Raw genomic sequence first — 72,089 nt, 5'->3', positions numbered from 1 at the left:
CAAAAAAGTTGCACAAAATAGTTTCCCACCACAGGAAATTAATTTTTACGGTGGCCCCTAGAGACAAAGCACGTACAAACTCCAAAACACTTGCAAACTCCAAAACACTTGCAAACCCCAAAACACATGCAAACCACAAAACACATGCAAATTCCAAAACACAACGGAAGTGCTCCAGGACGCTAGGGGCAGTGTTGAGCATTTGTTACCTAGAACTACACAAGCTAGGAAGTACCAATGACCGGATTTGAGGTGTATCCCAATTCAGGGTCTGCAGCCTTAAAGGCCGCATTTTAAGGCCGATTACGTCACAGCGACACGACAAAGGCTGTCCCAATTCAAAGGCTGCTCGAAATGCAGCCCTCAAATGCGTCCTTAATTTCCCTGAATTTTAAGGATGGGCCCAACATATCCCAGATTTCATAGTGCGGCGGTGGTGTGGATAATTTTGCCGAAAAAAAAGGCGGAAGCGGAGCCGCCGAAGAGTAAACTTTCAGAAGTAAGTACTGAATATTGTTATGGGCAGAAATCTGTGCCATCAGAAACTGAATTTGAATAAGTTAAATTTGAATTTGAATTGCTCAGATTGAATCTGAATTGTAACTTGAATAAATGCTTTTGAAAACTGAATCTGAATTAGTCTAATTTGAAATTGAATTTATGGTTTGAAAATGATCATCACTAAATTGAAATTGCATTTTATATTTTGAAAATGAATTGATTTGCTTTGAAACTGCATTTTATCCTTTAAAAATTCAGCTCTCGAATAATTTCAGTTTCACTTCTCACCATTCAGTCAAGCCCTGTGTACAGGAGCTGCATACAAAAAGATATTTTGTGAAAAGGGTTGGCGTAATAAGCAAATGCTTCAGCCAATACCTTTTGATTAGCCTTGTCTCATGTTTTCTTTCTTTATGGTAGATTTTTGTTCTGTTTTCACTGTTTGTTTGTTTTGTTTTGTTTTGTTTTTTCACTGTTTTCACTGAGATTTGAATTTGAATGTTAATCAATAAAATCAATAAATCAATCAAATCAATCAGTTTCAGTTCTACAATTCAATTTCAGTTCCAAAATCCAGTTTTTTGGAACTTACATCCGGTTCCGGTTCAAGCACAGATTAATAGAACTACGTTTTACTAGCGGACCGAAAGTGTTACTGACGGGAATCTACAGCGTCTTGAGCTGAATTAAAACTTCAGAAGTCATTCGTCATGTCGAATGACCAGCGGATAAACTCTCAGGTTGGTAATAAATGTATTACATGTATAAGAACAAGCGTCATGTTAACAAATGATAGCCGTAAGGTAACTTTTATGCGTATTGTAGCTGTTAGCTAAAAACGCTAATTTAGCGTAGTTTGCCCTGAATTCAGCTTTGACAAACAAATTTGATCGGCTGTTTCTAGTAGAATTCCAAAGTTGTCATCTTGGACCCTCTCAGAGTACCCCCTCTGTATGCTTGCAGAGACCCCTACAGTAGGGAAACATGCAAAACGGTGTCCAAACCTTTGTATTTTGGCTTTATTTATGTCTTACACAGCATCCAAACTCTTTAGCTAACTTAACAACTTTAGCTAAAGTGAATAGTTAGTCTAATTCATTAGTGCAGCATTACTGGGTCACCTCTGTTTGAAGTGATATAATATGATATACAACTATCACTGAAACAGGAAACTTTGTAAATAAGCAAACAACACTTCTCATTCTCTAAACGTTTTCAAAAGCATTTATTCAAGTTACAATTCAGAATCAATCTGAGCAATTCAAATTCAAATTTAACTTATTCAAATTCAGTTTCTGATGGCACAGATTTCTGCCCATATATTGTGTCACTTTATACGCAAATGTTTTTATAATGAAGAACATTAAAACATTACTGTTGGCCACATGTCGGGAAAGTTATGTGAAACTTGGTTTTAAAGCCTTTACTTCAAAATATACGCAGTTCAATAGCTGACTTTAATCTTACAGAGAATGTGATGATTTTATGGATAATTAAAGTCAGTCATATATCCACAAACACAACAAGCTGAAAGTCAGTGATGCTACTCGGTTTGCAGTCCTGAATATCACAGCACAAGCAGGATTCACTGCACTGTTAATGTTAGCTATGTTATATTGCTGCCTCTGTTCGGTGGTGTCGAGCCAAACGGACTTTAACGTGTGTTTGAGCCAGCTGACGGTTCACTCGTTAAGCTGAAAGAAAGATACTTTAATCACAGGAGTCACACATGTGTCCACTGTACCATCTGGGAACTCTTCTTGTTTCGTAATAACACAAACACTAAATCCTCCTTCTTTTGTGCTGTTTTGTAGCAGTGTATACACCTGAGACTGTCACCTGTCTGTCCGTCCTGCACTCTCTCTCTGTTTCTTTCTCTCTGATTGTGGAATAAAAGTATGAACATTCATTTATAAGTTACACTTGTGTTTGAATCCTGCAGCTTATCACACATTTGATTTCCATGTGTGACAACTGCAAGTGTCCAGAGTGAGGACAGACTGAGGGACCCACTGCTGCACATCATCTGTGAGGCTTTGCACCCCTAATGATCCACCAGGACAAACTCAGCAGTGTGTGAGGAAGAGGAGGAGGAAGAGCCAGCAGCAGCTGACAGATGGAGAGAATAGAAAGACTGTTCCCTGTTTGTGAAGGACTGCTAGGAAAGTTTAGAATCACTAATTGTCTGTCCTGAATCAGTCTTATTAGGTAATGTTCAAATAATTTTATCCTCCACCCTATGAAAGGTAGCAACAAGTTTAATATTCAGAAACCTAAAATATGTATCAGCAGCAGAATGGACCTAAAAATAAATGTTTGTTTCAGTTCTATAAAGCTTTGAGTATTTTGGATTAGTAGTACTGCTGTGTTTGTTGCATCATATTACTGTAATTGTTTATATGCTTTATATATTTTGATGTAAGTTGATCTATAGTGTCACATGCTATTCTATACGGATGTTATGTGTTTGTATACTTTCTGCCCAGTTTGACCCATTTAGCAGAAGTCAGCCCGTTTAAGGCGCTGATATCTATTCTGTATAACTTAAAGCAGTTATGACATGGTCTGATTTTCTCACCCAATAAAGGAATGTTCAATATATCAGTCTACTCTTCATTTTATCAGAAACAGTTATCACAGCTTGAACATTTTCTTTTTATAAATATATGTAAGCAATGAGCCAAATTTAGTAATGCCAAGCACAAGAAAGCCCCAAAACAAAACAGGAGTCCAAAAAAAAGAACATGCCAGGGGGCCAGCCAGGCAGAAGGCAACGGTGGCAACGAGGAAACAGTTCAAGGGGCCAACTGCGCGGAAGGCAGCGGCGGCGGCGAAGGAGACTATGGAGCTGTTCAGGGGGCCGGCCGAGCGGAAGGCGGCGGCTCCCAAGTGTCAGGCGTACCGGCCGAGGCTTGGAGGGCACAGGACCAGGCAAGGCAGGACCAGACGGGGATGAAGACTCGGATGAGGCTGGACCAGACGGGGATGAAGACTCGGATGAGGCAGAAGGCAGCGGCGGCGACGAAGGCGACGGAGCAGTTCAGGAGGCCGGCCACGCAGAAGGCAGCGGCGGCGGCGAAGGAGACGATGGAGCAGTTCAGGGGGCCGGCCGCGCGGAAGGCAGCGGCGACGGAGCAGTGTCAGGCGCACTGGCCGAGGCCCGGTGGACACAGGACCAGACGAGGCTGAAGACTCCGATGAGGCCGGAGGCAGACCGTGCGGAAAGGTGTGTGGTGGACCCAGGTGCGAACACAAACGAGGATGCAGGAGTGGATTCCAACAAAACGAGCCTTTTATTATGGCTGATGAAAAGAACAAAAACAGAATGAGGGCAGCATACGTGTAGTACTCAACAGAAAACCTAAACTGGACAAAACTAAGGAAAGACTATGGCTGGAGGTACAGAACACAGGAGGTGGTAACACAGACGACGCGAGACAGACTGTATGAAACACAGAGACTAAATACACATGAGGGATGATCAGGGGAAGTGGCCACACATCGGAACACAGCTGACACACATGAACTTAACGACAGGACAGAAGGAGTGAAACTGAATACACTGACCGTGAATACAGACTTTCAAAGTAAAACAGGAAACATGGAGATTAGACAAGACACATGAACCGGGGAGACGTAGTACAGGGGAGATGACATAACCGACAGCATGGACTTGACAATATAAGACACGCAGACATAAACACACGAAGGGCAAGGGAGACTTAATACACGGGTAATATGTACAAATGGCTGGACTGCCTTAGTGACCCTAAACAAAGAATAAACATCAAAATAGGCTAAAACACAAAACACTGGGTCGCACGACCCAGGACCATGACAGGACCAGGCGACGCTGAAGCTGATGATGCTGGAGCTGAATCAGGCGACGGCGTGGGTGGAGACTCTGAGGCCGCAGCTGGCGAGGATGAAGACTCTGAGGCTGCAGCTGGCGAGGATGAAGACTCTGAGGCCGCAGCTGGCGAGGATGAAGACTCTGAGGCCCCTCGGACCCTCCAGCGGAGACGGGAGGCTGAACGGGCCCCTCGGACCCTCCAGCGGAGACGGGAGGCTGAGGCCGGAGCGGTCCCTCGGACCCTCCAGCGGAGGCAAAAACAAAGCCAACAGGCATGAAGTCCTTTGGCAGACATGAGGACAACTGGCGCTGCACCGAGCACTGACTCTGCCCAGGAAATGCTAACATGGTGCAGTTCTTAGGGGGCTGCTTAAACTTCAGGGGTCCAGAATCAGCTGAGGACTGAGACCTAGCCTCTGGGGAAGCCCTGGAGTGGCAAACTGTGCCAACGGCGGCTAAACCATGAAGAGCACCCTGAGTAGAAATTAAGTTATCTCCCTGCATGGAGTGAATGAGCAAAACTGGCGACACAGGAGACTGAGCAGAGAGTGGCCGCTGGGCAGCTAGCTGAGCTACTGGAGACACAGGTGAGAGTGGGAGCTGAGCTACTGGAGACACAGGTGAGAGTGGGAGCTGAGCTACTGGTGGTGGTGAAGTAGATGACTGCAAGGGAGACTGAACTGAGAGCGTCTGCACTGGCGCAGGGAACTGAACTGATGTCTGTAGTAACGGTGGTGTGAGAGTGGAGTTGGTGGTGGAGTTGATGACTTCACAGGAGAATGAACCAGAGGTGACTGCACAGGAGACTGAGCTAGAGGTAGTAGTGATGGTTGGGGAGAAAGTGGAGCTGGTGGTTCAGTGGATGACTGTGCTAAGGGAGGCTGCACTGGGGACACCGGAGACTGCACTGGGGACACCGGAGACTGCACTGGGGATTGTGGTGGAGGTGTAACGGGTGGAAGAGCGGCTGAATTGGCTGCGGGTCGGGTGGCTAATGGCTCGGCTACAGAGTGCCTTAATGGCAGGGCTATGGGTTGAATGACTGACTGAGTAGCAGCCTGAATGGCTGGGTGTAGTGACGGTTGTGGTGGAAGAGAAACAGGTGGTAGTGTGGATGATGGAGCTAAGGGCGACTGAGTGGCAGACCGAACTGATGACTGAAGCGATGGTAGAGGTGAAAATGGAGCTTGTGGTGGAGTTAATGACTGTGCTAGCGGGGACACAGGAGACGCAGCTTGTAGCTGGGCAGCTAAGAGAGCTTCAGGAGGCTGGGCAGCTAAGAGAGCTTCAGGAGGCTGGGCAGCTAAGAGAGCTTCAGGAGGCTGGGCAGCTAAGAGAGCTTCAGGAGGCTGGGTAGCTAAGAGAGCTTCAGGAGGCTGGGCAGCTAATAAACTGTTCACATTACCATCCGTAGCACAAAACACAACCCCTGAACGAATAGTCCCACGGTTCGACACAGAAAAAGAGTCCTTATTCACCACAGCCGGCGATGTAAAAGTCCGAACGTCCGGCTGTGGGGTGGCGCGCCCGCGGCGTGATCGTCGTTTCTTCCCCGCAGATGGCTCCAAAGGGCCGGGCAAAACCACATCCGGCCGGTGAAACTGACGCGGCTGCTCCAGGGTGGCTGTTGTCTGTTGCTGCTGGGCCAAGTCTGATATTTCCCGAGTTCGCGCCGCCTCCCGGGCTTCATTCAAATTGGCCAATAAGTCCAAACATCCTCTGACCTGGCGGAGATGAGAATTTCCTTTGAGGATTGCTTCGATAGCATTTATCCCCACAATCTTTGCCCTTGTATTGGAAGTGTGGGTTATCCACTCGACTAGGCGTTGGACACATATCAGATCGCTCTCCCCGGGTAAGTCTGCTGGGTCCATGTTGTGGTCGCGTCGTTCTGTCATAGTTCGGCTGTGTGCCAGCAGGAATTGGACCCAAACGCAAACTCACTGGAGACAGGACTGAACTCAAAATGACAGCTTTTATTGCTGAACACAAAAACTCTACAAAATCTAAACTGGAAAGACTCTAACAAAACACACAGGGAGCTACAGGTAGAAACACACAGCATAAGGGATGACACAACACTGACTCAGAGAAACACAGGGTTTAAATACACTGGGGAGTAACGAGGGGAATGAGACACAGAAGGAGGGCACAGTTGGGAGAAATCAGGACTGACAAGACAAGCAAAGCAGGACACATTCACATAAGACACGGACCTTCAAAGTAAAACAGGAAGGATCACACAGAGACGCGAACTTGACACAGTGGAGACAGCAACTAAGAAACACAGAGACATAAACCATAAGGCAGAGGACTCTAAGAACCGAAAGACACAGAGGGGAAATCAAACATGCAGACACAGACTTACACAGAACAGAGGGGACACAGAGAAACATGAAGGGCAAGGGATCGAAACTAGAAACCATAGAATAACTCACACAAGTACAATAATACAAACATCACAAAGAACTAAAAACGCTGGGTCAGGAGACCCAGGACCGTGACACCAACATACTTAAGGAACAACATTTGTCTCTTATATATGATACACCTATATATACACTGTCAAAGATACTTGTCTTTGAGTGAAGATTTAAGGTGATAAGACATATAAATAACTGCAACTTGAATCTGTACTGAGGCTCAGTATTTGACACAGAGTTCATGTTCACTGCTGTAATAACTAATAATGATTAATATAATAACTATAATATTGGCCATATTATATTTACATTACCAAAGTGATATGACTTTAGTCTCATGAACAACATTAGCTAATTGTTATTTACTAACTAATCTTAAATGACTGTTCAGTACAGAAATGAAGCCCAAAAATCATGTTTTACTGTCCTGTGGTCTCAGCCTCAGATACTTATCAAATCACACAAAGCTCTTGTAGAAACAAACAAACAAATGAACAAAATATGTTCTCCTTCATTTCTGTCAAACAAAGTTGTATGACACGTTTCCAGCGGTTAGTATCATGGTTGCTAGGCAACCTGGGAAGTGCAACGGAGACTAGACCGCCCCATATAGACAAACTTGCCGTTTATTTTGCAAATCAAGCTCAACACTGCCCCTAGCGTCCTGGAGCACTTCCACTGTGTTTTGGAGTTTGCAAGTGTTTTGGAGTTTGCAAGTGTCTTGGAGTTTGCAAGTGTTTTGGATTTTGCAAGTGTTTTGGAGCTTGCATGTGTTTTGGATTTTGCAAGTGTTTTGGAGTTTGCATGTGTTTTGGAGTTTGCAAGTGTTTTGGAGTTTGCATGTGTTTTGGATTTTGCAAGTGTTTTGGAGTTTGCAAGTGTTTTGGAGTTTGCAAGTGTTTTGGAGTTTGCATGTGTTTTGGAGTTTGCAAGTGCTTTGTCTCTAGGGGCCACCATAAATTTTGAGTGTCTTCATAGTTTTATTTTTGAAATACACCAATTTTTATATACTGCAGGAAAAACTAAAATAAATATTATAATGCAAATTTGCAAAAAAGCAGCATGTGCATCAAAATAAACTATTTCCGGCAGTGCAATTTGAGTTCTAAGCATCCCAGAAACGACACAGAAAGTCATAAAGTTAAACATATTTTTTTAAAAACACCAGTATAGGCTCATGAGGCCCTGATGGTAAAAAACTGCATTTCCGTGAAAATGACGTCACTTCCGGTTTCGAGCAGGTAATGGCGGACATGCGGTAGTTCCAGCTGACATCTATTCCAATGTAGGAAGTGTTATGACCAGTTGATCGGATCGGCAAAGGTGTTTCTGGAATATTGTGTTTTTGTTGCTGCTAGCTTTTTTTATGCAGTTTTTGCAAAGCTATATGTGGAAGGAAACCTTGACCCAGGACAAGCTGATGGCATAAGATGTAAGTACAACTCCTCCGGTTTCATATGCAAAAAAAAAATATTGCGCTAGCTTACGTGGTTGCAGTGCTACCGGTATTTAAAAGTAGTTGCACAAAATGGAGCGTGCCGCTCTGACCGGCTTGGACCAACATCTACCACCCTCAGACTGACAGGCTGGTGGAGCTGCTGAATAAGACTTTAAAGTTCATTATTAGTAAGTTAATTCTCAAGGATGAACGCTATTAGGATCACTGGTTAGACCGTCTGTTGTTTGCAATGCGGGAGGTGCACCATGCCTCCACGAGATTTTCTGGTCCGGGGGACAGAGCAGTGCCACATGGCGTTCATGTAGGTAAAGAAGGCCTCTGTGGGGAACCTCTGGTCTACAGTCCCAGCTTTTCCCTCCCTGTTCTGCAGACTGACGCCTCAAACATAGAGCTGGGGGCAGTTTTGTCCCATTAGGTAAGGGGGGGTTGACCACTCAGCCGTGTATATCAGCAGGAAACTGTCAGAAGGTACGAAACAGCAGAGGATTTCCTCTACCATCCGGTGAGTGGTCGACTTTCCTCTTGAAGATGGCGCCAGCAGTATGCACGGCGACACGTCCACTAACCCTGCTAACTTTGCTTTGGCTTTGGCTAGCCTTATCCTTCTCCTTTCTATCCCAAAATGCTCTCGCTCTGCGTGTGTATAATCGCCAGTTACTCCTTGAAATCAAAGCTTCATATGACCTCGCTCTTAAACAATCGGTGGTAGGAAATGCTTATGGGCCTCCTCCACCACTCCTAGAGCCCTGTATCCCGGCCTACTTGTGTCAACACACCTTCACAACGTCCTGGAAAAAGCGTCCGAGGAAACGAGGAAAGCGGGCTGGTACACTCATCAAACTCCGAGCTGTTCTCCGCGCTTCCCGCGGAACTACTGGACCAGCAGAGTGCATCTCGAGATGGATCCTGCCTGTTGTCCCTGGAACTTCCACGTCACTTGATCCCCCGTCCTCAGCTTTTTATTTTCCTAAGCGGCCTCGGACCCGTGGATGCGGTGTGGACCACAGAAATCTTCGCACACTTAACCGAGCTGGAGCGTCCGATGCTAGGATCTACACATTCCAAATGGCCTTGCTAAATGTAAGATCATTAGCAAACAAGACGTTTGTATTAAACGACTTCATAAAGTCACAACAGTTGGACTTCCTATTTCTGACGGAAACTTGGCTCCAACCCGGTGAGTCTGTAGCGTTTTCGGAACTGGTCCCTCCCAATTTCTCATTCTTCAGCCTCCCTCGGTCCTCTGGCAGGGGGGGAGGCCTAGCCACTGTGTTCAATTCTCGATTTCATTGCCATCAAATATTACAGCATGACTCATTTTCTAGTTTTGAACTCCAGCTGTTTGAGTTACACCTTAATCCTGCTGCGCCTCTGCTGTGTGCCCTTATATATCGCCCTCCCAAGTTTAATAAGGATTTTATCAAAGAGTTTTCTGATTTTATGGCTGGAATCGCTCTTAAATACGACAGCTTTTTGATCCTTGGCGATTTTAATATTCATGTCTGTTGTGATTCGAAATTTTTGGTCAAGGACTTTTTAAATATTATTGATTCCTTTAACTTGACCCAGTGGGTTTCTGGTCCCACGCACGAAAAAAAGCGAGCGCTTAATGTACTGACAGCACCTGCCTTTTCTGCTGCTTTTATGGACTCTGGAATATTGAACTCCAATTGTAAAAATGTTGAGGACCTTTCGGCTATTCTTCATTCTACTTGCACTTATATCTTGGACTCTATTGCACCATTCAGAACTGTGCGCGCTAAGAATTCATCAGAACCGTGGTTGAACGATTACACCCGCTCCCTCAGACGCGACTACAGACGCGCTGAAAGGAGATGGAAAAAGGACAGATTGTATGTTTCCTTACAGATTTTAAGGTCTTGTCTCTCTGCTTATCAAGAAGCTGTAAAAACTGCAAAAACACAATTTGTCTCAAACTTAGTATCAGCAAACGGTCATAGGCCTCAGGTACTTTTTAACATTCTTAATCGCTTTTTTAGTTTATGTGATAATCCTGGAGTTACTTCTTCACCAAGTATGTGCGATGATTTTTTAGCATTTTTCAATAACAAGATCTTATCGATTAGGGCCCTTGTTTCGTTGTCTGTTGTCTCAGTTCAAAGCCCTCCACCTGTGTGTTCAGCTGTCTTAGAGCAGTTTGATCCCGTCTCCCTTAAGGACCTGACCGCGATAGTTAGTGGCCTAAGATCATCACACTGCCCCTCTGATTCTCTTCCCCCGAGTCTGCTCAAAAACACTTTTAATATTGTTGGCCCTTTTATTCTGAAATTGATTAATACGTCCCTTACTACAGGCTGCGTCCCACTATGCTTCAAACAAGCTGTAGTTCAGCCTCTTCTTAAAAAACAAAACCTGGACCCAACTGTTCTGTCTAATTACAGGCCCATCTCAAAGCTTCCTTTTCTATCTAAAGTTTTGGAGAAAGTGGTCTATCTACAGTTGCAGGCACACCTCGATTCTAATATGATCTCAGAAAAATTTCAATCTGGTTTTAAATCATTACATAGCACTGAGACAGCACTTTTAAGGATTTTTAACGATATTTTCTTAACTATGGATTCTGGCAGCCCTGCTGCCCTTTTACTGTTGGACTTGTCAGCAGCTTTTGACACGGTTGACCACGACATCCTGTTATCACGGCTAGAATCGCATGCTGGCCTAAAAGGATCTGCCCTTCAGTGGTTTCGCTCCTACTTGACAGAAAGGTTCTTTTATGTCAATATGGGCCCCCACAACTCCAAATTAGCTCCTCTGAAATACGGCGTTCCTCAAGGCTCTATTTTGGGTCCCGCCCTCTTCGCACTCTATTTGCTGCCATTGGGCTCCATCTTCTCGCGGTACAGCATTTCATTTCATTGCTTTGCGGATGATCTACAGATTTATCTACCTTTAAAATCAGGATCAGATCAACCGCAGCTCTTATTACGCTGCCTTGACGACGTTAAACAGTGGTTATCATTAAATTTTTACAGCTAAACGAAAACAAAACTGAGGTTGTCATTTTTGGCAATTTCAATCATATCGACAGCACGTTGGGTACCCTCTCCTCGTATTGTAAAACACATGTAAAAAACCTCAGAGTTTACATTGATGGTTCTTTTAAATTGAATAAGCAGGTGAGTGCAGTAGTTCAGTCCTGTTTTTTTCAGCTAAGACAGCTAGCCAGGATAAAGCCATACCTTCCGGCTGACGTCTTCGAGCGTATCATCCACCTTTTTCTTACTTGCAGATTGGACTACTGCAATTCATTGTATTATGGCCTAGATCATGCCACCATCCATCGCCTTCAGATGGTTCAAAATGCTGCTGCTCGCCTGCTAACTGGTACCAAACGGAGAGAGCATATAACCCCAATTTTAGCCTCTTTACACTGGCTCCCTGTCCCCTACAGGATCCAATTTAAACTCTTACTTTTTGTTTTTAAGTCACTCAACGCCCGAGCCCCCCCCCCTACTTGTCAGAGCTCCTCTCTGCCTATGCTCCAGGAAAACCCACGAGATCTAGTTCAAAACTATTGTTGTCCATTCCACGGACTAACCTCAAATCTCGTGGTGATAGATCCTTCTCTGTGGCAGGTCCCAGACTTTGGAATAGTCTCCCCTTTAATATTAGATCTGCTCAAACTCTTGAGCAATTTAAATCTTTACTAAAGACACACTTTTACGCTCTGGCTTTTAACACATCATGACCCAAGCATTTTGGATTTATCTGAATTAGTTAGTATTGTTTCAATTCTTCTATTTTATTGTTTCTATTGTTATTATTGTATTACACTGTAGTTTTTAATTTTATTGTTATTGTTAAGCACTTTGTGCAGCATCGGCTGTTGGAAATGTGCTATATAAATAAATCTGACCTTGACCTTGACCTTGACCTTTATTACCTCCTGGGGCGGCTTTTCACCCTCCTTTCAGATCTGAATGGCCTATAGGGCCAAAACAACATATACAGCTTCTTATGATGACAACTGACCACCAAACACTGAGTACCCAAAAAGCCCAAAGAAAATAACCACAATTAAGTATGTTTTTTAGTTTTTTTTTTTAGAGAGATTTTTTTATGAAGTCATAATAAATTCTACAACAAAATTTCTACTTCAAGCTCTTATGTGCTGTGCTGAACTTAACTGGGAACAAAAGAAAAAATCCTGTCATCTGATATCTGATTAAATGGCTATTTTCATCCCAGAAGAAAAGGAATCTAACACTTTTGCTTATGAAGGTATGACACATGTACGACAGAAGAAAGTACTATCAAAACAACTATACTGTGTATGTCTGTCATCTTTAATTTATACACATTACAGTATCTTTGAGATATGTCTACCTCTATCTCTTTGTCAACCAAACAATGAAAGATTTTTACCAAATTTACATGTGCTAGTTCAGTTTAAATAGCATACTTACCCAGAAATACTGCAGTACCAGGGTAAATGTTTAAGCACCACTCTCTATGACATCTATGATGTTTTTTTTCTCTCTCTCACTTTTGAGTGAGATGAGATACTGAAACAGTCTATCTCAGCATTTTAGCCCAGAACTCTGTCTGGCAGAGGCACAAGCTTAGAGTGGGAACATGATCTATAATTTATATCTACTCATGAGGAGACTGTCTGTCAGGATGTGTTGTGTGTTTTTGTGGTGAAATCAAGTGCATGTCCATGTTAAGGATTTTACCATAAACAGTCTAAAAGTGAAATTTTAAATCACTATCATTACGCTCTGTCCTCAAAAAATCTTGAACAAGGTTCTTTTTTTTTTTTTGTTTTTTTGTGTTTTTTTCTTAACTTTACTTTTCCAATATGTAATCTGTTGCCAGTAGTTTTAAGGTGGTCATGGCAACATTGTTACCATGGCTTTTGTAGACGAAGGAAGACAGAACTGAAACTGAAGATATGAGCCATATTCCTCTGGAACAGTGCTTTCCAGTGAAATATTGTTTAGTGTTCAGAGGATTGTCCCTAGGATTGACTTTCTTATTATAAGATCTAGGTGTGTTTGCTCTTGCAAAAGCATAGGAATTAAAGACAGACAAAGTTTTGCTCATAAAGTTCCCAAGACATAAAAACCCAGGTGAAAGTTTCAACCACCAATATTACTGTTCTTCAGAAAATATAAAAAGAGTACTGTTACTTTAAATTGTTCTTACAAAAAAGAAATAATGAGAAAGAAATACTCTGTCTACTGTGTCTTTACATATACATTTGGTTTTATGATTAATGAACAAATGAGTAATTAAACTTGAACGAGAAGACATCCTTGAAAGACTAATAAACCTAATTTGAATCAAGTAAGGATTTGGGGTTTCATGAGCACAGTCCGAGACAACTTTTTTTTTTTTAATTTCTTTCTTTCTTTTTGTGCTGGAAGTATCCTTGGCCTGTTTCTTTTTAAATTTACATAAAAACCTTGCTAGGTTTGAAAAATGGTCTTTTTCTTTCACAAGTTTATTGTGAAGCCCACCCCTTCTTGGAACACAGCAGCATTTAGTCTACTTTCAACAGAGCACTGCAAGATCAGCAGCAAAATGAGAAGCTGTGTATGGGCTGTATTTTTTGCAAGGAGGATTTTCAGCTGTCAATGTTGACCTTCACTTGTAGAGAACTTGTAGACAAAATAGATTATAAGAGTGCAAAGAATGCTGCCTATAGACAAAGATCCTTATAGAGCACTCAGAGCACTTTTTACACTGAAGGCCAAGCTCTTTATCTGTTACTGAGACACTGGGGAATACATTCAGGAAGATTTGGGATTCAGTATATTGTCTAAGTGGACATTAACATGCAGACTGGAATAGCCAGGGATCAAACAACTCACCCTCTGATTAGTGGTTGACCCGCTTTTGAGGCAGGCCTGTTTTTGAATGCATCTTGTGCGCATTTACTTGATCTCTGTGCTATAAGTAGCAGAGACAGATGAGTGAGAAAGAGGATAAACCTCTTTAAAATATAAGAATTCACAAGCTATTGATTATCATTTGTAGATTAACATGTCCAGAGGGTCCAAAGAATGAGCCTTGATAAGGCTGCACTCCACACACTGTGATAAACAAGCCCACACAACTGAAAATAATTTTAACACATTTTAATGAATAATTTATTCATTTGTTTATAATATTAGAAGTTGAATAAAAAGCAGGAATAGATACAATCACAAAATATTTAAGGTTTGTCGGATTTTTTGTAACACTGATTTTTCAGTCTTTTCCTGAAAAATGTTTTCTCTATATTTTATTTGACTAGGTCACAATCTTTATGACACACACAGCCATGCATTCATGCAGACATACACACATGAATACAAAAACATTAAAACACAGGTAGTGTACACCCCACCCATCACACACACACACACAGAATCACAAGTGTCCACAAGAAATAGCATGCACTTGCCACCAATAGCTATCAAACCTAATCTAACACACACACATGGCCACCCACATACAGAGTTAATGCTCTGCCACCCACACTTAGGTTGTTGTGGCCAGGAGATTCTGTCATAACTCAAAGGCTGACCTTTCATAAGCCACTGCTCCAGACAGATGAATAGCCCTATAGCACTGTGTCTATGTGTTGTTGCTTGTATTTGTGTACTGTGTATGTTTGATAAATGTGTCCCTGTGTGTGTGTGTGTGTGTGTGTGTGTGTGTGTGTGTGTGTGTGTGTGTGTGTGTGTGTGCGTGCGCCGCGTGGGTGTGTGTGTGTGTGTGCGTGCGCCGCGTGGGTGTGTGTGTGTGTGTGTGTGTGTGTGTGTGTGTGTGTGTGTTTGAGAAAGAGAGAGAGAGAGAGAAAAGGGGCAGACCTATAATGAGTGTATGGCTCTGTCACAGGGCAGGAAAGGTGAAGAAGGAAGAAAATGAGCAGCGTGCTGGAGAAGTGGGTCTACAGAAACTGTTTACCTCAAACTGCGTGATAGAAAGGGACAGCTTAAAAGAAAGACAAATAGAGTAGAGGGCTAAAGAATTTAATATGAGACAGAGAGAGGGAGCTTATGAGGGGCAAAGCTGTGGTAAATTGGAAGAAGAGAGATGGACAGAGGTCAGTAGGGTGAGAGAAAGCCAGATGATAGCCAGGAGAGAGGAGAGACTGGACCGAGGAATGGGGCTAAATGACTGATTATGAATTATCTAGTGTGTGTAAATACATGTATTTCAATCTGTGTGAGTGCTGATGCAAATCTATGCATGTAAGGGTGTGTGTGTGTGTGTGTGTGTGTGTGTGTGTGTGTGTGTGTGTGTGTGTGTGTGTGTGTCTTGGCAGCAGTGAAGGGGCAGATGCTGCCTGCGCTCCAGGCCCACTGCTTTACGGCCTTCTGCGGAAATGTCGCCGTGCCAACCTTAGCTCTCATCCACAGCCAATCACACGCCTGGGCCCTCGGTGAAGCAGTTAATGCATACACCCAGACACACACATATACATACAGTGCAACAGCATAAACACACACACACATCCACGGGAGAGCATGCATGGAAATTCGATAATGAGAGACGAGCGTAATAAATGGAAAATGTGTGTGTCAGTGGTAATTCTGTTCATTACGGTGCAGAGTGTGTGTGCCTATAACCAGCAGGAGGCTTTTGGTGCACACAAACAAGCCCTCTCTCTCTCTCTCTTAAATACACACACACACACACACACACACACACACACACACACACACACACACACACACAAACTTGAAGGGCTGCCTAAAGAGACATTTGAGAATACTTTATGGCAAGCAAAAGAAATTCATTCCCACCTCTGAACTTTTCTGAGTTGTAGCAGTTTTGTGCATATAACACTGATCATCAGAAAAATAAATAACCAAATAAATAAATAATTGTCCCCTTTCTTTTGCTGAAGAGGTCACACCATATCCTCTAACACCACCATCATCCTTGTTCAGTATGAGGTTTCTGCTTGGCTGCTGCAACTGCTTCTTAAAAACAGTTCAAGGCCTTTTTCATTCATCATTTCTCAACTACTTCCAACTTGTTTTCACAAACTCAAGTAAAAACCGCCATTCAAAAAAAAGAAGAAAATCAAGGAAGTATTTTAGAAAAAAAAATAGCTGAAAGGTGAAAATAACCAGAGCCAGGCAGATTGAACGTAATGCAAGATAAAAATTAAAAAAAATTGGGGTTGTAGTAGCTCAGAGGGAGGGATGAAAAGGATGTTAAGATAGGCAACAAGATGCTGCAGAGAGCAACAGAGGTATGTAAAATGAAAGAGAAACAACTCTGAAGAAGGCGAGAAAGAGAGTGAAACAGAAGGAGAGGTTGAAGGTTGAGAGGTAGACAGACAGATCACAACCAGGCTGAGACTGGCCGACAGCTGTGAGAGCAGAATTTGATACTGCAGTACAAACACACAAACACGCACGTATGCAGGCGTAGACACACACACACACGTGTGTACGTACACGCACGCGCACCACCACGGGCTCAAAGGGGCACATACACATGCTCACACTATCCAAAAGAGCCACATTACACATGAAATATTAATGGTGCAAAGCAATCGGCAAAAATGGAGATGGGTAGACAGAAGGAAGACGCAAGGGGAAGACAGTGGGGGAAAAAAGAAAGAGAGATGGATGAAAGCAATATGTCTTTATTGCCAGTGCCCCTGTGACATTTGGACTATCAGCAAAAGGATATACATGGAATCATCACTTTTAGCATGAGCATGTTCAACCTGTACAAACTACTTATTTCCTTCACTGGTGTTTTATTTATTCCATCGAGATACAAAGGAAGGTCATCCAGAGTGCTAAAATGCCCTAATGCAGATTGAAAGTGGCACAATAAATATTTTAAAAATGCATATATATATGTGTGTGCGTGTGAGTGTGCATGTGTTTATCTGTACTTAATGCTGTGTTAGAAATGCAAAGCTTAATTCAGCTTCTCGAGCATGGGTGGCTTGTGTGAGTCTCAATAAATCATTAATGAATAATTTTCACAGGTGAAAGAGTGTGTGCAAAACAAAACAAAAAATAAAGCTGAAAACAAATTTTGGTGAGAGCATACTTGCTAACATCTTCACGAAACACTGTATGCGTCGAAGATGTGTGTATCACTGCATGTATCTGACTTTGCTGTGCATATCTGAGTGTTAATTTCTTATGATAAAGCACAATAGTCAGATGTGTTTGTTCTCTTAAGCACCTCTCTGCCCCTTAAAAGTTTCAGGTAATAACACCATCCATCACCGGCGTGTGTGAACATGCGCGCATGTGATGTGCGAGCGTGCGCGCAGGTTCGACAGAAAGGTCAAAAACAGGAGGAGTTTTCAGAGACAACAGGAGGTATCGCTTCACGGCAGGAGTTTAATCAGAGGGGGGGGGGGAAATGAAAATATGCCAGCATGTCCACGCATATGCAGACGCTGAGCTACACACACGCACACACACAAACAGACACAAATACCCAGGACATGAACATCAGCCGAGTACATGCATTAGCGCGCAGCAGTAGCTCCTCACTAATGAAGAGGGGAAACATTGTGGAACGGCGTGTCTAGGCAGGTGTGGGGAGAAATAAACAAATAATGAGATCAACACTGCCCAGATTACAGCACATTCATTACATTACTTAATCTGTTCCCTTCAACCACCGACACTTCTCTTTACCTCTTTATCAGACGAGCTTTCTTTTTTTCTTTTTCTAACACGTGACTCTCCGTCATGTTCCATCTTTAATTTCCTACAGTGTAAATCTGATGTTTGTTATTGTGCCTCTGAATGCAATGTCACACGTTATTCCATTCGTTTTCCTGCCTGGGAAAGAAAAAGCGCAAAAAAGGAGTCACTCACACTGGTTTATAGAATCTGACACCAAAGTCTACTTACTCAACAGCTACACTGAATTTGACTTACTGGTTGACAACCGTGCAGTTACTTTTTTTTCTTTTTTTTTTACAAGTACTTGTCAGAATGAAATCAAATCAAAAGCATTTTCAACCATCTCAAGGGCAAGTGTATGAACCGCTGCCATAAAAGAGAGCATGATTTTTCTCCATGATCTGCATTCTTAGACAACTCTGTTACTCCGTCGGCTTCTTCTTCTTCTTCGTGGAAACATTGTCCATGATTCATGTAGGCCGCTTGACAATCACACTCAGTTTAAGCTCCATGCGTGGCTGCACCCATGACAAACACTTTGGTGTACACAATGTCAAAATATAAGAGGGTAAACTGCAAGGATGTTTCACGACAGTGTATCATAAAGCTAAGTACATTTCTCATGCCTTAAAGGATTGTGGTGTTTTCTTCCTTTTTGTTGTTGTTGTTTTTGCTGCAAATGACATCTGTTATAAAAGACCTTGTGCCTTATGATTGTTCACTGATACATACCGACTTCTTTTATTTGCCTCACTTTACCGGTCACTCTGCAGCCATGCTCAATGGTCTGACTCAACAACATTCATGTGAGATTTTGCAAATCAAACCATGACATCCACAGGGGAGAAAAACCTGTTATGACAAATAAAGGTGAAGTGTGGAGAGTAAAAATTTGTTCTGGTTCTGTCTTTTATTCGCTCTGTAACTTTTTGACAGCTGGTGCTGTAGCAGTAAATTTCCAGTGGGGTAAGCCTATGCTGTCTGTGCCAGCATGCTTGTTATTCTGACGATGGAGGGAAAGGAGGAAAAGCTTCCTGATCTTCATTAAGAATGACTCAGCTGCTTTTTTGGCTTGTCAGCATTTCCAAAGCTGATGACGTTCCAGGGGTGCTGCCGGGAGAGCTATTCAACACAGGAATTGAGAGTTTAAGACTAAGGCTGCCACGGCTTGAATTAAATTATAATTGTCAAATTTGTGAGATAGTATACATGATGTGTGTGTGCATGTCATGTGGCGTTAAGAAAGTCAAGGCAAAGTTAGAAACTTAATACTCATCACAAGCTCTTTATATTACTGTAACCTGATTAAAAAAGAAGAGTTGAGACGTGTGTAATCTCCTACAGCTTATTAAAATGTCAGTTTAATTATTCCTCGCACTGTAAGTCAAAAAGAGAAGCTACTGATTTTAATTTGCTTATTCATTTTTTTTAAAGTTAAACACATTTTGAAACAGCAAACTCAAAGTGTACGCTTATGAGGCAATGTACGGGTGGAAATCAATTTAAAATGTGTTTTTTTAATTTAAAAAAACATAGAAAACTTTTGTGTGCTGATTGATTTTATTGTGCTTTAAACTTTATCTAAAATTTTAACTTTATTTGATTTTTTAATAATTGTTAATGGAGATTCTTTGTAGCTTTTCTTACTTTCAAAACCACATCCAAGTTGTAAAACTGATAATGTGCACAAGACATTAGCATAGCCTACCTTTTATGGGAATGCTGAGGAATGTTTTTCCTTCTGCATTATGTATGCCTCTTTTTGCTTTCCACTGCAACATAGCAAATTGCAATGCATTAACAATGCAAATGACCACTGAAGCAGATCACCGAGGATTTGTTTTATACTTTTTTTTTCAATGAGACACAAGGGTGTTAATGCTCATAGTAGCAATTTATCTGCACTTATACCTTTCTTCTACACCTGACAGGTGGGGAGTAAAAAGCATTAAGTGTGCATTAATATGCGCATGCATTTGTACATGTGAATGTTTGCATGTTCAGCTTAAGTTAACAAAGTGAAAGAAAGTGATAGCAAATAAGAATGTGAGCATGTGTGCAATTATGAGTGTCGTATCCCTCTTTAAAAGTACATTTTCTTTTTGTGCATGACTCTGTGTGTGTAGGTGGGGGTGTGCGCGTATGAGCGCGTGCAGAGGTGAGAACGGCTTAGACTTTTCAGTTTAAGGTCACGTCTCTGATTTATTCTCTGCAATGTGACAGTCTGTGTCACAGGTTGAGTAAGCGGCATCAGAATGCCAATACACCTAAGCTGCAGTGAGTTCGAATCATAATATAGTTCTGTAGCAATGAATATGCCTGATGTTTTTTTGTTTTGTTGGGGTTTTTTTGGTATGTTTCTCAGAAGCTACGAGCCTCAAAGTAAAATTGTGAAGAAGGATATTTCTAAAGGATTACTTTCTGAAGAATTAAGGACTGAAAAGCAGAAAATTATTTCTCAGCAAACACAGAGGCAACGAGAAATTATTCAGCCCTTTGAAAACAAATAAATATGATAAAGTTGTGTAGAACTGCAAATGAAAGCTGAGTAAAGTTGTTATTGTTTCTTAAATATTAAGATTTTTATTCTAATATTTTCCGACATTCTTTTCTACCTGTAATGGATCCAGTTTTTTATTCTAAAGGCATGGCTTTTTATATGCAAATAAATTAATGCAGAAGTTGCCATAATAATAGACAGGTTTACTGGAAGGAAGAGACATTTTTCTCACTTGACATTTGCATTATTTTTTTAAAATCACTGTTTAAACATTTTGTGGATGTTTATAGTGGATAGCAGAGGGCTAATACAAAATCAAGGACTGCAAATGTGAATAAGAAGACCAAGTCCAACAGAAGTCCCCAGTTAAAAACAAACTAGACATACAGAACTTTTTGTTTGGCACCTCCGATTTTTTTTTTCTTAATTAAAGTGAAATAAATATGTTCATATAATCAACATGTTTGACTCCTCCTATAAACAAGGTCTCAAACCATGACTCTGCAGTCCCATCAGCTCTGCAGAGCTTCATAGCGGTTTTCAGGTCACTGTTTGCGACTTGCCTGTTCCAGTTTTCTCTAATAGCTTTATTTAAGCTGCAGCAAACAGCTGTCTACAACAGAAAAGCACTGAAAGCCCACTATACACTGCCTACACAGCATCAAACATCATGCAGACTGCTGGTACCAGTTAGCTGACAGATATGAGTGTTGGAGGCAAACTTAAAGGAGAGTGAATATTGAACTTACATGCACCCAAGGATATGACTTCACGAGTATGAAATGACTGCAGAGTGATAGACAGTTCAATAAGTGTTTATTGACAAGCACTTGGAGTATCTTGCAGAATGCATTGGGGAAATCTGAAGTAACCCCATTTTTCGATATGTGGAGAAGCACAAAGCTCTAACCAGTAAAATAATGGCTGCTAAGCTTCTAGTTGGGCATATACAGTCCATTATGATGTGTTTACACAAATAGTTTTAATGCATCTATCATGTTTCCTGAAACTAGTTTATCTACACAAAAACAAAGCAAACAATGGTTTGGGCCCGCTGATTGGTTTTGTGACAGTATCTAATCACTACATGATCCATTTTAAGTGCTTCTACTGTATGTGCAAATAGTGCAAAACCTAAATATCATAGACTCTGCTAACAACAACAACAACAATCTTTATTTATAGAGCACATTTAAAAGCCTTGGGCATACCAAAGTGCTTTACATAAAACAATAAAAGGTTCAAACATTGATAACGGATAAATAAAAATAACGAGTTATGTTCATAGATAAAAGCTACCAATAAGAATGACTACAGCACATGGGTAATAGCAAGATAAAAGCTGTACCACCATAATAAAATACACCAATAGAAAGATAGGAGGGAATTAATACAAGAGGTCTATAGGTCACAGCAACCAAACAAACAAACAAACAAACAAACCAGCAATTAAAAGGTGGAGAAGGCAAGTTTAAAAAGATATGTTTTAAGCTGTGATTTAAAAGAATGAATAGAATCAGATGCCCGGATGCCAATCGGGAGATTGTTCCACAGCACAGGTGCGACAAGAGCAAACGATCAATCACCTCTAGTCTTAAGTCGAGATCTGGGCTGAGCCAGCAGTAGCTGTGACGATGACCTTAAAGCCCTAGCAGGAGCATAAGGGTTTAAAAGTACTGCTAAAGTACTGGATACACAAAAGCAATTATAACCTAATTCATAACCCATCACTAATCTTCATTTGTAAATATAGGATGTGTAAATAAGCTGCGGTTCGCTAACAGAGGTTATTGTATGATCTGAAAGCAGTCTAATGTTTCAAGATCTTACTGCTCTGGAATGCACTACAGTGGTTAAAGCCTTATTTTTTGCAGCCACAACCAATGGTTTCTATTGTTAACAAGAAACCGTCTTTCATAAAGATTAAAACAGCAGCTTCACAGAAAAATTCTTCAATTAACAGTACACCTAACTGCAATTAAACTTTCACCTTTAATTAAGGTACAAACACAACATCCTTGTTTTTTCAAAGAGCACTGTCAGACATCAATCATGTAAATGATAAAAATAATTACCTCGCCTCTCCTGCTTAGCAGTGGTATAAAGATACACACTGTTTGGTCAAAACAAGGTGTTAAACAACAGACTGCACTGCCGAGTGTAAATGTCAGCGATGCTCATAACATCTCAGGCATTATAAATAAATGTTGCTGAAAAGCTGCAATGCCTTTAATAAAGAACTTCCCGACGGGTCTGATCTCAGCCCTATTCATTTATTACAGAGCATCTTCGATATCAATTACAAGCTGAGGCTTAGAAAAGGCTTCCTAAATGCTGAGTGAATATGTATCTGACACACTAGTTTAACAGCTGTACCCTTCTAGATCTGACAGGCATATTTTTTACAAGCTTCTTAACCAGATTACTAGAGGTCTGTGTATTTAATTAATAATATGAAAAGGTTCAATTGTTGACATGCTTGTATCTACATTTATTTGTACATGAGTGTCATGGTCCTGTATGTATTTGGACTTTTTGATTCTGGCTTATTTAATATTGTAACGTTTAGCTTATTTTCAGGGTTTGTGTAGTAGTTGTATATTCTGGTCTTAGTTTTGTCATCTAGTCTTTAGGTCTTTGTTTCCATGCCTCCCCTGTTTTCCATCTTCCATGTTTAGTCACCCTTGTCTTCATGTTTGCTTATCTCTTGTCCTGGTGTTTTATGTTCCCTTCTGTCTCCCCAGTCTGTTGTTTTCCCCTTGTTGGGTTATTTCCAGTCAGTTGTATATAGTATTTGTATTTGTATTCTATTTTTATCTTATTGTATATTTATTTTTATTTTATTCTACTGTATATAGTATTTTATTTTATTCTATTCTGTACAGTTGTGTACTGTATTTATTCTTATTGTATTCTAATTTTTGCCTCATAACTTTTGCACTGTCCACTTCCTGCTGTGACAAAACAAATTTCCCACGTGTGGGACTAATAAAGGTTATCTTATCTTATCTTATCTTATCTTATCTTATCTTATCTTATCTTATCTTATCTTATCTTAGTGTCAAGTTCACATGTCTTAGTATGGGTCTCGGTGTTAGTTCCTGTTTTACGTTGATAGTTCCTGTCTTGTGTGTATTATGTTCAGGTTTGCTTCATCTGTCTCATCAATCGGATTAGTGTCAACTGTGTTCCCACCTGTGTCCTGTTCCCTTCTTATCCTCTCTGTGGCTGTATCCCAATTCAGGGTCTGCAGCCTTAAAGTACGCAGCCTCAACGATCCTCAAGGGCCGCGTACTCAAAGGCCGGAAGTGCGAGGCTTGTGAAATGGGACGGTCTAGCCTCCGTTGCGCTGCCCAGGTTGCCTAGCAACCATGATACTAACAACTGGAAACGTGTCATACAGCTTTGTTTGACAGAAATGAAGGAGAAAATCTTTTGTTCATTTGTTGGTTTCTTTCTACATGAGCTTTGATCATTCTCTGTAAGATTAAGCTCAGCTATTGAACGGCGTATATTTTAAAGTAAAGGCTTTAAAACCAAGTTAGTACAAACGTCACTAATGTCACATAACTTTGCCGACATGTGGCCAACAGTAATGTTTTAATGTTCTTCGTTATTAAACATTTGCACATAAATAAGTGACATAATATTCAGTACTTACTTAAAGTGTACTCTTCGGGCGCCCCTCATCCGCCGTTTTTTTTCGGCAAAATTATCCACACCCACCGCCACGCTATGCATTCTGGGATATGTTGGGCCACGAAGTCTACACTGCCACAGCCTTAAAATTCAGGGAAATGAAGGACGCATTTCAGGGCCTTTGAATTGGGACAGCCTTCGGCGCGCCGCTGTGACGTAATCGGCCTTGAAATGCGGCCTTTAAGGCTGCAGACCCTGAATTGGGATACAGCCTGTGTATATATTGGTCGTGTCCAAATTCATGGGCTGCATCCTCCTGAGGACCTCCGCGGTCTATGCGGGCCGGGTCCTCAGAAGGTCGGGTAGGCCGGAAGTAAACAGCTGGGGAAATTGGACGGTCTAGCCTTCTGATTAGCGTCACCGCTGTCTCGGTGGAGTTTAATAAACTCAGCCGTCTGCTCCTTGCTATCTAAAATATAACAGGACACTGGCGTAAATTCTCGACCGTCTCATACTTCTTTTTCATCAGTTTTCTGTTTGACGTTTAGTCAGCTGTGTAAAAACCAAGGAGGAACCCACCCGGGGGATTAATAAAGTTTTATTTTATCTAATCTAATAACTTTAATCTCAGCCAAACCGATTTACTCACGAACAAACAAAACACTGAAAAAAGCCCAACAATAACATTTTTAGGTTGTCTAAGTGACTTATATATTACGTTTAACCCGAGTAGCGAAAAATGAATTTGGACACGACTGCGTTCCCGTCTGTGCTCTGTCGTGTTTTGCTTCATTGTAGGTAGTGGTTCTGTCTGTCTGTTTTCCTTCCTGTCAGTGAGTCAGTTTATTTTATGTTTTGTGACTCTTTAGTTGGCCCTTTTCCTCGTGTTTTTTGTTGCCTTTTCCAGCATTAAAGCTATGAATTTTAGTTCAGTTCTACGTTTTTGGGTCTGCCTGCCACACACCTACGCGTACAGTTATGATACATGAGTGTTACAGATTGATGCTTCCTTTGCTGAATAGGTACTCCAGAACAAAACCACTGACATGTAAGCTTGATTTTGACCTGCCATTGGGTTATTGTAGAATTAGTGTAACCTTCCACCAGTTCCATTTTGTCATTTTGTGACAATCAGCAGGGCTTTGCTCCCTGAATGTTATGTACACTGATCTTTTCTAATCATAAAAAAAAGAAATAACACTAAGCGGCTTAGCGAATTTTGCCATCCCGGGTGTCAGAACAGTCACTCACCGCAGAACAGTCACTCACCGACGTGCAACTAGTTTTTCATTTACACACTGTAATTTCCACTGTCACATGCAGTCAAACGCTTGTAGTGTAGAGTCCAGATGTCATTAAAAAGAGCAATATAGCAACCCAAGAGATGGACAGTACATATTACAAGAAAGAGCTGGGTTTTTTGTCTGCTCTATAGTACCTGGATTCTACTTTAAATATTTGAAACTGTTAAATGTCTCAAATCCCAGTTGTATCATGAGTCTATCCCAGCTGCCAACTGGCAAAAGGCGAGGTACACCCTGTTCGCCTGTCTGTCACAGGGCTAAGACAGAGAGACAGACAACCTATTGTAGTTGTGTGCATGCCTGTTGCCACTATTGTTACTACTATTTGCCATTTAAAGATTGCCCTCATGTACTCATTCAGTTTTATGAAATCAACCTTTCCCAACATTTCAGTAGTCGCAGATTGTTTTGTTTCTTTTTCAGTAATTTCGGTATTTATTTTCAAATCTTTGTTCAAATACACAATTTATGTCATAACTTAAGCTATAACAAACGCAACAGACTGAATCCTTGTGAGCTACACAAAGCATTTATAATCATTTAGTTAAAAATAATACGCTAACACGGTTAAAATTGGAACAAAAGGGTCGCACAACATCATGGCAGGATACATATATTATTCTGTTGGTAAACATAAAAAATAAATGCAGAAATGTTGCTTAATATTTAATGGTTTTAATATGTTTATCACTTTTGTATTTTATTTTTAGTAACCCGGGTTGGAAATCAGTCCTAACATTAGTGTTTTCTCAGAAAAGAAGATGCTAGAAGTGGAATGTAATGAACTATAAAAGTCAAGGATAAATGTAGATGTTAAAATAAAGGAAATATTGCATTGGTTAGACTCACACTCTAAATCGAATCAGAAAATATTAGAACAATATGGAGGACTGACCTTTGATCTACCCATGGTGTAAGTACACGACTCGATCGTGTCACTTCTTCTTTGTGTCATCTCACTGTGATCCTGATTCTGGTAAATGGACTTATATTGCACTTTTCTATTCTACTTGAGCTCTCAAAGCGTTTTGTGCTACATGCCTTGTTCACTCATTCACACAAGCACATTTTCTACATCTAAGTGCTTTCCATCTCACATTCACATGCTGATGAATGCATCAGTAGCAGCTTCAATATCTTGCCCAAGGATACTTTGGTATGCAGGCTGGAAGAGCCAGGGATTGAACCACTAACTGTCCAATCAGTAGAGTACCTGATCTACCTCCAGAACCACAAATTATGAGGGACATACCTAAAAAGGTAGATTTTTATATATTTTTTATTGAATATGTTTTTATATAATATGACATTTGCTAGTAGACAAGAAAACCAGATCACTCACCTATTAGTAATGCCAACTTCTGACTGTCTTTTACAGGTGATTAAGGTTGGTTCCTTCAGAATCAGTTGAGAGTTCATAGCAATTTCATTGAATTTGCTGACTCAGGTTTAGCACTGCATCTAGCAAGTCCAACTCTATGAAGAAGCTAATTTAGCACTGGCACCTTAGCTGGGAAGCCTTAAAACATTAAAATTAAAATTGTGGCAAATGCTTCTCACAGTCACAACTCCTAAACCTTTCTTTCCAATATTGTTTGAGTGCTTGTTATCATCCTAGTGGAGAAGACCAGCTACCCCAAACACACTGCCACGTCTCTCTCTGTTTTCCTATTCACACTCAGCACAGAACTTAAAGCAGACTACATGCTGCATTTAATGTCTGCAATAAATTATATGCACTAGGTGTAAACAGCTGTTCAAAAACATCTATGACTACCAACTATAAAAATGGAAAATAAAGAAAGTACCCTGGGGATAATACAAACAACCCAGGGGAATTTGAACTTTGGAGCCAAGTATGCCTGTGTACACAGCACTAGCAGGGGCATAGGAATAATAACAGAGATACAGCTGCATATAAGGAGAAGCCCAGAGATGCTGAGCTACCTAGAGGTCAGTACCATCAAAGCTGAATCAGAAGTGAAAATTCAATTGATTCATATATTAGAAATAATGTTGAATAAAACATGATATCATAGTGCAGATAGTGGTCAACATATGGTATGATTCAGTACAAAAGCTGACATTATGCAGAAGCTAGCTCTTAAATGCTGGTGTAAAAGAAAAAAAATAATGCAGTATAGATCACTGGGATTCTATTCTTAAGTGGTTTTCAACCTTTCAATGAGAAAGAGTCACTTTTCAGGTGACACACAAGATCACTGTAAATTAGACATGAAATTACTGCATGTTTTTAGTTTGATCACAAGTTTCTCACATAACACTGACTGAGACAGAGAGTAAAGGACGAACAGACAGCAGCAGGGGTTTTATTTCTAGGAGCTTTATTAGTTTATTAGAACATTAGTAGTTCCCAGCATGTAGAACATGATTTATAGTTCACAGCTCTGGGAAGCAAGTACACAAACCAGCATAAAATTCAGATAGATGCTTGTCACTGAAATTATTTTACAAAGAGTTAAAATAGGACAAATATGCATTTGTTGGAATTATAACTGCAAGTTTTAGGAACCGTTAGATCATTTCACCTTGTAATTGCTGTTCTTCTTTGTCAGACTCCTTACCCTGGACTTATTCAATATTAAAATAGTTCTTTGACTGACACTCTCATAGTTAGAATGTGAATGATTGGGCCTCTTTAGAGGTCTGTTACTGCAGCTGTTTCAAGCTGCTTTGAAAAGACATCAAACCGTTGATTACCAGACCTTGCTAACAAAAGCTACTAATTGGCATTTCATCTAATATAGCCCACCAGTACCAGTGTTTTCAAATGTGATTAAGTTATTCCAGAGTCCAGTTTAATAAAGCATATCCCTTGTATCTAGAGATTTGTAACTGTGATAACATATTAACAAACAGAAACATTTTATTCTAGACATCATCCAATGCACACGTGGGCATGTGAACTGAACTGTAATATTCCTTGCATCCAGAGATTTGTAACTATGACAACATATTAACAAACAGAAACCTTTTATTCTAGAAATAGTCTAATGCACACATGGGTGTGTGAACTGAGCTGTAATTTCATATTGAAGGACACCTGTGCTCTTTGTTCCTTTATTAAATGTCTTCTACACATTAAATACCAGGTGTATAAAAATTAAACATTATACATACACAACATAACAGCAAAGTATACTGTCCACACAAAGCCATGAGGGCTGATCCATGGTAGAAGTCAGAGAATGGTGACAGAGGCTAAAGTCCCACATCAGTGCTGATGGTGCTTGGTTTATTGGCTCTTTCACCATGATAAAGAGGATGAAGGTCATGCAAGATTGAGTCAGTCCTTGTACTCATCCCACTCTCACTGACTACCTCTAGACAATATGGGCTCATCCTACAACACAGCTTGCTTTCTTGACTGGCTTATTGAGCTATTTAGCTTTGCCAATCTTGATGCTCCCTCTCCAGCACATCATAAAAAAGAGTGCACAAGCTCCTCAATGTCCTGTGTTATGGTATTGTACACAGTGAAGGACAGAGTCAGCCTCCTGCCTCCTCTGTATCTCTGCTTTTCACATGCTGTGGAGAATTAGATATTGGCACAGTCAAATGTACAAACAGATATCAGTTTCACTGTATAAGGATATATATGTTTGTAGGGTAATTGGATTGGTGTGGGCGAAGTGACAGTGATTTGAATTATTAAGAACCATGAATGACGAAAATATTATGTATGTTGAGAAATTCTGAAAACCGAGTTAACAAAGAAGAGGATTTCTTCCCTGCTTGTTTCTAAGGTGAATGCTAAGATGTGGTGAGGCACAATCTTAAGGGAAGCAATTAAAGTTGTGGTTGCAGTTATTAGAACTGATTATGACTTTTTCTTTTTTCAACTGTTGATATTTTTCTTGATTTTCTGCATTCCTCTTCTAACATTCTTCACCTGTAATGCTTTTTTTCATGTTTTTTTATTGAACAAATCATTCCATTTTGTTAAGGTTGCCAGAGCTGTTCACCTTAACATTATGCAAACTCATCTAACGCTTGCATTACATACAAACCCAAGAAGTTTGAAAAGGATTAAAAAGATTCTGATGTGTTTAACTGGAGAAGAGCAACAGAAAGTACACACATCTAAGGAGTGATGGAATATTCTGCAGCTTCATTTGCGCTCCCCTACCAGGAAGCTGCCGATCCTTTAACAGGTGGAAGCAGGCATTGTGATTTAGGAGAGATTCGTGTGAAGCAGTTAATGGATCAAATCGCAAACGCTGAGCTGAAGTCCACCACCAGGAAGAATCAATAAATGTATTCTTGGGCTTGCAGCTTGTGTTCTGTGTAGGAGGTGGACTGCAGGATGTCAAGTAGGTGGTCTGTGAAGATGATTCAGGTTTTAAAGGGCTTTATGACCACTGAGGTTAGCGTGATGAGTTTTGTAGTCACTCAGCCTTTTTTTGCTGCAGTTCTGGATGGGAACACTGGGGTATAAATATATGCTCAAACAACCTAATGTGTCACAGATAGTTGGCAACTGGTGTTCGTCTTTGTGCTTCTACCAAAACATAACAGAGGCAGCAATCAATAAACAATTAACAAATCTCATTTATAATGCAGTTTGAGTAGAAAAAATGAATAGACGGAGAGGGGAAAATACAAATGTCAAAGAAATGGCATATAATGGCTTTAGATATAATGCACCTTGAAAGTTTCTGATTGACTGAATGTCTGTAGTTAAAGCTCCATGATGTCAATGTAACATCACATATACATAAATTTGAATGAAATTGATTATAAGGTCGCATTCTCTTAAAAGGGATGGTGCTGGAACAATTATCATTTGCCTGGATGACATCGAGCAAACATGATTCATGATACTTAACATGAATAACTTTTTATGATCAATGTTGTGGAATGGTTTTTCCCTTATTTCCCTTATTTCCTTATTTCTCTGTGTAGTTATTACAATATGATGTAAAGACTGTTGACTGCTGCTGCGGTGGCACAAACAGCAGATTAAGCCTTTAGGCTAAAAAGCTTGTCAGCGCAGAGACAAAAAAGACATTCTGTGTTTAACTAGACCACACACACACACACGCACGCACACCACGGGTCACTTTTCATTCAATATGCAAATTGAAAGTGCAGTTCATTTGCTGATGAAAGAGGATTCGTGCTCAATTATATCTTAATGGGTTGGATATAACAGCATGTTCGGGTCAGCATATTTTTATTAGATGATTTTTTTATTAGGTCAAATGAGACCAAAATTTCTTAAATCAGCTGAAGCAAAAATGAACTAACCTGACCGGAGGAGCCAAACAATACACACAAGCAGGCGCGCACGTGCACTTCATTTTCTAATTGCCCGTTTCTTTCTTTCTCTCGTTTCTTCCCAGAAATGAATGTGCGCGCTCATGCCCGCGCGCACAAAACACGAGGCGAATTCCAGGATTCATTTCGAGGGAAACAAACGCGCACGTGGGGCAGACAATAGAGGGCGTGAGTGCGCTTGAAGCGGGCGAGTGTCGGTGCCTCTGAATGTTAAGCACATTGGCCCATAAGCGCTTTACACACCCACAGCTCCTGGTGCAGCTGGGGGGGGGGGGGAGAAAGGGGAGTGGGGGTGGGAGAGAGGGTAGAAACGGCAACATGTCACCCGTCTAGGCAGTTTGTCAGTCTTTGTTTACTCTCCGTCAGCAATAAACTGTTCACTAATGGCTGGTGCACAGGGCTCACTCCGTCAATAATGTTATGTGTTATGGGGAACTCCCTGCTTTCAGGCCGGGAGACAAACGGTGCTAGTGGCTCTATAACAAACGGCCTGACTAGCTTGGAAATTAGAAATGCAAAGGTGATGTAGTAGAGCAGCAACGTGGAAATCCCGGTAGTGTTCAGTAAGCAGCGGACCGATGCTGCATTGCGCTTCTCACCGAGCAGGTCCCTCCGCTGAGAGACAACAACTCCACACCAGTGTGCGCACGTGTGTGACTGGACTATGTAAGAGGCAGTGAAAGCCAAGAAACAACCGAAACACCTCTGAACGTTAAAAGAAAAGAAAAGAAAATCAGAAAAAGTGGTAGATAGCATGCTTACCACTTTTAATTCATCCGTGGAATTTATTTCTGCATTTATTTACAATAGAGCATTGGTTGCAGTGTTGCCTTGTGGAAGGTATACTATAGGTTACAGTTTACGCATGCCGTGCAACTATACCCGTCACAGGATTGTAAATATTACAACAATTTCCCATTACGTGAGAGCGCAAAGGCTGTGTCAATTTCTGCCTCTTTCAGAAAAGAATGAATGAAGCCCTCTACACTTGCCTCTGCAAAAGAGCTGCACCAGCAGAAATATGACTGAGCGCTGGGCTGACTTGTATTACAGCCAGATCACTCTCTTTTCTATCCGTCTCTCTTGTCCTTTGTATGAATACGTGAATAAAGATATTTCCCCACCAGGAGCTGTCAGCAGCCCAGACACCAAGCCATTTAATCTTCCTATATGACAGGAAGGGGGGTGAGGTCTGTCCCCAGTAACCGACATACACACACAGCGACCCAACACCGCCTCTGCTGCCTCTCCCGTTACAGCTCAGCGATCGAGTTACGCGAATGGGGGAAAATGTTGCAGTAGCGAAGAGAGAGAGACAGAGAGAGAGAGAGAGAGAGGCAGAGAGAGAGAGAGAGAGAGAGCGAGAGACTGCAGCATTGCTGGAGACCGGAGGCAGCAGCAGCAGTCCCGAGCAGTGCAGGTGAGAGGGAAAAAAACCAGAGGAGGAGGCGCGTGTGGAGGAGTGAGAGAGAATGCGGGACTCTTGGAAAAAGACGCATCTACACTCGGTCCATCACCGAGACATCCATCCCGAACACGGGCTGCACAGGATTATGCTAAATTGATGCTGCACTCGGGATACCCCCCTTTTAGTCCACAAAGAGTGGCTCTGGTTTTTCTATTTTATGAGAAAATACATGATCAGAAAGTCGGCTTGCAAAACACTCCTCTCTCCAGATAACTTGCGTGAAGGAATCCGACTGCTTGGCACGTTGCTCCACTGCGGGAAAAAGAGGAAAACGCAGCTGGATCTGAAGGTAAGAAAAGATCCCGTCTAGCAGGATCCCAGAGACTTGTTTCAAACAGATTTTCATTCTTTTTCTGAGATTCGAGTAAATTTTGACCATCCGGAGAGCTGAGAGGCTGTTTTCTCTTTCTCCCTCTCCCTCTCTCTCTCTTTCTTTCCTCTAGTGGTGCTGCATTGCAGTTTCTAACTGTGAAAAACGCGAGAAAAGCCTCTGTCCCAAATGTGACTGGAATAAAAAGAAGTTACAAATAGCATTATGAACTGATAAGCGCCCTTGTCCGGATAGCTCTCCGGTTTACGGAGGGAAGAGAAAGAAGTGAGGAAGTGGATTAATCCAATTCTGATAAATTAGTTTTATTTTTCGCAGCAGGATGGATTTTTTTATATCTCTGAGGCTTAAACAGCCCAGCAAGATAAGAGCACTGCTGCTATAGAAGTTTGAAAATAAAAATCACTGAGTATAGGAGGAGAACAGAAGAAAGGAGCCTGTGCCACTGAAGTGAACTACAGTCAGAAAGCTTTTCTCCGGACCTCAGGCAGCAGTCCACAGAGAGTGGTAGAGAAAGGGTAAGAAAGGATAAACCAAACACCCACGCCGTGAGGTACACCAGAACATAAATAAAGAAGAGACGAGCCGCAGCTACGAGGCAGACAGAGCGGGAAGGAGAGAAGCGAGAGAAAGAGCCATGCAGAGGCTTGGTGCAGTGCACTCCTCCGCGGCGCAGGTTCTCAGCCTCGTGGTCTTAGTGCTGCAGCTGCTGACTCAGCTACCGGGTGCCGACTCAGCTCTCCGGTACCGGGTGGCGGAGGAGGGTCCACCTGACGTCAAGATTGGCAACGTAGCCGCAGACCTTGGCCTCACAGCAGGTACAGGCAGTGGGGATGTCACCTTTGCCCTGGAGAGCGGCTCAGAGTACTTCAAGATTGACAATGTGACAGGTGAGCTGACAACCGGCCCACGGCGCATCGACAGAGAGAAACTCCCCCAGTGCCAGATGATATTTGATGAAAATGAGTGTTTCTTGGACTTTGAAGTGTCAGTGATCGGGCCACTGCAGAGCTGGGTAGACCTGTTTGAAGGCCGTGTTGTCATCACAGACATCAATGACAATACACCTTCCTTCCCCTCACCTGTGCTGCAGCTCTCAGTTGAAGAGAATCGGCCCATTGGAACCCTTTACCTGCTTCCCACTGCCACAGACAGAGATTTTGGGCGAAACGGCATTGACCGTTATGAGCTCATTCAGGACGGTGGGGCTGGGTCAACTTCATCAAGACGCACAGCAGGAGGAAACCCCATTACTAGAGTAGATGGGCTTGGGGACCGGAGGGGTAGAAGTGGAGATAATGGGGGAGGAGCTAGAAGCAGTGTGTTTGAACTGCAAGTGGCAGATATACCAGATGGTGAAAAACAGCCACAGCTCATTGTGAAAGGCACCTTAGACCGTGAGCAAAAAGATTCATATGAGCTTGTCCTGAGGGTTCGAGATGGAGGGAACCCACCACGTTCCTCCCAAGCTCTGCTTCGTGTTTCTATCTCTGACGTGAATGACAACAGCCCACAATTTGAGAGGTCTACATATGAAGCAGAAATGGCAGAAAATGCCCCTCCAGGTACACCTGTCCTCCAGGTTAGAGCGTCAGACCGTGATATTGGAGTCAATGGGCAAGTGGAGTACGTCTTTGGAGCTGCAACTGAGTCTGTCAGGCGACTCCTAAGGCTGGATGAAGCAACTGGATGGCTGAGTGTTCTCCACAGGATTGATAGAGAAGAAGTGGCACAACTGAGGTTCACAGTAATGGCCAGGGACCGCGGCCAGCCACCCCGCACTGATCGAACCACGGTAGTTTTGGCTGTTCGGGATGAAAATGACAACGTTCCTGTTGTAGAGATCCGAAAAATTGGCCGGATCCCTGTACGAGACGGAGCCTCTTTAGTGCCAGAGAATGTCTTGGTGGACACACCAGTAGCTCTGGTCCAGGTGTCAGACCGGGACCAGGGAGAGAATGGAGCTGTGACTTGCACAGTAGTAGGAGATGTCCCATTCACACTCAAGCCAGCTGGGGAAACAGTGCTCCCACCCTTACCTGCAGATGACGCCTTTGACAGGTAAGATGAACCAAAACAGTTAACAGTGATAACTTACACAAAATCCTGAAAAGTTAAAAGTAAACATGCCAGGATAAGTGTTTATCATTAAGCATTTGCTGAACAACACTGAATCAAAGACTAGATAATAAGTTACTTGGGCACACACTGTCAGATAATGAACCTCTATCCTAATAATAATTCCTTGCCAAAGCACGGTGGAAATTTTTTAAGGAGCACAACACAGTAAGTTATCTTTGGTAATTATGAAGTAATGAGGCATTTCAAATAAAAGTTCAATATGATACACAACTTCACTTGAGCGGGGGACAAAACATTAGCAAACAGGCAGAATATTAGTAAAATAACATGTGTCTATGTATCATTAAGCACCTGAATCAAAATGACAGAGTTGAAAAACAACAGCGAGGTCATTGTTTATTAAAAAAAGGGTCATATACATCAAACAATACAACTTTAAAATTCCATCAAACACAGGTAATTTATAGCTATTTATTAACACTTATGTACAGTGATTAATTCAGTTATCAAAGAACACAGATGTGTGAACAATCAGAGGGAAACTTGAACCCTTGATCCTTATACGGAGAGATTCTGTGGGCTCTGTCATGCTATGGAGGTCAAGTTCCTGGAACAGTTTGTTCCCTTAAAGGCAAGGGTCTCCAAAAATCAATACAAAGGTGTCCTGAGTGCTCACCTTTATTGCTTGATGAAATATTTCTGTACTGATGGCCTTAATCCATAGGGCACAAGGGGTCACTAAATGGTTTATGAGTATAAAAATGATATTAATCATATGGTCTTTGTAGTAACCCCATCTCAACCCAGCACAACACCTATGGGAGATTTTGAACCATATACAAAGACCTGACTCTCTACCATTGTTATCAAAACATCAAATGTGGGAATATATATTTTTTAATAACAATATTTAATCCCCCCCATTAGCGTTTCGCACACTTGTAGAATCAGTGATGAATGGTGAATAAAAGTTGTTCTAGAAGGAGCCTATTAGCTTAGTAAGATGCTTTTCTTCTTCTTTTGTAATTTGTCAACCCCCATTTTCCATAAACTGTACACTAATGTCAAGCTACTTCTTGGCTCACTCACTGGTATCTCCTCACCATACATACCATACAAACCTTGAACCGTGTGAACTGTTATCATGATTCAGAAATATACAGCATATGAAAATGTATATACACCTGCTTATTCTAACACTGATAACAACACATCCAGCAAACCGTTTCCATCTAGATCTCTGTTTTTCACAGAGAATTCAAGTGTTTTTCCATGCCAATTTCACTTGAGCTTAGTTCAAGTAGTGTCACTCATTCACTAACGTTACAAAGTAGGGAAGCTATCTTACAATCTGTAAACTTAAGGCACAAATATTCATTATAGTCAAGGGCTTTGCACTTTTAAATAATATTATTCCAGCAGTGATGACTACAGATGTCAGTGCACTTCAGTCAGTTATAAGAATGTTCCCTTAAGGCATTGAATGGCAGGAGTGAGAAAAAAAAGACAAAGCCTCTTAGGATATTATTGTTAGTACCAGACACCTGTACAATGAGGTTAGTGGTTTTATTGAATGTAAGGCTATTGTCGACTAAAGAAATTTGTCAAAGTGGTAACGATAAGAGGTCTTCACCACATCGATACATGGTTTTAATTAAAATGTCACAATCACAGTTTCTCCAGTGTTAGTGTCCCTTCACAGATTATTGCAGTCACCTTGGAAGATGTTTTTAAATCCAATGATTATTAAAGTAGCAAATATTAGAGCTGATTGAAAGAAAAGTGAAATTATTTGACAGATGTTAATTTTCAGGCAAAAAAAAAGAACAAGGTATTCTCTAGTCCTTTCTTTTTAATTGGGTGCTTGTCTTTTTTTTGTTTCTAATCACTGTGATCTACGTATCTCTATGCTTTTTTTCCTGTTGGAGAGACAACACAAGACTTTTGAAGATGTGACCTTGGGCTTTCTAAAATCAAAAGAAGTGACATTTTGTATGATATGATAATAGAACATTTCCCATAAAAATACCAAGACAATAGCCACTTAACTTTCTGCAACACCTGGTGTCTCAGTGCCAGTGCAGTTTAATAAGAAATATCATTATTTGTCTCCACCGGAGATCAGACGTATATCATTTCCCTGTAAAATGTCTATTGCATTCATGTTTCTTTTTTTTCTTTTTTCTTTTTTTACAGGAACAAGAAAAAGTACTTCTTACACACTTCTGCCTTGCTGGACTACGAGGCCACAAAAGAGTACAGTGTAACAATTGTGGCAGTAGATTCTGGCAGCCCCAGTCTCTCTAGTAACAGCTCATTGATGGTGCGAGTTGTAGATATCAATGACCATGCTCCAACCTTTGCCCAGAGTGTTGTGGAGGTCCACTTTGCAGAGAACAACTCGCCTGGCGAAAGGGTAGTCACTGTTGTAGCTACAGATGCAGACAGTGGCAAGAATGCTGAAATTGCCTACTCACTCGACCCTGCTGCTAATGGACCATTTTACATAGATGCAGACAATGGAGACATTCGTGCCACTGGGGTTTTGGACCGTGAGCAGCGAGAGCGATATGAACTGCGGGTTTTTGCAAAGGACAAAGGCACCCCGTCTTTACAAGGCTCTGCCAGCGTTGTTGTTCAGGTGACCGATCGCAATGACAACGCTCCAAAGTTTGTTCAGGAAATCTTCACATTTTATGTAAAGGAGAATCTGCTAGCCAACAGTCCAGTTGGCATGGTCACTGTGACTGATGCTGACGAAGGTCAGAATGCAGAACTAAGTCTTTTTGTAGAGATGGATGGAGTTGATGAGAAGATGACAGGAGAAAAATCAGAGGGAGAAGATGGTAAAAAAGAGAATGAAGAGTTGTTCTCCATTGAGAACAACACTGGAACCATCTTCTCTTCTGCATCATTTGATCGTGAAAAGCTTTCCACCTACACTTTCCGTGTCCGGGCAGTGGATGGAGGTGAGCCTCGCAAAACTGCTACTGCCACCGTCTCGCTCTTTGTGACGGACGAAAATGACAACGCCCCCGCAATTACTTCTCCAGCCAACGAGTCCTACACCCTCCTACCGCCTGCTAGCAGTGCCCGCACCATTGTCAAAACTGTAACAGCCATAGACTCAGACACAGGCCCAAATGCTGATCTTCACTACTCTCTAGTAGGAGGAAATCCCTTCCGACTGTTTGAGATTGGCCACACCAATGGAGTGATCACCCTGGCAGAGCCTCTGGAGCGCCGCCACAGAGGTCTACATCGTTTGGTGGTCCGAGTGAATGACAGTGGCATCCCCTCTCTCTGTGCCACTGCGCTGGTTCATGTCTTCATTAATGAGAGCTTGGCTAATGCTTCACTAGTGGATGCACAGGTAACTTCATGTATTAATACAGTCTTATGCTAACTGATTTCTCCCACAGAGTACATTAAGTTAAATAACTCAAAGTAAAAGATTTAATGAAACCTACTGTCCCTTTTTGGTAAATGTGAACCACAATTCCACACTGTTGATAATGATAACAAATATTGACAGCGATGGTATTGCCCCGGGGCCTACTTAAACGGCCACAATGTCTACACATTACAGTGCAGGAGCTGTGGCTGCAGAATGAATAAATGCAGAGATTCTGCAGCCTGCATGGTGTAATTTTCAGACAGTTTTTTGGGGGAAAATGTGCCTACATTTGCCCCAGATAAAGAAGCCCATTTCTCAATTGATGGCTACTGGCAATGCCAGCTTCTTTGTAGTTTGGAGCCTACTGGAGTGTGTTCTTTGTCCAGCATGCATTGTTATAATGTGTGTGTGGTTAAAATAACTGTTATTACTGAAGTGGTTCTCCTTTTATGGTACATTGAACTCAAAGCTGAAAGCATTAGGTGTGTGTGTGTGTGTGTGTGTGTGTGTGTGTGTGTGTGTGTGTGTGTGTGTGTGTGTGTGTGTGTGTGTGATAGAGAGAGGGAGAGTGAGAGAGAAAGAGGAGAGGAAAAGAGTGTGTTTGAGAGAGAGAGAGCATTAGAGGTAAGTATGTTAGAGAGCCAGCAAGAGAGAGATCGCCCTGTCCCAGTTTTGGCCCTCTGATACAGAATAGGTTGAAGTATGTTCGTACATTTGAATAGAAGTTATTCCAGAGCCGTGTCTCTTAACTATAGACTTGAATATTAATGCAGTATAGAGTTTGCATTGTGTTTTGAAGCACACTGTGAAGAGAAGAGACACGGGCAGAGATTAGATAAAGTAAACCACTTCAAATGGTAAAGGAGTAATGTTTACTGGGAGAATAAAGAGAATCTTTAATATATAATGCATCTGCTATTACTGAATAAATCTGTGTGGCTTTCTGAAACAGAAGTCTTCAGAGCAAGATCAGAGTTGGCTTGAAAGAGCCACACAGAGGTGCAGAGGTAATTGACTAGACTCAAAGACATTACCGAGATACCAAAAATAACTACAACAGTATGAGTTCAAATTTAGCTTATGCTATGCTGGTGGAAATCTTTCTTTCTCCTCTGCCTCCGTATTAATCAAATGAACTTCCCATTACACTTTAAAAATGTTCAATTAAGTTATAAATGCTGGCAGGTAATAATTACTGAAACTTTATCTCTGGTGTGGAAATTGGTACTGGCGCTTAATTAATTAAATTGGTTCAGTGGCTTTGTGGTTAGAGTGTTTGTGCTGAACTTGTGGTTTCAACTCCCACTTGAAACTTGGGCAGGAACTGATTCTTAGATTTTCTCTGAGGAAAAGGTCTTCAGCTGTCCACTCTTTGCATGTATCATGATTTATATAAATATAAATATTGTATAAATAGTAGTGAGGTAGTGAGGCGAACAGTAAGAGTAGTAAGAGGCACACATATAACAAGCAAAAAAAAATGTTTTGGTCAATATGGACAGCATAAAAAGTTCCACTGAACTCTAACCTATGCAAAATGTTAGCTGAATCTGTAAGAGCACACTTTATAATGCAGATGCACCTCTTGCAGACTCTACCTCGTTCTATGCTTGTTGTAGTGTATTGCTTCCCTGGGTGGGAAGATGACTAAAAATGAGACACTTGGAGAATATATATGATTGCCAGCTGAGAAATGTAAACTTTAACTAATTTCTCATTTTCTGTTATGTTAGTATAGCTATTTTAGACAGTTGCATAGCAACTACAGTAAAACTGTGCTAAACATGCCCTCTGAGTAATCTAAATCCTTGTATTGAACCACACTTAAAGCTAAATGTTGTGTTTTAGCAAGGGAAAAACATCCTGTATTACCTCAGCTTGAAAGTTTTGACTCACCTCATGTGGAGACAATTTGGCATCCAGATATCTTTTCGAACAAAGTCAAACAAATGAGTGCAGACAGAGGGTGAATGATTTTATCACAAGGGAGTAAATAGAACACCTTATGAATTTAACACTTAAAAATAGAAATATATATAAAAAAAAACAAGAAATCAAAGAGATGAGAATTTAAAAAGATCACGAGGTAAGTGATGAAACAATACCAGGGCAGGAAGAATTAGCTGCAGTATGCCTAAATGACCATGCCACTGAATCAAACAATAGGGTGTAATATATCCAAGCTGATATAAAAGCTGTCTGTGATTACAATATGCATAGTTTAGTGTGACTGGAGGAACTTGAAGGAGTAATTGAGTAGAAGTCATTGAAGAGAGAATACCTCCATCTCATAATGAAGTCAAACTGAGTGGTGGATGGATGCCAGATGCAATTAGGGAACGAAAACGGCTGCTGCTGCTGCAGTAGCACCGCGGCAGAAAATTACCCCAGTCTTTTCTATCCAACATTACTGGGAGAGCCACATGTTGGATAATTATCTGGAATATCATTCTGCAGAGTTTGAGGTAGAAGAAGAAAGAATTTAGTTGTGAGATTTTAGACATTGCTGTCATTTGGGACCCCTTAAGGTACATCAAAAGTGTGATCTACTATGACGTCCACTTTCACATTTTGACCAATTGTATATTATCTCAGTTCATCTATATATATATGAATATATATTTTTTCATCTTAAAAATGTAAGATTTTTAAAAGTGTTGCTATTCTGTGGTGTGAATTTATTGAGCCCCCAACCGGGAATGAGTACTTTTCAAGTATCGGCTAGTTGTGTGGACTCCTTGTCTGGATGCATCAGTATCTGCAGTGACATGCTGATAACTGAATCCTTGGAGAGAACAGATAGATGCTAATGTTAGGTCCAGCTAGAATAAAGCTCATGCAGCAGAATGGAAGATTCCTCTGGGATTTTGGGATGCGTCACAAGGTTGAATTCAAATGTAGGGGTAGAGTTGGCAGCTTATATCGCTCAACACTTGGGGCATCTAATGTTCTTGTGCAGGTATGCTGTACCCATACCTGCATACAGCATGCATATCTACACTTGGATGACAATACATGGGCTGTCTCATCTTCTCACATGCACACTCACTCACACACACACACACACACACACACACACACACACACACACAGAGAGAGAGAGGAGATGATTCACAAGCATACACCTTGCACCATTTCGTGTTTTTTGCCGTCACATGTGCCTGTGTGCTCACTCAAACACACAGAGACTCGGCGGCTGCACCATCACATAGTGGTATCTGTACATATGACACACCATCGCAATGTTCTCTTTGTTCTGCACACACAATACAGCAGACAGTGCAGGGGATGCGCTATGCCAGAGACGCCCAGTAGAATGAGAATGGAAAGGAATACTGCAGGCAAAAGAACAGTGGGGCTGATGGGAGAGCGGAGCCTGGCAGAGAGGCCCTCTGCAGTGGAAGCAGAATAATGGAATAGAACCAACACAACTCAGTGAAAAACAATGAAACTTAACCCTGATAGATGGGGATAAAACAACGAACTACAACACTGCCAGGCTTATTCTCAGCTCATGGATAACAAAAAGAATGCCTCTGTATAAGTAAGCTTCATATGCCTTTTGTAGTATAATGAGCAAGTTACACAGTGCAGCTGTATGAGCAGAATTTTCTGCAGTATTACTAACACTGCAGGTTATACCATATATTTTTTTTATTGAGCCATCTGAAGCCACGAGGGCTCATATTTAACTTCTTTTTCTCCCATTCATCCTTGCATACTTTATTATCTAACATTCTTAAGCAGCAGGCAGCAGGAATTACATGAGTCAGTAGTTTTTTGTCTAGATGGGTCAAAGAAATTGTCGTATGAGCTCTGTGACAAGGTGTCGGGATTGCTGAATGAGTTGTCTCGCTAACAGCTTACACTCTCTGCGGGCATGTGTAGGTGCATGAATAGATATCACTGTGCTCATATCTGTCTAAACTTGTAGTGCATCTAAATAATGATTCTGCCTACAAAGCTGGTTTGTATTGATTAGTCGTATTTAAATTCATGAGTCTACCCCATATTATCAGCAGGGCTGTGCAGACCAGAACACCACAGCCTCATTGTCTCCTGTCGAGCAAGGCTCCATATCCACTAATGGCTGTGTTTGTGTTTCAGCATAACCCACTTTCTTATAATGATCCTTTTATTAGTGTACAAGCTCAGAGCATGTCTGAGCTTCAATCCTGTATATGTGTTCATAAAGGAAGATAATTGTTAGATCTATCTTAAGCCCAGAGACAAAATATGTGCAATATGCTGTATATTGAAATGGATTAGCGTGGATTTACCTTGTAACAAAACCATTATGCTAAACAGAACAAACTTGAGACCTTAAAATGTGGGGGAAAAAATGGCTCTAAAGACAATTCCACAGAGCTCACATATTTACAGTGGCCTCCTTATTTGTCTAACTGTCCAATTCGCAGTGCAAAAATTGTGATACCAAATCCTTAACAAATCCATGCCTACGCTTTCATTTACAATAGGGACATTGTTCATTGATGAGACAGTAGATGAGTTTGCATTCAGAGGGTGTATTCATAATGTCTCTTGAATTTATTTTCACATTTACTGACTGTTTCTCCTACTTTTCCCATTCCTAACTGCCCATGAGCTCAATGTCTAAAGTTTCATTTTATTCTTTTAATCAGCTTTAAACAGTATAATCCCAGATTTTTTCTCTACTACTGCAGAAGATGCGAGATCACAAGTGAAGAATTGGGGGCACAATTTGAAATGCTGCAACTGGGAAGCAAGAGCAATTATATATTTAGTGACACCCTATGTGTCTGGGAATAATGGGAAGCTCTCACACTAAAACACAGTGTAATTAAGATGACGATGCTGTTTGATGTTTCTCTGTGGCTCACCCCCACTGTGTCATCTTTTTACAGTTGCTGCTCTAAACTTTTTATTGATGGTTTGTCTCTGCATTCCTTTTCCTTCTTTACTCTGCATTTGCATCTTATCTTTCCCCCTATTCCCTTTCTCCCCAGGTGGCCCGAAGCCTGATGGCTCCGCTGTCACTAGACATTGCAGGGGACCCAGACAGCGAGCGTGCGTTAGGCAAGCAGCGCCTCAGTGTAGCAATTGGTGTCCTGGCAGGAGCCGCAGCAGTCATCTTGGTTATTCTTCTGGTAGTCACAGCTCGGCAGTGTGGTGCTCAGGGTAAGAATGGCTATGAGGCCGGCAAGAAGGAGCCAGAGGAAGATTTCTTTGGTCCCACGGGGGCGCAGCCACAGGTTGGCCGTGGTGGGGGATCAGATCGTGGACGCAAGCCTCGTAGGGACAAGCGCAGTGGAAGCAGTGGGAATGGACCTGGAGGAGGAAAGTCAGACAGAGCCCTCTACAGTGGTATAGTCACAGTCAACGGACTGCGTCGCCATGCCAATGATGATGATGAAGAGGATCTGAGCAGTGCTAGTGAGCGCCTGGCAGCTCGTTACTGTGCTGTGGATGGTGACCCTGGAAGCCCGCGGATGGGCGGTGGTAGGAGGCATCAGTCAAGCCCAGATCTGGCCCGGCACTACAAATCCAGCTCGCCCCTCCCCGCAGTGAATCTTCAGCCTCACTCACCTCCAGCAGAGGGAAAGAAGCACCAGGCAGTCCAGGAGCTGCCTCCCTCTAACACCTTTGTAGGCAGTGGTGGGTGTGTGGGAAGTGCTGGTTCCAGCAGCAGCAGTAGTGGAGGCAGTGGCAATGCAGATGCCATGTCCCTGGGATCTGACCAGTGCTCAGAGTATGGCTGCCAGACTGGAAACAAGTACAGCAAACAGGTAGGCGCACTGGATGTTGAATATTCTTTTGACTGGTCCCTCTTTACAACTCTGTCTTAAAAAACTCAGCTCTTTCTGTCTCTTTGTCTCTTTGTCCGCTGTGTGGCTCCTGATCTCCTCCTTTTCATCCCAGGCTTCATGTCTTCTTATTCACACATCTGCTGACATACTGTACTGCAAACCCTGTCGCTGATGTCTAAACACCATTTTATCTCCACAAAATAGCTGTCAGTGTGTGTGTGTGTGTGTATGCTTACGCACTTTTTTGTGTCTGTGTCAGCATACTAAGCCTATGAGCAGTGTGGCGGTAGCCTGCTGTCAGACGCGTGCGCTCCATGTCAAACATCGGCCCTCTGTTTAGCAAGATCTACTACAGGGCACATACATCAAGCTCACACTGTAGCCAAAGAGTACGTGAATGTGCATGATTGTGTGTATATGTGCGCGCGCACACGTGTGTGTATGTGACACCGTGTGTATGAACCCCTGAGGAGATCAGTCGGAGTGAAAACAGAGAGGGGTGTGGGTGAATAGTTGCTTCCAGCAGGGTAATTGGTCATTTTGTGTTTCTGTTTCCCTTGTCAAGCTGTTATCTTTCTTCCATTTATATATATGTTTATCCCATAAACAATATCAGTCATATAGTTAATGGATGCAATGGCTTTGGTTTTCAATCCAGGCGCTGCAGTTAAAAGCTGAATTCCTGTTGAATAAATGCACCATAGAGATGGTCACTCACCCCTCCACCTACACATGTATACACATTTACAAATACACAGACACAGTCACTATCTATCATCACGGCCACACTGACACAGCAGGGTCTCCGGACTCTGTAGGGAGTGCGCCCACGAGTGATATTTGAATGACAGCTAACCCTTCTTAAAGAGGCGGGCTTCTCATTTCCTTGACAGACAAGTCTACATTTATCCTCCACGTGGTGAGAAAAGTGCTGATGTGGTCATTAAAAGGGAAGGAGAGCAGCTTCTTAGGCTAATCAGTTCATACATGGGCTCTCTGATCCCGCTCAGTGCACGTGCACACACACACACACAGGAACACTCACACATATGCATACGCACACAAACTGCAGAGGTTAATCCATTACGGATTCAATCCTCTTAATCTGCCATTCCCAGGGAAAGAAAATGCTTACTGGGAGAGTTTGGTGTTCATGCTTATGTGCACTCAAAACATGCCAGAGCAGAGAGAGACTCACACAGACACACAAACTGACAGAGTAATGAATTATTGATCGGATGTGGTAATTAACTCCCATTCTGCAGTGAGGTTTGCCCCCTCCCCACCCAAGCTGACCCCCAAAATTTCCAACACCCATTGGTTTCATACACAGTGTGTGTGTGTGTGTGTGCTGGCTAAGATTTTGGGAGCTCATGCGTGACTTAGTTTCGCTTACATGTCAAAATTTGTTAACTCAAACAGTTTAGCGACATGAGCAGGTTTTTGTTTGTGGGTGCCTGTCACTTTGCTTGCAGTAGTGCTTATTCCATGAAGGCATATGCATTTTATACATGAGTGCAAGTGAGAGATAGACTCCGGGAGTAATAGGTGGTGTGCATGTGCCAGATGTAGGATTTGCGATGCCAACAGAAATTGGAATAGAATTAGATCAGGAGTGGGTGAGAATTACAGAAGGTTAGGAGGGGGAAGAAGATGGAGTAAACGAGATGGGGCAGAACTTCTGCATTTTAAAGCTACTTTACTGGGTCAGTGAAAATATTAAAAGCTGTTCATTTGAAGTCAGCACATCATCAGACCAACTTAGATGCTCATGAATAAAGTGCAAGATTGCATCAAAGAGGAAACAAGATCACAAGACAGCTCAGTTAATAGTGTTGGTTGTTTTTATGTAAATTGTCCACTGAGGAGTAGGGAGAGAGAGAGTGGGAAAGATATCTGTATACGAATGGAAATGGTGAGGGACAAAATGGTGAAAAAAACAGAAATGTGGTCTAAATGATTAGCTATTTAACTAAATTCTACAAGAAGTGTGTGTGTCCGTGTGTGTTTGTGTTGGGGGTCGGGGGTGTGTGTCTCTAACAGTAATAGAAAAATTATAGAGGTTCAATACCAAACTTCTTCTTCTTGCTCACCACAGTTGATCAACTGCCTCCATCTCACCCTGTCTCTAACATCCTCCTCTGTCACGCCGACCCCCTTAATTTCCACTATATCCATGAATGTTGTCTGTCTTTTTCCTCTTTTCCTTCTGCTCAGGAGCTCCATTTTCAACATCCTTTCCCCAACATACCTACTATCCCTCCTCTGCACATGTCGAGAGCATCTCAGCCTCAGACTTTGTCTGTAAATTGATCAACCCGTGCTATCCCCCTGATATACTCATTTCTAACCTTGTCCATCCTGGTCACACCATAACATCTTCAACTCTTCACCTCCAGTTTGGCCTCCTGTCGTTTCATCAGTCTCCAAACCATATATCATAGCAGCTCTCACTAACACCTTCCCTTTTCACTCTTCAGTCACAAATCATCCCTGACACTTATCTCCACCCACTCCACCCTGCCTGCACTCTCCCCTTCACCTCTCTTACATGCTGTCCAGTGCTGTGGAGGTTGGTTGAGCCCAGGTATTTAGTTTTGTTTACCCTCACCACCTCTGCTCCTTGCAACTTCACTTTTACACCTGCAGTGGACAAATTCTAAGAAAGACGATAGGAGTATGTTTCTCCAAGAAAAGAGAGGCATGGAAAGCGGGGAGTAAAGATAGAAGACAAGAGAGCGAGAGAAAGAGAGAGGCCTGGTTTGGGTGGCAGCCAGAGACTGAGAGTGGACTGCTGAGATGTGGGTCATCAGGATACCCATTGGCATCAGGACACATTAATGATCACAGCAGTCACATGGCACTGCAGTCAATATGGGCAAAGTGGCCTTGTTCCACCCTTTAACTCCACCACACACACAAAAAAAATGCACAATTCATCACAACAAGGTTCCTCCTGTCTGTTGTCCTCAGTCACCCACAATTAAAGCTTATCAAACTTAACAGTTATTTTTCCAGTTATCTTTGGTTTTCATCCTTTTTGCAGAGTGTAACTTAATCTGAAAGAGCGCTTTGAACTTTTCACTTGTTCACTTTTCTCCCCTTTTAACTCTCACTCCCTCTTCCTTTCCATCAGTCTCCAACTTTCTTTGCCATATGCCAGGCTATAAATCTAAACACCCCGTCGCTGGTACCCTTGCATCTTCCATGCGCCACACTGACCTCCGAGAATAAATCGACTCAGCATTTTCACTAGTGCGACTTCTTTTACTGTAGTGTGCACTTTCTCTCTTGCTGAACCCAGCGGGTGTGCGGGGGCAGGTGAGCGCTCGGTGCCACAAAGGCTGAATCGAACCAGTCACACATCATCTTAAACCCATGCACACACATTCAGTCCAAGTCCAATCAATGTCCTGTTAACAAGGCCAAGACTGCAGTGGAAACAGGTGGGTCGACGGTGCAGTTTTTTGCGCACTGCACATTTCTGCAACACTTGGTGAAGGTCACTGCTGGACTCTCACAACACGGGGCACTTGTATTGGCACAACAAGGTCAGGTGAAGGGGAGTTTGTGGTGAACAGGACTCATCCGGCCAGTCTTGTCCATCTAATTGGACTGTATGGACGGGTGCGGGTGGAGAGATTAGGTCTACTGGATTATAAAATTGAAAAGCAGCTTTTCATTTCAGCAAAATCCCTCCAGGATTAAATATGATGAGCCTCTGTCACAGACTCAGATTCATGCATGCCACATGAATGCATCCGCACATACGCCCCCTGTGATAACATGCAGCGTGCATTTGGGTCGTAGAGGTGAAGGTACTGTCATCCAGAAACAAACAGAAACACACAACCACACACTGTCCCCTCCCTGTTGCTTTGTTACACACACGAATGCGCACACTGTAACCATCCCGTGACCCTTGTCATGATGATACCAGCACACTGAGGTATTTATTAAAGTCACGACGAGTTCAGGCCACTCAGCCAGCCATATGCTCAAGGGGCGAGTAGATGGGAGATGAGGAGGTGGAGGTAAGTGGGAGGTGAGAAGGACAAGGTAACCAAAGTGGGGATCACCCATTGAGCCAGACTGAAACTGATCTGCTGACCTGGCAGCAAAGCACGAGGGGAGGGGAGGTGCTGGGGTTAGAGGCAGTGGACTTGAGAGAGGAAACATGAGCCAGACTGAATGAAATGAGACAGAGTGAGAGAGGTTTAAATGATGGAAGGAGACTAAGAAAGGGTTGACCATCGCACTATCCCTTCTTAGGTGCTTGGCTGTAGATTTAGAACACTTGCTTACCCTGTAAACATTGATTTTCCGCTTGATCGAGATTGTACGAACATAAATAGTCTGCGTCTGAAAGTGCACTGAAGGTCCATTATTAAAACTCACAAACAAACTGACATTTGTAAACATCGAGAAACACGAATTTCCCTTTTATTGACAGTTTTGTCGACCTGCCATTCAGCAGTACTTTGTGGGCTCTTGGCATGAAGAGCCACAGTTGAATGGAAGTACAAAAGCATCTTCATCGCACCTTCGATTTAAGATTTAGAAGCATCAGCTGAAATTGAAAGAATAATAGTTTGTTAGTTAAATCATTTCATTCAACATTTATATTTTAAATATAGGCAACGATCAGATTTATAAATGACTCATAAATGTTTTTGTCATGTTTTTTAAGGTCACTGGACAAAATAATCCTTTACTTTTTTATTCATGTTTTTATTTATTTATTTCCATGTTTACAGTGTAGTACTGTACATAGTATAGACATATCTACAATCACAGGTTTTGAGCTATCCATCTGTTTGAACTCCTCTGTTGTTAGAACAGCTACATTGATATAAATTTAACTGAAAGAAACTAAGCTCATAGACTGAATCTGACCAAACAAATCTTCAGCTGCATTGCACTCACTTCCACAGATATAACTCTGTAATACAGGGGAAAAGCCTTAGCTTGAGGACCAGATTTGGTTTCAAATTCCTGAAAAATGGTAAATGTGAAAGCACTGCAGGCTGCATCTGCACAAGAACTGTTTTGGTCTCATTTCGAAGCTGCCATTTCACACCTGTTTTTCTGCTATTTTCTCCGGGACTATGTAGAGTGTATTGGGCCGTGACTGCTGCCGAAACTTTTCAGATTGCACAGCGGCGCTCCAACTGAACACAAAATGATTGAGAACTGCAGCTGCTACTGCTGCTGGGCTGGCATGCTGCTTTCACAATGTAGCCAGCGTAGACAAGGTGCAGTCCAAATGTCCTCAGTGGGATGAAGATGAGGTTTTTAAAGTGATGTTTTGGTCGCCCATACTCTTTAAAACGCTTTGACTCAAGATAAGAATGTGAATGTAAAAAGTAAAGGGCAACAGGCGATGCTAAAGGTTGAGATTATTTTTAGGATTCATTGAATTAAAGCCACAAAGACAGCATGTGCACTTCCATGTGTGGCAGCCTAAGTGCAGCCAGAGAAAGACAAAGGAAGGAGAGAATCAGAGGGAGGGAGGTTGCAGGAGGCAAAAGGAGACAAATTGTCTGTTTCCTTACACATCAAGGTCAACCAGAGCTGGAATGTGATTAGAAGTCCCTTGTCTGTCTCAGCTGTTTACCACACAAGATAATACAGACAGGGTGTTCAGCTGATAATGTTACCGTGTTAACAACTCCTCCCTTCAGCTTTTGTTTCAACTTCTCTGTGGAAATGGCAAGAATGTGGGAATGTCTTTCCAGCAGATACATGCACTCACGCAGGCAAGCTGAAGCAGGGATACATGTGGCAGGCACTGTCAAAATTATGATTTTAACACACACAGACGTGCCCACCGAAACACTTTTGTGTGTACATAATAGCACATAATTACACACCCTCCCAGATCCTTATGCATACACACTTTTTCACTGCAAGCAAATGAAGTCTGATAAGAATATGATGACACACAAGTGGATAGGAAAGTTTTCCATCTCTTACATCAGTTTCTTCTTCCATTCCCTCTGGATCGGAATCACATTCACAAGCCCGGGCACACTCTGCCTCCAAAAATCACACACATCTGCGGAGGCTCACAAACACTCTCTCTTAACTCCCTGACACAGACACACATTTGAGCACACACAAAGACCTACATAGCAAGCCCCTCACTGCGATGCTTCCTTTTATTTGCGTCTTGAAGACTCTGCTCCGCATTGTACAGCTCGGCATTCAGCTCATCTGCCTTCCAGCATTACCTTAATGGTTGTCTGTGGGTTGAGCAATTTTGCCCAATTTTGCTAAACAAAAGCACTCTTTCTCACACTAGACAGGGATTCGAGACAGCTTAGTAGCCCTATGACTGGTTTTATCCACCTACACAAAAGAATCTTCAGTGCATTAAGTGGTATTGAGTTGAGCCGAATTAAATTGGCTTGAATGGATTTTGAATTGAACTGAACTGGACTGCGCACAGCGCAGCTAAATTGAATAATTCAGATTGTGTGGAATCAAGTCAGATTGGATAAACTCAAACTGAATCAATCTAGGGTGAGTCAACTTGATTAAAATTGGTTTAGCGTTGCCAGTCGATGTTCCAGGTGACAGCTCGGTGGACGGACTGATTTTATTATGTAGAATGGACTGACACAATATCAGCATGCTTTCGTTAAAAGATGCTGAAACTGAGTTTTGAACTCATGACATCTACAGAGGAAACAACTTACGAATCATCAAACACCTATCCAATGACAGGTCTGCAAACACACATAAAGAAAAAGCGCTTTTATTCTTAAATCACAATCAGGCTTAAAGCAAAGGAGGTGAATGCTCAGAGTTAAAGTATTGGAATATAAAGATATATGTCTAATTATGAGTCTTAAAAAAAGACAGTACATACTCTCAAAAGTGATGGTAACAGATCTAAGCTTCAATGTACAAACTTACAAAACCAAGGTGGCAAAAATCTACTCACTGGAATGTGCTTATAAACACTTATTATTTTATTGTACAGAGCAGGCGCCTGAGATATTTGCTTTAGAACTCAGCGCTGTGTAAGTCGTCCAATTAAAAAAAGTGTCTCTTTCCAATCTTCCATCCCCAATGTCTGACTTTACCCCCCGCCCCCTCCACACACTCACACACGCACAATTACATCTTCCTCCGTCTGTCTTTCTCTTGATTGATCTCTTTGTTCTCCCTAAGTGGTTTCATCTCTTTTCATCACTCTCCATCTGGATCCATCTTTTTTAAAACGTGTTTTTAATGGTTCCAAACTTTCTTTTTTTATAACACTTAATAGTTTCTTTAAATTTTACAAATGACTCTTAACAACCCTCTCCATTTCCTGCTCCCTCTTTTTCGTCTGTTTTTAGACCGTAGTTAAAATCAGCTTTAATCTTTGCTTTTCATTTTTGGGGGGGTTGGATAAAATTAAGCATGCTACCAAGGAACAAGCCTAAGGTGTGAATATCTGCACTGTGCAATATGGTTTATGCATTTTTGCCACTGGCGAATCAGAGCACATTTCTCGCCGGATATCAGCTTATTAGATCTTGCGTGAGTGCAAAAGACTGGCCCTGGTAGCGCTGTAGTCCAAAGCCAATGTTTTTGCTCCAGGCTACGTGTAGCCATCTGTTTAGAATTGTTGGTGGAAGATAGATAAATCGGAAGATCGAGATGAAGACTGTAGAAGAGGAGGAGAATAAATGAAAGAGTAGAAAAGAAATTCCTGGTTAGGACCACTAACTTTGGGGGGGGGGGGGGGGGGGGGGGTATAGTGGTGGCGGTGTGGGGTGGTTGTAGGAGATTTGGGTAGGTGGATGAAGAGAAATAAGGTGAGTGGGAGAACAGGCAATGCTTCAGTGAGTGGTGGAGGGAGATGTGAAGCTACAAAATGAAAATGCATTCTTAGGTATTGCCTAGGGGTGGAAAGCTGATGGGGGGAGTACAGGGAAGGAGGAGATGGATTGAAAAAGATAGAAATGAGGTGTATGGGTCTAGGGTTAGAAGTAGAAGAAGAGAGGAGGGAAGGAGGTTCACTTTGAGAGGAAAGCATGCTCAGACTCTCCAGGCTATTTTGGTGTGTGTGTGTGTGTGTGTGTGTGTGTGTGTGTGTGTGTGTGTGTGTGTGTGTGTGTGTGTGTGTGTGTCAGGGAGAGAGGGAGAGACAGGGAGAGGGAAAGAGATGAGAGCTTTCTACCTGCCCTAATGAAAAAGTTACATAAATCTGAGTGGGCATGCCTCTGCCTGCAGCATTTCTCCATATTATACCACTGACCCAAACCTCTCCCAGTGCATGTGTGAGCGTACACGCTATGTGTGCGTGTTCGATCCTTGTAGAGTCCCACTTGCCTGTTCATGTCAGAAATAAACCAGAAGAGAGACACCCACGTAAATGTGCAGACACACTTACACTTACACACAGACCAAAAGATCTAGCTGACCCAAGCCCTAAGAAATAGCCAGTGTCTTCAAACAGAGATGTTAAAACAGGTTGACCTGCTTGACAGACACACATTTTCACACAGGCTGTATAATCACACACTCTTGTTCCCTTGGACTTTGGAAAGGAAGAACTACCTCCATACGCATAAACTAACATGATTTATGTTCACATACAGACACTTAGAGCCAAAACACAGTGAACGTGATGAATCAAACTACACTTAAAGTCAAAGACTTTCTCCTGATATAGCACAGTAATAGCAAGGCATTACCATAAAGCTCGTTCTTAATGGGTCAACAGTGCACAGGTACAAATCAGACATAGATTATTTAAGAGGTTCTCCTCTTGTTTCACAAATGCAGCACTAATATGAAGATGGCAACTAACAGCACTTGAGGAAAAAGGGGGTAAAAGCAAAAAAAAACCCTCACTTTTACTGAAAATTACTCACATCCGCATATGCACACAGAAGCTTTAAAACAAGCGCACTAAGAAACTGAAATCAAAGTCATGCAAATACGTCTTCCAATTAGGCCCCAAACAGGTTTCCATGGGATGAAATGGCAACCTCTAATTGGCTGGATAAAAGAATGCTCACATCCGAGCCGACAACTTGAGACAGCTTGGAAAATATACACATCCCTACCTGCATCCATACAAAGACACACACAGGTGTACACTTTGTAAGCGCGGATCACAGACAATTTATTCATGGTTAGGGGAGTCACACACGGTATCACCGGTAAGATGAGAAGCAAGGGTAGAGTGTGTTGACACAGATATGGTGTATTGTCAGGTGCAGGCACACACACATGCTTGGGTCAGTCTCTTTTTAAAAGCGTGAATAAAGCTTTGGTCGTGGTGTCGTGTTAACATAAAAGCTTTCATGCTGTTAAAAAGACCAGGCTTTGATTAGAATTTGATGTGTGAGAGTGTTTTCTAATGCCGGCCTTTGCTGACAGCGGCCCTTTTAAATCCTGCAGAGCCTTTGCAGGGAGTCTTCTGTCAAAAATATGTTGAATCAACGATTTCACCTTAACATGCTCTGAAGGGGTTTTTTTGTTGTTACTCTTTTTCTTTTCCCCCCTTTTTTTTCTCTGAATTCTCTAAAAGACAGATGTTAAACGTGCTCACCATGTTTGCAGTAGATCTTTAGTAGATCTCAACCAAAAGGCAACAGCAGCAGCAGTAACAGTGTAGCTGTGGATGATCAAACATTGAATTTAAAATTGTTAACTAACTGAATATCAAAAAAAAATGTTTTTTTTTAATCTGATTAATAAGTCGCTCCTGCAAGAAAGTGTCTCTGTGTGACTTTTACAAAGTGGTGTTACTCTTACATGGCATGATCATTATGAATGGTTAAATAATTCATTTCTTATTCCCGTATGGGGATTTGTGTAGAATATGAGATCTGGACTGTGAGGAATCCAAATGCGCATATCATGTCTGAACCCATGTAGAGATCAGTGAATGTATTTGCATCTACAAAGTGCTCCACTTAAGCTCAAAGTTTTCAATATATATAGTGCTTAAGTTGCTGAAATATTGTGTACATTAGAGGTCTCGTTGCTGTCTTGTGAAAATTAGTTTTCAGATAAACTAAGGGGATTAAATCCCCCTAATGGGCTGAAAAATACATTTCTTCCTTGAATAAGCTTTAAAGAGTAATTGGATTGTTGTCTCGTGGCTTAAAAGAAAGCTTGAAAGATCAATGCTTTCTAAAAACACATAGCTTCCTCTGCAGATGGACACCGTACAAGAGCCGTAGACTGCAACAGTTTCAGTATTTAAAAATTTATGTAACTTTTAGGGATGAAAACAGGTTGGATTTCAGAATCTTCTATGCCAGCATACTGAATATGTAGTCTGGACTCTTGGTTGGTTACAAATGGCAATTTCTGTCAGCCTATTGGGCTAATGAGACTAAATTATTAATGAGTTGTGAAAATAATCCACAGTTAAGCCCTGAAGCCTGAAAACAGAAGCACTGAATCAGAACATAAAGAAAATGTGACAGATGTTATATAGATGGTTATATTTTAATATACCATACACAAATCCTCATACACCCAAAATGAACCCTAATGAGGTTCCTTACTGACACCTTAAAAGTGCAATCTATACCTGTCGTTTTATGCTGCAGACAAACAGCATCTAAACTATTTTTACTGCATTAGCTGCAGAATAATTTGCACTTTTCAACATTTTTTAATGCCACGAGTCGCATAATAATCAGGCAGACTTCTGAGTAAAAGGCTCTGCTGAATATGACTTCACGGGAGCCATTTCTTAACCCTAATGCCGAACTATAATTTTCAAAGGGGATTGCAAAAGCCAATGTACATATATACGCTTGAAGTGTGGTGTGAGGTTATCGATAGGGACGCTTTGGAGTCTCCCCTGCTTTCTAATTAACTCTCCTTCTTCCTTCTCCGACCGCTCAATGGCCCAACTTTGCACTTGGTCTCTGGTGTATCGAACACACACACGCGCGCACACGCACGCGCAGACTCACACACGTTATCACACACTCGCATGCAAGAAGTCTGTTTGCATACCAAAAGCATACTTCATAGCTGAAAGAAAATGAAAGCCGTATTAATTATACAGTCTGCGTTTGTACACGCACGCACACACACAAAGAAAAAAAGAGGAGAGAGTGAGGGAGCAGTTATTTTGTTTCTCCTATGCGTCAAAGGAGACAGAGTGCGAGAATGATTGAGTCTCTCTGCGTCAGGGAGAGAGGGAATGAGAAATAGTGCAGAGGGAGAGAAAGAGTTCACTGTCTTCTCTCTTTAATGTGCGTGTGTGCACGTGTGTGTGTGCCTGTACATCTTCGTGCGTGTCGTCTACCCAGTATAACGCCCCCTCTGTGTCCCCGAGCCACTCTCTGTCACTCACACACACTGAGACTATTGTCAAGACATTGGGCGAGGCACCCCAAGACATTTCTGTGGCACTGTGTCTGTCACGGGGGTGATAGGGCTGTAAAGGGGTTTGCACATGCACATACACCCACACAGTTGTGTTTAAATCATTTTAGAGGACATTAAATTGACTTAATTTTTTTATCTGAAGGCTTCTCCTGAAACTAACCATAGCTGCTATTTGCTTAACTGCTTCCCTTCCCTAAACTTAAACTAAACCTGCTCGCAAACCATGTCTTCACCTCCGAATTGTGCCCTAGTTATTATTGGGACTTGTTTATGGTTCCCAAATGGGAAGTTGGTCCCCACAATATGATGGTGTAAATACACAATCTATAAGATCCACAACTAATGTACAAATATGCCATTTTATATGTAGGCAGGTGAATTAATGTGGCAGTCGCCTGGAGTGCAGAGCAGGCATGTGTGAGTGTGTGTTTGTACTTGTGCGTGCCAGAGTTATAGCATACGCATATGTGGGTTGTGATTATGTGTGGCAAGGCCTATGTGGTGTACGTGCTTGTTTGTATCTGACAGCACATTAGGCAAAGCTATCTTTAACCTTGTAAAATGAGTGACACTGATTCTAAACTGACAGGATGGATTTCAGTTTGCCATGGCGCTCCATCGTGTCAGCCTCTGTCAGCTCAGCCCGTCCGCCCATTTCACAAAAGACAGGAGCGTCACAAAGGAGACAAAGTATATGTGAGGGGGAGGTAGAGAAACAACGAGAAACAAGAAGAAAATGAGAGGTTTATGGAGAAAGCTGGGAAAGATATGAGAAATGAAATAGTTTGGAAAGTCGGGGAGGAAGAGCGGTCTTGTTTGACAGAGAAAGGATGCCACACCAAAAGAGCTGAAAGTGTAAACGAGGCAAAAGAGTGTGAAGGAGAAAAAAAATGGGAGTGTGAACCGAGGTAGAGGTGGTGGAGGGAGCAGGGGGAAAGAGACCTTGCTCTTGTAGTCGGACGTCTCTGAGGTCCTTTATTGACTCTATCTATTGTTCACAGCAGCACTCCTAATCACTCTCAACAGGGAGGTTGTGTTTGTGTGTGCCCGCGCGTGGATGTGTGATCTTGTTTGCGTGATCTTGTTTGCCAGCCTTTTACAAAAAGTACGTATCTTTAGCCTCATCCTCACTTTTACTCTTTCATACACTGGCCCCCACAGAGAAGCTATTGTTCACTCTTCATCTGGTCAACCTTAATGGACAATAGCAGTGGGTGGGAAAAGCCTGTTCCTAACACGCATACTATTAGTCTAATGGTACAAATTCTCACACACACACACACACACACACACACACACACACACACACACACACACACACACACACGAAGACAGAATGGGCAGTAAATACCATCTAAATAGCAGGCATACATATGTATGGTCTCTCTTACTCACGCAGGCACACAGAAGGCCAGTTGTACGCGGCCATCCTGTTTGCATCTTTCTTAACAATGACTGCTGTCATGGATATTATAAGAGATGACTGTTTTAAGGACTAGCACTGGAAAGTGATGAACACCACCAGCACACACACACCAACAGAGGAGCTAATCTGAATCATGGGCATTTGTCCGGTAAGCCTCGTTTCACATCTCACACTATGAGCCTTTGTTTCTGTTTTGTTTTTTCCCCTATAGACAGCCACGGCTGCACAAAAGGATAAACATTTCAAAGGGCCGATGCTGTGAATAGAGTCAATGATTTTCAATGTGTATCTGCAGGGTGGAGAGCCCAGATGGAGACAGGGAGAAGGGAGAAAGCACAATGCCAGAGTGGACAGATTGATGGTAATAAAGCTGTGGTGGATGGCGAAGCAGTCGATCCACATGCAGCGAAACAGTCTCTCTGCCTGTCTGCCTCTGCACAAACAGTCATCCGCAAAATACCTGCAAACATCCACACACTTTAAATAACTAGTTAGGGCTAAAATGGTGCACAACTGACTCACGGTTTTATTTCTAAATGGAGCCAATAAGAGAAAGTGATTGAAGTTCACAAAGCTTCAACAAATCACAAACGTGCCTCGCACAAAGCAAAAACTGTTAAGCGGGACAGGCGTGTCAGAAGTCAGCGAGGCTCGTAGTTCCAGTGTTTGCCACCGGAGGGCTTGCAGCAGACTGCAGCATTCTGAAGAGGAGTGTGGAGAGAGGGAGCGAATGGGTCCGCATAGTGCCGATCAGATGACCTCGCTGCTGCAGTTAATGTTCTCTGGCGCTCAGACACAAGGCTAAGGCTCTCCCTCATACCGCGGGGCTGTTGTACAACAAGCTGTTGTGGTGGTAGGGGTGGTGTTGTTTGAGGAGTGCGAGTGTGGTTGTGTGTAAGTGTGTATGCAGGAGGGGAAAAGATTAGGGGAGTGGAACAAGAGAAGGTGCTCCTGTGAGGGGAATGAGGGAGCGTGACACCAAGAAGGTAACATGTTTCTAAAGCACTGCTCAATTTCTGTAATCCGGTCTTTCTTTCTTCTATACCCTTCTCCCCATATTTCTCCTTTTTCTTTGCCTCCTTTCTCTTTGTCCCGCTCTCTTGCCCTCTGCGTCTCCACCCCCCCACGCACTTTAATTTGCCCCCTCATTTCTACTGCCGCACTTGCCCCCCTTTTTCTCTACCTCATACCCCCTCTCCCTCCCTCTTCTCCCTTTCTCTCTCTCTCTCTCCCTCTCTTCTTTTTCTCTCTGCAGTGCAGCACAGTGATTATCATTCCTCTCACAGAGTCAGGCCTGATAGTCAGATACTGCTGAGCACCCTTCTACATCACCTGCTTCTAGAGGGAGCAATGGAGAGCGAGAGACTGAGACAGAGGAAAGAAGAGAAAGGAAGAGGGGAGGGAAAGAGGGAGAGAAGATCGGTGAACTGCAGAATGAGGGGAATGAAAGAAGAAAGAGGAAATGAAAGGGGAGAAAGTGGGGGGTGAGGGAACAAAGGGTGAAGGAGAGCAGAGAAACATGGGAAGGGAGGGAAAAAGCAGAAGCATGGATAAGGGAGGATTGCTGTTACTGCAGAGGTGGTCCCACTGCAACATACATGCTGCATAGTTATAGATGTGTTGTCAGTGTGTGTTAAAGTGCACACTTGCAAGTGTGAGTGTGAGCAAGCGTGGCTGAAGTGCGCATTTACGGCATCAGCGTGGAAGCTATGAATGTCTGTGCGAGTGCGTGAGTGTGCGCTGTGATAATAAGGCGCCTTGACTCATCAACATCACTGGGCCAGACAGCTGAAGAAATGCCACTCATATTGCTTCATCCCTCCCTGAGCTGAGTTTCAACCTGCTCCAAACCATTTTGTGCATTCTGCAAATGCCACAACAGTCCGCGTCTCTCCCTCTGAACAACATTCTTCATCTCTTCTTCACTTCTACTTCAGACAGTCTGTGGTCATGCCGAGTCTTTTCCTTTTATTATTTTATATTTACCTCGCTACAAATGCTGATTAACAGACATTTTTTTTCCTCATCCCACCTTTGATCAGTTGTTCCATCCATCATCCGTCACTCCCTTCCACGTAGTCTCTTGACACATGTCTGTACCTGTCTGCTTGACCCAGCGGTGACACTGCGTAAGCAGGATGTCTGCTCTTTTCAACATAGCCTTAAGAAACTGCATTATGGCACTGGAAACGTCACTCTGTTACACCACTAAGGGCTTGAACAAAGTTGCAGATCATTTCTATATTTAAATAACCAGTTTAAATATATCATCATCAAATAAATTGTTAACCCGTCTGTCCTGTTTGCGCAGTAACTGAAAGATGCTTTCTGTCAGTGTGCGTCACTGTTTCCCCTCCTCACTGGCTTTGATGCATAACTTAACAGTTGACAGCAAAAGATTTCAGGAGGTTTTCTCATAAACTCTTGGAGATTTTATTAGGATCACACGAATTTTACCAATTAACTCATTTTCCAGTTAAACTTTAGTTTCATTTATTTTATTGGACTCTTTGACATGATGAGAAAAGACAGAAGAAAAGAAATAGCAAAAAGTGTTGGAGTAGAAATGAACTTTGTTTGTGCAATTAGATTTAAAAAAAAAACAACAACAAAGATATTCATGTGTTGTTGTTTTTTTCACCAACAAATTTCACACTTAAGGTGCTTGTAAAAAGAAAAAAATCCCTTACAGTTATGAAACAAGACATCTGGAGCCAGAGAATTTAAATGGCAATTAAAATGGTAGAAAACAATAGTAAAGAAAGGCAAGGAAAAGCAAGCTTTGAAGTTAAATGCAAGTCATGCAACATGTCATCCGTAGAGCCACTTTGTGTGAATCCACAGTGAAGAAGTGTCTCTGCATAAACGCCTTTTTCATGGCAGTTTAATCATGCAAGGTGTAAGGATGCCTGCTTTAAAGCAGTCAATGCAAGCTCATTATTTTTCAATAATATTTGCATTGTAATCTGGTCGCTGTTATTGAGTTCACTTATTCATTCCAGTATTCACTCTACTCTTAAAGTATGACCACATGCACGCTGGCTGTCTGCATTAGCACAACATGATTTCTAAACGGCAGCAAAACAACAGAGCAGAAACAAAGGTCATTTTGACTGATCAGCATTCTGGATATGAAGTCTGGACTATACCCATGTGGTGTCAACAGGAGCATATTAGTTTTCAGTGTGTGCTCTGGTAGTATAGTGCAATATCACCTTACGTATTCCACACAGTTATAGCTGTAATAAGCATTAGGCTGACATTTTATCAGGTCTGGTATTTTTTTAGATAGTAAATAAACTTCCAGATTATAAGAATCGGGATAAAGTGATATTATCTGTTAATAAAAAATAGCTATGTTGAATAATCTGCACTTTTAAGGCATTTTTAATCCTTTCTCGTGCAACACTAGTCACAGTAGAGCTGGCGTATGAAGCTCACCGGCCATCAGGAGCAACTAAGGGTTGACCGTCCTGCCCAAGGTGGAGGGACCAGGGACTGAACTGACAACCCTCTGATTTATTTATTTTTTGACAGCTTTGTACAGAACCAAAGAATAGATCGCTATTTACTTTATTCATTTGTATATTAAAGGCTTTTTAGAGCAATGTACTCGTTTAATCACTAATTTTTTTTTTTTAAATTGATTATTAAGTCATTACTCATATTATGCTTAAATGCCAGGGTTATTCTAATCATTCAAGAGGTCATCCTGCCCACTAGAGCTGCTAAGCCTCTTAAAGAATTCCATAAATCTGGTCTGTAATTAAGACTTTCAGTATCCCACATCAGTCACACAATCCAATTTTTGGCCTAAAAATATCTTATTTTACAAATATTGATGTATGCCATCAAACGTAACGTGTTCTCAGGATTAAATCACGATTCAAGGATCGCTGCCAGGGAAATTACACCGCGGCACCCCTCAGTCAACGTAAGGAAAATTTCAGGTGTCTGGAGGGAGCGATTACAAACAGGATGTTTGTTGTCTGCTTGATTGACGTTGGACTCAGTGAATAAACCGACTTTGGCCTGTTTCAAAAGAACTATATTAACAACACGGGAAAAACACTTTTTCTTTTAACATCCAGTTTTTTATTTTTAGCAAACAGCAATAAATACAAACATGCAGCAATATGTTGGGCAAAGACAGATGAAAGTATAATCCATCACAACACTTTTGATGCCGGGCAGTAGGACCGGCTAACGTCATTATGAATTATAAAGATAAAAATTAATCATCATCAACACTAGCATTTCCAGCTCTCAGTCGATAAATTTAATATTTGTTCTGTCACAGCCTGTTACATTTTACACTTCTTTTCATAGTTTTGTTTTCTTGAATAAAAGAAAGAAGCCACAAAGAAAAAAACCAATTATTATGGTCATTAAGTATGTTTAGCCGAAACCTAATTACACTGACTTTTATCAATTGTCAGTTCAGAAGTTAAAAGCTATCATCAACTCTTTTAATGGATAATGATTTTATATTATGTATCAGCATTTAAAAAGTCATATCAGTCAATCCGTCAAATGAATTATTTTACATTTTTTGGTCTGTATTTACTGAATGTGTCTCACTCTGCCTCCATGCAACATGATTTGAATAAATCTGTGTTCATGATGGGAATTTGTCCCCCTGTCTATGCACTGTTACAACCCAGTACACTTGGTTTCTAAAAATTAGCCGCAGTGGCTCTTCACCTATACAAAGATGATGTCAAACATCAAGGAGAACGAGCAGAGAGCGAAAGGGAACTGTGGCTCCAGTCCTACAACCATATTTGTAGTTTTGGTTTATGCATAAGCCGCATCCTGTCAGTTCATTATGCAGACCAGAGTGTACCAGGGCTAGAGCTGGGCGATATATCGAGTTTTTAAAACATATCGATATATTTTTATACGAGATATAAGATGTGACAATATCCTTTATATCGATATAGTCTATGTTACGTTATAATTATAGTTGTGGAGCCGCAAGTTTGCCTCTCTTTCGTCCACTTTTGTCTCTACGCAACGTTACTCCGCCTCGCCTTCACTGAAGACAACTCCCCCTCCTCCCCCATCGCTTCACGTGCAGGCAGCGACAAGACGGACACGGCAAATCTCCGTTAACGAGTTACTGCGCATCGCCCCATGCGTGGGGCTGGACGGCGTCAACGTGCTAACGAGCTAAACATGCTAACGAGCTAACAGCGCTAACCCTAAAATCCTTTCATTCTCTCAAAAGTTGATAGCGCGCCTTATGTATGAATTCTGGTTGTGCTTGATGGCCGCGAACCGATTTTATGTGGTACACGGCGCTCAGCAATCTGTCAAAAATGTTTGAGTACGACTTTGGTAAGCTACGGAGCTGCACCGCTTGATAGATTGTCGGCGCATTACGGCTACCGAGGAGCTTCGCGGAGTGATACGTACTGTGCTTCAACGTAATATTACCGTATTGTGTGTGTATAAGGACCATAAATGGCACCTGTAAGAGACGTACGTGGTTATGAAGCGGATTTCAAACTCCAGGCTGTCAGTCACGCAGTAAAACTTGGGAACCGAGCAGCTGTGAAATCTGTCTGTCTTTGTTATTACGCTCAGTGTCTTTTAGTTTACATTTTGACTGCACAATTGTGAGCTCTTTGTTTAGCACAAAAACAACCTTGTTTTCTTTTATTTATGGAGCATTATTATTTAATGAATTCTCATAATTTAATTTTGAGTAATTTTTCATGTACATCTGTGCTGTATGTTAATAAAAGTGCCTGTGTGACATCTGGGACACAGCTTTGACTAAGAACTCTCTTTTTGTTCTTACTTTATGGCTTAAAAAAAAAAATCGAGATATATATCTTATATCGCCATCCAGCTAAAAAATATCGAGATATGAATTTTGGGTCATATCGCCCAGCCCTAACCAGGGCATAAACAAACACAAACACGGTCTCACATCCAAATGCTCTCTCTCTCTCACACACAGACACACACACACAGAGAGAGAGACCAAGAATCAGATGTGCAGATACACACATGTGTTGAATATGCAGACACATGTAACAAGAAGAGAGGGAGACTGTTAATTAACTAGAGCTCGTTAATTCTCTTTGAACCGACAGCATGGAGGTTTACACACTAATTACCTTGATGACTGAGCCAACCTGTGCACGCGCACACACACACATTCTACAAACACAGACGCACACGCAGGTGTGACTAGTCTCACGGGCTGACATAACACATCTTGCAGGTTTTGAAAGTCTCACACTCGTACACGGCTATCAAACACAAACATAAATGTGAGAAGTCTCACTCATATGCATATACACACACTCACACACACAGTCTGCAACACGGTTTTGCCCTGAAATGAAAGCTATATTAGGAACTCTTTTTTTTTCTCTTCAGAGCTGCAAGATACAGATGGTTAAGTTTATTCTTAGTTCAGACCCATCATGCTTCCTTTTGATTCACTCTTTCGATCTGCCAGAAATAACTTCAGACCAACTTCCAGGATGGTCATATGTTTGTACAATATAGTTGCATTACATCCACACACACATATGAAAACATAATCGATCAAACGCGGACACTCACACTCGCTCACTTTGCTGCGCAGATGAGCGAAGCTCCCATGTCAGTATTGGACTGTAATGGCCCATGTCAGATTAGGGGGAAGGGTTTTTTTTATGTCCTCCGTCAGACTCAATTAATACTCCATCAGGCATGAATTCATAGGCCACACTGGACCTTAGCCAGTTCATCCATGCGTGTGTTTTGAAACTAATAAATGTGTTTTCACATTCAGTTGATATTTGAGTATAGCACTATGTTACCTATTATAATAATGAGACTTTTTTGAAGTTCCTCCTCCAAATTAGAGAAAGTGCACATGCACACACAAAAGTGCTTTTGTCAGTCAGGTTGGAAAACATCAAGGAGGTTTTTCAGTGCAAAGGTAGAAGCTGGCAAAGAAGCAAGGAGAGAGTAGGAGACACTTCGCAGGTATAAGCAAAGAAGGCGGAGATGTGAAAAGCTTTTTAAGAAATCCATATTCACAAAAGAAAGATGTTCAAATGGTTACTGGGTAGCAGAGGGTGAGTGAGAGCGAAAAGGAAAAAGTGAGACGACAATGTGAAGTAGCAAGAGGAGCTGAGGCAGAATGTGTAGAGTGTGGAGTCATAGAATGTAATGACTAGAAGATGCCAAAATATGGGATTTGGCAAAAGAAAAGAAGCGAGGTTTGTCAATGAGGCTAAGGCAGTGGATGTGAGAAGACGCTGGAAAAGGGGGTTTGGGGAGTGCAGAGAAGTTATGGGTCAATAAAGCCCGCTGTGGGGAAGCAGAGAGGGACTCATAACGAGGTCAAGGACACATCATCGATCGCCACATCATAACGCTGACTGGCAAGGAGAAGAAAGGATTGAGGAGGAGATGGAGGAAGTGAACAGGAGTCACGGAGGACAGAGGGAGAGCTATGCTACAGCTGTGGAGAGGGGGTGACTGTAGAATTGGCCGAAGCGAAGAAGGGGGAGAAGCGGGAGAGAAGTAGAAAATAAAAAATAACAAGGATGAAGGAATGAAAGGGGGCAAGTCTGGCCAGAAACAAGGTTAGAGGGAAATTGAATTAGACGGAATCATGGCTGAACAGATCAGATCTGTAATAAAACACACACAGAGGAGCAACCCGCACCAGTTTTGCAATAAGCTGCTGTAAATCAAGGCGTGCTCTGTGTTGCAAGCTGGATTTCTACACTTACACAGTAATCCTACCCCCTCTCATGTAGCTGACATGTTACATTTAAGCCACAGAGCTAAGAATCTCATATTCAGAAGTACAGCTCTAAGAAAAAGTTTGCTAAGCCTTTGGAAAGACCATGATCTCTACATTGATTGCCCATAAAATGTTATCTGATCTTCATGTGACAATTATAGACAACCGCAGACTGACTAGACTAGCAACACGCAAACAGCTGTGCTTTTCGTCTTTATTGAGCACACTAAGTAATTGCTCAATAACCACATGAAGAGAACATGAAGAGTTTGTGTGCTGAATCAGATCTTTCGACACAGCAGCCTCAGCTTTATACTTTATACTTACTGCTCAATTAGCAAAGGTTGCTCACACGCTAACTTTCTTAGCATAGTAGCTAATATAAAACATATTGACAGTGTTATTGTTACTTGTCATCTCAATATACCTCTGTTTACTGACAGCTTTGCCCACCTGAAACAAATTACCTAGTTGCACAAAAGTACGATTATTACCTCTTTTCTTAAGTTGTGTATTTCCTCACTCAGGTAGATGTAACGGCACATCCTTGATGTTATTGAATACAATCAAAATAGAAGTGATTTTTATTTTATTCTGGACATTTTTCAGATTGAAAAGGGAGAAATGTCAACTGTGCAATTATACTGGTTGAAATATCTTCTATTGTGTAAGATAGAGAGCGTTTTTCTCAGCTGGGCAAGAAAAGAAATTAGCGGATTCAGGAAAGAGCTTCTGAACAGCGGACTGTGTTTTTAAAGTTGCCCAGTCATTTATTAGGGGGCAAGTTTGTTTTGTCAAAGCCATACATGAGAATATCTTTCTTTCTTTTTCCTGTTTTATATCCCTTGAACACGGGCATGCCCCTCTTGTGGCCTTGTGATCAGAAATTATTATAATTTTTCATCATTATTTTCATGAAATAAATCTGTGATCATGAAAACACATCCTGCCGTAATGTTGAGTTAATATTATTTTATGATCAGAAGTAGAAAAGTTTTGACAGCCTGTTAAGTGAATAGAGGATTTCTTTTTGTCAACACCTGTGATGTCGGAAAACACTTATTATTACATGTTCCCACATTTTCTTACTCATGTTCTCGCTGACTCTTTACACCCAGCTTCTACTCATTTATCCACTGTTCCCTCTCTGAGCTGTTGCCCCCTGTTTGAATAAGTGGAAAAGAGGTTGAGCTGCTTCAACTAAGTGAACGCTCTAAAAAATACATTGCTGTCTGTGGAGAGTTAAAATGAAGCCACCGAGGTTGCAAGAACTACTGGTTTTCCATTAGATTCCAATGTCTCGGCTCTTTCCTCACCCTTGCACGTGCCTCCCATCCCTGTTGTCTGAGTCACTTTTTCTCATCCCCATTTTATCTCAACGATGTTAAGAAGTGGCAGAAGAAACACGTGCTCCATTAATTTCCCATTTCTCCTTAATTAATTTTGCTGTGTTCGCCTCTCATCTTGTCTTGTGCGTTCATTAGGTGAACTCGCTCAAATGTTTCTTTTCTTTCTGCGCGTGCTTGTGTGCCTGTTTGAAAGAAAAGGAAGATTTGGTACAGTCCGGACTTTTATTGCAGCCCTCCATCAGTTTTCCTCCCCGATTATCCTGAGGTGACTTTCTGAGCTGACGTTTTGTCCACCCTAATCTGCTTCCGTCCTCTGCTCAGTCACTTCCTCCCCATACGCTGCATGTTTCAAAGCAGATTTAGGTTGAAAGGGATGTAATTTTGTGACCAGATAAATGAGTATGAAAGGGGTTTGTGGGGGAAGGGGGGTTATATAGAAATGGGCTTCCTGGTGCAGAGTGATCCCTTCAGGCCAGACAGCGTCGTTTAACTTTCACTGATAGCCTCTCAGCGTGAACTTATAACAATCTTTATCCTCTCTGTCTCGCCTCAAAGTGAAAACCGCTCCACTAACTAGACTGGGGGTGATTAGAGCGTTAAAACTGGAGCAGGTGCGATGCTTAGTTTGCATGAATGATGTAATTCACTCCTGAAACCACTTACACTGTAAAACTAGATTATTTGTTATTGATGGGAGATGGTTCAGTGGTTTGTGTCGCAAGGATGCTTGCAACCTATTTTTGAAAGTTGCAGTTCTTATTTATTTTTTGCTATTCAGATATTAATAAATTTCTACATTATGATGAGTTGGCTTACTTCTAAACTAAGATAAAATGAAGGAAAACGCTTGTCAGATCTTTTGATATCTCATATCTCTGGAACTGGAGCCCAAAGAGTAAATTGTTGTGGATCACAAATGTGTAGTTTTACATTCTTATTTTTTTTATTAACCCTTTAATGCCCAGTGTATTATATTAAAATGCATTTTTTTAGACTTCTACATCATCTGTCAACCCTCCCCACTCCCCCGAAAAACCTAAATAAATCTCACAATACATTTTAAGCAATAAATAACAAAAATAGAGGTAAAAAAAATGCCAGGTGTAGCAAATGTGACATAAATTAAAACTCAGGCTTTAAAGGGGTTAAATAAATGCAGTGGATTTTAGTAAGTAAGCTAGTGCGAATTCCACATACACAGCAGGATGATCTAGTAGAGACTGGCTTGAGCTGAATACGCTGCCTGTCATTCATTTTGAAGGAACATGTCACCCTTTGCGCCAGAGAGGCTGTATGAGCCTTTGGAGACACAGACAAGCCTTTTTAACTGGAAAGCACATGCACCACCGAGGCCTTTTTTGCAGTTTCAAAAGAGTTAACCACGCTCAGACTGAAATTTAATGGCCTCTTCCTTTGTGCATGTTCCACCATTCCAGCACATTTCCGAAAAATCTGACCTGCCAGTATTTGTACCTGAGAGACAGACAGGAAAACGGAAGGCCTTCACCCCGGCTTTTGCTTTAGTCAAAAGCATAAAATCTGTGCATGTCCGTTTTTTCTTGCTGTCAATGAGAAAGATGTAAAATGTCACCAGACTCATCATTTAACATCCTTCTCTTATTTCAATACAGTGCTGAATGTTGTTTGTGAGCTTGAACTTTATATTACCCAGCTGCTACTACTAGGCACCATTCCAGATTGAAAAGAAACTCTCTCTGGCCCGTCCAGAGGTTTGTAAACATCAACCATGTCCAGAAACCTTAATCTAAACTAGGATTAAAGGCCAACTGAAAACTTTGAGGGAGTGCCATGATTGGTTGATAACTATTACCCTGCATTGTAGCAGCTAAGCCCATAATCAAGGCGAACATCCTCCGATAATCCCAATATGTCTTTGCAGACCCCTGCCCAACAGCCTAATCCTCAGATTTAGAACCTCAGATTAGGAATACTGGATGATTAATCTCATATTGTGCGTTTGTTTTCTGCAGGGGACCCTTCGCCGGGTGACCTTCTCGGTAGTGAGCCAACCACAGGACGGTGGTTGCTATGACAGTGGCCTGGAAGACTCGGAGACTCCGAGTAGCAAGAGTTCATCAGGGCCTCGGTTGGGAGCCCTGCCACTTCCAGAGGAAGGCTACGAGCGAACCACACCTGAGGGCAGCGTAGGGGAGGAGGAGCATGTGGAGAATGGTACACACATGGCGCATTAGAGCTCAAAAAGGCCGAGCGATGCATTTACTTGTATATGTTTTACTTTGCTTGGACATGTTAATAGACACTATCTATGTCTCTCATTTTCTCTTTCCCTATCTCTCTCTCGCACCCCCTCACCTCCTCTTTCTATGCCATAAAAACACACAATAACACTTTCATTAAAACCTCGGCTTGCTGTCAAGGCCTCGGGAATCTTTTCAGTCTTTCACATGATGGAAATCAGTTTTATACAAAAAAGCATTTGTTCTGTGTGTGTGTCTGTGTGTCTCTGTGTGTGCATGCACTTGTCCCACATATACAGAGTGTTTCTGAGTAATATGTGAAGGTTTTTTTTAATAAAAGCTAATGTGTGTTAGTATGTTATGCCAGAGAACCATCCCTGGCCTTGTCCAAGCATCAGCTACACCAATGAAATTGTGTTTTCACCTTTTTGTGCAAAGTCTTTGTCAAGGATGGCAAGCGACAAAAAAAGTTATTCTTTTGATCTTTTCACTCGTCTTTCCTCTGTATATGGTCATGCCAGGGCTGCAGCAACATCGGCAACAAGCCAGGGTCACTGTGACCTTGGTGAATAACTAGTTCTGTGGCTATCAGTGAGTTTCCAGTTCAATGCTGCTTCTTGCCAGTGTGCGAAATTTTGTTGAGTTTAATACGTTTTTGTCACGGTCAGATGGAGAGACGAATTGAACAGAGAATTCGTTGTGTTGGCTTTAATTATACTGCACAAGTATGTTCTTGTTTGGTTTCGCATGAAGTTACTGCTGCCGCTCTACATATTCAGTAAAACTTTGCTGGCAGATTACAGCAGAGATATCTAATTTCTTGCGGTAAATTCAAGTGAAGCCAAAGTTAGAAGCTTTAACAGGAAATGAACACATTACATGACATGACAAGACATGAAAAGACAAACGACTGGTTTTGCATACATAAGGCTACAATACATCAGCATTAAATCTCTGGTAGTCTTGCTAACCTTTGGAAAAAAGCACTGGAGGAATGTTACAAATACACATCCAATCAATTCCTTCCACATAAAGAAATTTAGTCTTGCCATTCAAATTCCTGCTGATGAATTTCCTTTTCTTTTCAGTATTTTTTTCTTTTTCTTTTTTTTTTTTGCTTTGACCTCAACTTTTACCTTTAATGTAATGCTGAACCGCACCTGATTTTTTTATGCATTCTTTGGATGTCAGCAGTTTTTCTTTTTGCTCCAGCAGCATTTTTCCTTTAATTCAACCCCCTCCTTTGCAACCTTTGTCTAAAACCATCTTTTTAAAGCTATTTTCTGTCTTCCTGTCTCATTGTTCAACTCTCCTTTCTCTCTGGTACTTTTTATTTCCTTGTCTCCTCATCATTTGGTGGTCTAGTGTGTGGCACCGTGAGTCAGTTCATTGTGACATTCCCCTTTCACTCTCTTTTCGCCAGTGTTTTCATTGTGATATATTACTTGTTAAATTAAGGCAGAGATGTCATTTAACTTCTTTTGTTTCTTTTTTCTGTATCCAGATGCTAGACAGCTGCCAGATGTAGCTTTGACAGGGAAGTGTACCAGGGAGTGTGATGAGTTTGGCCATTCTGACACTTGTTGGATGCCTGTCCGCTCTTCGGCACGGCCGCGTCAGCGCCACGGCAGCGACCCACCACGACTCTCGACCTTTGCCCCCGGAGATGACAACAATAACCTTCGCGGTAACGACCATGAGAGTGACAGTGAGAGTGCGGGAAGCGCGGGGAGCTCCGAACCCGGAGTGGTCGTCAGTGGAGAAGGTCAGAGATTACCTTTAGCCAATGGGGATCCGCTTGGCACCCTGGGTAGGGGAAACCACAACAGGAATATGGGTGATCACAACCGTAACCTTCTTAACCGCAAGATGACTTCTGCATCCTACGACACATTTAGCAGTGCTGGTTTTGGGAGACGCCAACAAGAGGAGGGAGGGGGAGAAGGCCAAAACCCACCTGAGGTCATACCACTGACGCGGACAGGAGGGGACTACAAGACCACATCCTGCCTGACCTTGTCACGCCGTGAGGTCTACCTGTGACATCCTTGCAGTCCTCACCACTACTTCCTTTTCCGTAACAAGAGGGAGGATTAAAACTTCACTGGCAAGTCATCAGCGTGAAAGGACTTGGAACCTGGGAAGATGTGAAACTGTCAGAAAAGATGTTTTCCAAAAATACTTTTTGATTCTGACTAATATTTATAGGCCCTTAAATGTAGGAAAAAAATTGGATAAACTCCTAGGAGAACCCTGAACAGAAAGAACACTTTCTAAAGCATTTTTCTAAATACTGGTGAAAGTTACCTACAGGCAAAGCTCCTCTTATGACAATGTGGAGGAGGACAATCTTCTCTTCTTTTTACCTGAATCTGATGCATGCCTGACCCTATCCCACAGAGGGAACTGTATGAAGAAGAAAGAAGCGGAGACGGTGTAAATTCTGATGCTATAAATTCCTGAGTGCGTATAAAAACTGAGTCTACAGCAGACCAGATTTGGACTCAACTGGTGAGCCATCTGCTGAAAAACCACAGAGGTTTCATCCAGTCAAAACAGATTAAAAAAGAAGTGACGGGTCTTTGATTGAGTTATTTGAATCTAATTCAAACCAATCAATTTTTCTAATGTCTAATCAACTGTATCATAACACAAGAGGGGGATATTAACCAATCAAACTGCTCATGTCTTGAGGATTTTCTGTCATAAATAGAGCATAAAGTACCACCTGAGTGTGATCGCCGTAATGTTACACACTAGAAAAAAACGTCAGTTGTTTAAAACACATACGATTCAGAACAAACAGCAACAATGTGAAAACAGACTTTTCTTACAATCAAATGTAATTTTTCAGAATACAGTGTCCTCATAGTATGTCAGTAGTGCCACAGTATTCGGGCGTGTGTGAGAATATATGTTTATTATTTTACCTTTACACCCAGTCTGTATGTATATAGTGTATGTCAGTATTTGATAAAACAGCAGCGTTATCTCTCCGCTGCTGTCTTTCGTTGAGTAGACTGGGGTGCTTAGTTCATTGCACATCTACGGTATCCTAACGGTGTTCATGTATGATAAGTGCTCTCTCACGCACACGCGGACACATATGCACTCATACGCATGCAAGCGCTCATACACTGAGCATAGCATGTAAACACAAACATACAGTGCATTTACAGAATGTGGACGTGCATAAGGCCACCGTTTATGACACGAGTCAGTGGCTGTGTAACATAAAGTATGTAATAACCTGCATTAACTTTCATACAGAAAAAATTAAGAACAGGCAAACACAACACACACATACACACAGCATATTTAAACATAAGTCATATAAACGCAGTGCATAGTTCATGTGCACTATGTATGTATGTGCTTTTTTATCATAATTTTTTAACATTATCATTGAACTAGCTGTAGCATTTTGCCTGCTCCCCTCCATCCAGTATTTAAACATGAAATGTATTTAATAATTATTCATCTCTGACTGATGTGTGAGACTACATTAAAGGGAATTTCAGTGACATCTACTGTAAGTGACGATAGACAATGTGAAAACCGGAGCTATTCTGCTGTACGTAGGACTCATAGAAAAGACCAAACTTCTATAGCTTCTGTAAGAAAAAAAGGAAAGAAAAAAACTGCATGAAAGAAAGATTATGCTAACTTTTTTTTCCTCTCTTTTTTAAACCACATGCTTTTTTGAATACCACGCCTATTTGGATACATCTGTACTAAATGTGTGTGCTCGCGGGGAAATGGAGATAATGATTGCAGCAAGGGAGTTAGCTTCAGTGGATGAGATCGTTTCTTCTTTATCGTGGAGAGAGTTTGAAGTAACCTTGGGCCCTTTCGCTCACTTTGGCACAAAGGATGCCAGAGGCTATATATATATATATATATATATATATATATATATATATATATATATATATATATATATTTATATATATATATATTAAAAAAAGAACATAGTGAATTGGGAACGTAAGACTTGTGCTGCGACCCGTTTCACCGCGCAGTGCTGACCTGAACACGCCCATACTGCTGTGCTGAACTGCACAGATAACAGACTCCTTCACATTTTGTCCTTCCCATCAGCTACTGCACGACTTCGACACACTCTGCTGCATTGGGCTAAAGAGTGGGTGTGGATTGAGGCCAACACATCTTAATTCCCATCATCAGTGTGTGGCTCAGTGGTGTGATAGGGATAATAGGGTTAGGTCGTCCCTGTGGTCTTAATGAGTTTCTTTTCTCCTCTCTTCTCCTCCCTTGATCTGTTCTGATCTCATTAATGTCTGG

At 41.8% G+C, this 72,089-nt stretch overlaps 1 protein-coding gene across 1 annotated transcript; it reads left to right on the top strand.

The window, feature by feature from the left end:
* The first annotated feature begins 31,997 nt into the window (after positions 1-31,997).
* pcdh7a (protocadherin 7a) lies at positions 31,998-71,715 on the top strand. Its single transcript, XM_085459449.1, has 6 exons — positions 31,998-32,363; positions 32,518-34,463; positions 36,681-37,857; positions 42,870-43,649; positions 67,557-67,758; positions 69,289-71,715. Exons 2-6 carry the CDS (start codon positions 33,040-33,042, stop codon positions 69,825-69,827), a joined length of 4,122 nt encoding a protein of 1,373 aa, XP_085315575.1. The 5' UTR covers positions 31,998-32,363; positions 32,518-33,039; the 3' UTR covers positions 69,828-71,715.
* The last annotated feature ends 374 nt before the right edge of the window (positions 71,716-72,089 follow it).

This window comes from Copadichromis virginalis, linkage group LG6, assembly GCF_057382275.1.
Source record: "Copadichromis virginalis isolate Kocher_CV1m ecotype Utaka linkage group LG6, C_Virginalis_male_GT1.1, whole genome shotgun sequence".
NCBI classification, from domain to species: Eukaryota; Metazoa; Chordata; class Actinopteri; order Cichliformes; family Cichlidae; genus Copadichromis; species Copadichromis virginalis.
The sequence above is the reverse complement of the archived record's forward strand: the minus strand, read 5'-3'. Positions and strand labels throughout refer to the sequence as shown.

Coding starts and splice junctions, on each gene's coding strand:
- pcdh7a (XM_085459449.1), top strand. CDS start 33,040: ATGCAGAGGCTTGGTGCAGTGCACTCCTCCGCGGCGCAGGTTCTCAGC. Junction 37,858..42,869: donor CTTCACTAGTGGATGCACAG/GTAACTTCATGT, acceptor CTTTCTCCCCAG/GTGGCCCGAAGCCTGATGGC. Junction 43,650..67,556: donor GAAACAAGTACAGCAAACAG/GTAGGCGCACTG, acceptor TGTTTTCTGCAG/GGGACCCTTCGCCGGGTGAC.